At 39.1% G+C, this 72089-nt stretch overlaps 3 protein-coding genes across 6 annotated transcripts; 1 reads left to right on the forward strand and 2 right to left on the reverse strand.

The window, feature by feature from the left end:
- Nucleotides 1-28152: 28152 nt before the first annotated feature.
- LOC108677203 (40S ribosomal protein S3a) lies at nt 28153-36860 on the reverse strand. Of its 2 annotated transcripts, none has more exons than XM_018165392.2 (5): nt 36709-36860; nt 32455-32558; nt 30914-31110; nt 29043-29330; nt 28153-28323 (listed from the first exon to the last, which is right to left on the reverse strand). In XM_018165392.2, exons 1-5 carry the CDS (start codon nt 36765-36767, stop codon nt 28171-28173), a joined length of 801 nt encoding a protein of 266 aa, XP_018020881.1. In that variant the 5' UTR covers nt 36768-36860; the 3' UTR covers nt 28153-28170. The 2 variants fall into 2 exon arrangements, with proteins under 2 accessions (XP_018020881.1, XP_018020880.1); XM_018165391.2 differs by lacking the exon at nt 36709-36860 and adding an exon at nt 33667-33760.
- A 4238-nt stretch (nt 36861-41098) lies between these two features.
- Nucleotides 41099-58342, forward strand: LOC108677193 (sex determination protein fruitless). 3 transcript variants are annotated; one of them, XM_018165370.2, is made up of 11 exons: nt 41099-41251; nt 49536-49627; nt 50443-50634; nt 50920-51212; nt 51478-51655; nt 52000-52137; nt 52329-52602; nt 53088-53182; nt 53577-53725; nt 55423-55572; nt 56739-58342. In XM_018165370.2, the coding sequence occupies exons 2-11, from the start codon at nt 49547-49549 to the stop codon at nt 56926-56928; spliced, it is 1740 nt and encodes a 579-aa protein (XP_018020859.1). In that variant the 5' UTR covers nt 41099-41251; nt 49536-49546; the 3' UTR covers nt 56929-58342. The 3 variants fall into 3 exon arrangements, with proteins under 3 accessions (XP_018020859.1, XP_018020861.1, XP_018020860.1); XM_018165372.2 differs by having other exon boundaries at nt 52332-52602; XM_018165371.2 differs by lacking the exon at nt 41099-41251 and adding an exon at nt 41289-41345.
- Nucleotides 58343-62221: 3879 nt separating this feature from the next.
- Nucleotides 62222-65279, reverse strand: LOC108677185 (arginine kinase Scy s 2). The gene is made up of 2 exons (XM_018165356.2): nt 65066-65279; nt 62222-63667 (listed from the first exon to the last, which is right to left on the reverse strand). The coding sequence occupies exons 1-2, from the start codon at nt 65232-65234 to the stop codon at nt 62766-62768; spliced, it is 1071 nt and encodes a 356-aa protein (XP_018020845.1). The 5' UTR covers nt 65235-65279; the 3' UTR covers nt 62222-62765.
- Between the last annotated feature and the right edge of the window lie 6810 nt (nt 65280-72089).

Here is a 72089-nt window from a genome sequence, read left to right on the forward strand (position 1 = left end):
GATTACTCGCCGAAATTACTCATGTGTCTCGTTCCTTTTACGAATTTGTTATGGTTACATATAAACTGTTAGGTATACTCAAGGTAAAATTTTAATAAGTAGAGTAATTATGTTACAAACTGGTTTTTAAATGCATAATTGCTGCCTATTCATAGCGAGACGTATAAATTTAGGCAAAATTAAAATTAAATTTCGGATGCAGGTAATATCTAGCTCAGGTACCGTGGAAACGCTACCGAATACGTATCCCTTTTATATATGAAATGACAGGCTCCAAACAAAGAACACACACGTACACTCATAAATGATATACATTGTATATATAGACCAATACTAAAACTAGAGACGTACATTCAATTGAAAACCAACATTACACTTTACCTATAAAAAAATAAATAGTCAAGCTTCAAAAATCACTGCCAACTGGAGCAAGAAGAAGCAACAATTGAGGTGCTTCAGCTGCTCCCCATCCCACAGACAAAACGTATTCCTGTGCAGGAAGGAGTCAATACTTGGACGCCTGGTGGAGCTGAGAGGTGCAGAACAGCTAGAGAAGCTGCGTAGCCACAACACAAGACTGCCGCCGCCGCCGCTGCACTAGCTGGTGATCGAGCAAGTCTAGGGGCCGCTCAAGGGGCAGTTGCCTCTTATGCTCACACACACAGACTGCCTAGCACACAACAACCACACCAAAAATATACACCATGATTGTTCCATTACATTACAACGCAAAGTTCAAATTAACTATTGATAAATAGAATAGTCAGACAAAAGTTTCTTGCCTTTCCAATATTAATTAACGTTCTGTCATGCCATAAAATTTAATTGGTTCATGCAAACTCCTAATTGATGTACAATCATCACATTGACTATAAATAAAATAATAAATACAAATCACAACACGAAATTCATTTTTTACTGATTTGAACATTTGTACCCAGACTGCCACCATGAATTTCTGATACCATAAATAATTGTAGCAAACATCACTGGCAGCTGCAAAAGATTGAACTACAATTCCAGTAAGCTCGACTGTACGTTACAAACATGATGACGAAACACTCGTCCATCTTTCGGACGTAACTCTCATAATGATACCAAGCAAAATAATTCCTCTCGTTTTTTTTTTTTTTTGGGAAAAAAAAGTTGGATCGTGAAGTAACTGAAGATTTGTACTTCCAAAAAATTCTCGAGATACTTCTTTTGAATGTTTCCACCCACCGATAAAATGAGATTAATCGTATGGCTTGGTAGCATCACATGCGCTTAAGCAAGAATTTTAGGAATATTGGTTCTAATCCGTATGGTTTCCTTGCTTGAAACAAAAATATTTGCAAGTTCCAAAGAGAAGGATCAGTTCCTTGTATTCAAATTCAATACATATGTTTACCTGTTTGCATAAGAGTATCACTCTTTCTGAATACAACCTTGCCTGAGTAACGTAAACTATGCACAAGGAGGAACCGAAACCACTTCGACGCCGAGTGAATCATTCATTGGACGAGTTGAGGCAGCGCCGCTACCAAACCTAACCAACCAAATAAGCGCAGCAAGGAGCAGCTATTCGTCTTGTGGAGTTAATACTATGGCAGCCCTAAAAACTTCTGAAATTATATAATAAGATGAGAATCTAGAGGCAACCAACTAGAGGCAATATAGTTATGGTAGATGTTGAAGTTGGGTTAACAAACAATGCATGCCATTTAGTCACGCAATCCTCATGTTTTGCTATTCTGCTTCTATAATTATTAATGCACGATCAAACTGTCCGCTCGATGCCAATTTCGATAAATCACGGCAACAATAATTCCATGTAATATGCGCAATTTAGATGAAATAAATAGGATCGATCAACTAACGAAAATATTCGTTATCGGGTGCATATATTTCTTTGCTTAATAGATGTGGTGTAATCCTAGAAGTTTCGTTGGTCCCGCCAGAGCGAGCAGGGAACGAACGAGTCACCCAGACGGAAAGCTGCGAGCAGCGGCCGACGACAACCGTGGGCGCGAAGTGCGGTCGAGCCAAATGGCAGGTGGTTGGTTGGTTGATCGCTGCTGGCACACAGACTTAGCCAGCTGGGAGACACAGGTGGTCGCCGGGATCTCGAAAATAATTGCACCCTCTCACGTCATGAAATGTATTAAGTTGTAGTTGTTGTTAAGCCTACCATCATAGATGCAGACTCTAACTAAGGAATAAGAATCTAAAATATCTTCAACTAACTTCTGATGACGATTGTCATTCCCAAGATGAAGCCCAAATGATGGACGATAGACGTTGGTCCAAATAACTGAGGATAACCTAAGTATCGATCACGAATTGCAACGCTGTACCTCATCCACCAGCTGATAATGATCAAGATAAGCAGCAAGTGCAGCCTTGATAGGTTAGTTGATAGCTGACAGCAGCACCGGCGCCACTTACAGACCTATAATTATAAAGTAGCATATGACTGTAAGTATATACATAGTTTCATATATCAAATCGAAAACAACGTTTAATTATGCGAGCTAAACATTTTCTTTATCTTCGCAAATTCGTAGGTAACTTTACTTTATAGATGAAAGAAAAAAATTTCAGTGCGTATCCCAGACCCAGTTGCCTGAAGGAAACTTGTTATGTATACTGTCTTTCATAAGTTCAGCAATTGCAGTCCCAGCTTTAAAAAATGAATGAATTTGCTAATGATGGTGAGGCGTGCAAAATATCATACACAGCTGATCTGAATTTAGGCCGAACGAGTGATCTTTACCAATTGATTTCTACTTCTGAACTAGTTACTGGCATAATTTTTCCAATGAGATACAGGGCTACATACCAATCATAGTCATTGACAATTCGAGATTAGTTGACTTCAATGACTTTACTCTCCGTATCTTATCGCTCTTCCAAATTATTTTGCTTGCAGCCACCGGTCTGACCGAGACACATCGAAACGATTAGCTAACAGCCGGCTCATTCATGGACTCGTCAACGAAATAGCAAAAAGTACTCACTTTTTGGCATGCGTAGCTCTCGTCAAAAGTTCGCGCTCATCACATAGATTTCACCTAATTCCACGTTATGTCTTCATATGAATGCAATGGCACTCGAGGACTTTGTTGCTGCCGCACCACCGCTCCCGATCACTGCGATGAACTGTCTGACAGAGATGGTGTGGTGCCGCCTCCCGCAATACTCGACTGACCAAACATATGTGCCTCAGGTTTGGTATGACTAAAATTTATGTCACATCTCTTCGGAAGTAAATGTAGCTTCGTTCATTATGAATAATAGACGAAATACATGGAACCCAATAAGGCGCTTCTGCAAGACTTCTTACTTGTTTGGCACCTGCCAACGCCAGACTTGAGTTCCTAACGTACGATTCATAATTTTTTATTCTTGGTTTAGTTCCGGAAATAACGAAATAAATATTCGTTAAGATAAATTCACACCTTGATGTATAAACAGGTAATCAAGCAAACGATGGAAGGGTGCATGCATACACCCCTGTTGGAAATAGTAGAAACAACGGCATTCCGTTCCGATCACAGCAGACAACCGGAGTCCTGCCCAACGTGTCGTACGCTGCCATCTCCTCGCACATCGTTCCCAACAAAAAATTACGTTCCTCTCGAATCGCATTCCAGGGGTAGATCGCTTCCCTCCCCAGATATTTTTGTGCACTGAAACGTATTCTTTATTAATCGGGAAAATATCTTCTTACAATGTTAAAAGTCATACATTTATTCTGTGAATAATTTAAAACTCATACATTTATTCTGTGAATAATTTAAAACTCATACATTTATTCTGTGAATAATGTGGAAACATGTAGAAAAGGTCTCATTTTCTAAATGAAAAGCACACTTTATTGATATACTTTCAGAGCGGTAGAAATTGATTGCTCTTTAATACCAATTTGATAGTTGTTATTATTAATATAGATAGAAAAATATGTTCTATAATTCAAATACTTTCATGGTGCTGTCTTGGATAAACATGTTGTTCCGAATTCAATATTCCCGTTAAACATTCTAACTATCTCTCGCGATCGGCATATGTTCAATAGACAATTTAATCACTGTTAGTCTAAACCATGCTCTCAGCTATGTACTTGCAAGTACTCTGAAATTAGTTAGCACTTACCAAAACTACTGAATTTTTTTGGACGATAACTATAAAAAAATCTTCTTTGCCTGCCTAAAACTCTCTCGTCTGGTTCAGCGCACGGCGAGCTAATGTATGAGCTTTTGCCCCAACATTCCTGAGAATGTGAGACGAGCTGCACCGTTACAGCACCGATTGTCAGAATCCAGCGCTTCACTTCTGCGGCTATGACACACTTTGAAACTGCAGCTGTTGTTGCAGCAGTTACTGCAGCGGTTACGGCAGTAGTTTGTGCAGTTGTTGCTGCAATCGTCACTGAAGCTGTTGCAGTTGTCACTGCAGCTGTAAATGCAGTTTGTGAACAACTCCTTACTATCTTGCGTAAGAAGATTTAAATAACAAAGCAAGTAATGAAAATTTTATTAAATTTCGAAAAAGCAATGTCCATCTTTGCATAGGTCGCTTGAAATTTGAAAGTTCATAACTGATATAGAATCGCTGATGCCATCGGATAGCTCCGGCAATTGAAGGAGTTAGTAATGGGTTACAATGAAAGTGGGAACCTCAATGAAACAATTTAACCAAATGTGTTAAATAAATACGCGCAAAGGTTCACAGCACAATAATGCAATGAGCTGGATTTAATACAAGCAGTGTGAGACATGATGTCCAACGAGAGAGAGAGAGGCATGACAAAAAGTATGCAGGAAGCTGCAGCCCCATTTTAGCGCATAGAACAAGTCCTCAAGTATTGTATTACCCAACACGAAGATGAGTCACAAATGAGTCAGGATATCATTCAGCTCCTCGAGTTACTGCCTTCACTTAAAACTACAGTGCAATGACTTCAGGAAGGCCGTCACTCCTTAGCTCATCGTTTTGAACAGAGTTGCCTTCCTCACATTATTATGAGTTACTATACTCATGACGTGTGAGTTACTTGTGATACGTTAGTCACGTTCAAGTCGTTCACTCCTTGTGCCTCATTCGTCCATTCCGCCGCGTTCCATCATTGGTGACGTTCATCGTGCAAAGCTCCGCCACAGTCTATCACTTACACGCCCTCCACTGTATAACGTTCTTCAGTACGTCACTCTCCGAAGTTCTAGGATAAGCCACATTCCTCAGCCACATCCTCAGTCACAGCCCTCAGCAACATTCCTTAGCCACAATCATCGGACACATTCAGGGTGCAGTCGACTGTCGGCCGCGCATTCCACATCGCAGTGCTGAGCTGCGCGCTGTGCCAGCGATGTGGCGACGGCTGTGGCGGAACGAGCGGTGAAGCACATGTATGCTCGCTATCATTTTCAAGTTTCAATTCCGGTATTAGGTATTTCGTTGTTACGTTATTGCTTACATTCGTGAAAAATACCAGATAGACGAGTACTAATAAACGATTGTTAAAGCACATCAGCGACATCTTCCATCATTGTCATCAGCCAGATTTTTTTCCTTCATCTCATCCATCTCACCAAGCACACCGTCATCACTTCGCCACCCTCAGTGCCACCACCTTCACCTCTTCCCATCCCACCATCACGTCGCTACTCCCACTGACACCACCAAGCCATCATACCGCCACCCACATCGCCAAAAGCCAGTCATCACACAGCCACCTCGCCATCACACCGTCACCATCCCGCCACCCACACCACCATCCCGCCATGCCTCTGCCGCTAAGACGGCATTCCGCTGCTCGGCAGCGCTCATCTGAACTGAAGTGAGCGCGCAGGAATGCGGTGACCGCGGCCGCCGGAGTTCATTCATACGCCGCTGCAGCTAGTCCCGCTGCCGATGCTGCAGCTTGTCCCGACGTTAGTGTTTCAGATAGTTGCGCTGTTAGTTCAGTAGGTAGTCACTTCATTCCCTGATGCAGTAGGTAACACTGATAATATTGCAGATAGCCTCTATGTAAGTGATTCAGCTAGTCCCGCTGCTAGTTCTGTAGTTAGTTCCACATCTAGTTAGGAATCTGGTACCCCATGCCGCAGCTATTCTAGCTGCTGATGGTGTCGATGTTGTTCTTTTGAATAGTTTCGCCCCCAATAAAATATTTCTGCTTATTACAGGCTTCATTATTTTCTATACGGTTTTGAACAAGATGTGACACAGACATTCTCCCAGGGCATTCGCAGTAATCGCTATCAAACTCGCCTCATATTCAGAGTGTATGATAGCGTCGAGGGCATTACCCTTTATCTGTCCTCTGTTGTGTTCCTCAATGAGATAAGACTTTTTTTACCTGGGTCATTTATTGCAAGAGATGCTCTGCTAACAGATGCACAGCTTCCTACATCTCCAGCATTGAATATGATCCGATTTTCTTTGTGTTAACCTAATTTTGTACCTCTACGCTCCTTGGTATCATCATTGATGAACACTGAGCTCGTACATGAATTGTAAATATGGCGAAGCTTCAAACACCAACGTAAACAAACAATAAAAACAATAATCACCAAACGTAAAAAATCTGTCCATCACTGATATACTTTAATTGAACGACGTAGTAAACAGATGATTATAGGGTAGAGTAAGTAGTACTAAGCCCACTTCTAACCTACATCCACAGCAGTGATTAACTTCCTTTTTACGCCATCATACAGTATATTCAATTAGACAGCCGCGCAGTTCCTTTTGGGCTATGATGGTTCCAACGCAATCATTGTTCATGCTCTCTGGGGCTACATTTCATATCATCTTCATGATATCATCATAGTATCAGTTCTAGCCAATTCTTCTTCACCAATTTAAAAATTCAACGATGAAATAGACATAAACTAAAATCTATTGTTGGTTTGCGCATTTTAACTTCTCTGCATGACAACGCTTTGGTTGGCAATGAAACTCATCTCTTTCAAATGAGATAAAAATTTCAAAAAATTTGGTACATAGGTACCCTACAATGTGAAGGAAGGCGGATTTCGTCTCACAGTCTGGGACACATCGAATGTGTAAAGCAATATACCTCAGCGTGAGCAGATTACGTTAGTGTGAGAAGTTTACCAAAATTTAAGCGATTTAGTATTTTTCTTGGCTATTTACCACAGTTTACCTTTTGCGGCCAGTTTACTACATTGGTAGCAGTTTACCACCCTGTTACCAGATCACCGCACCACAGTTTACCACAGTGTGAGCAGTTTAGCACTGAACTGTGACATTCCTAAGCCTAACATTCCAAGTACCGCGCGGCGCAGACTGTAGCTCTGAAACTGAACAGCTATTGTCTCGCCTCACTGCGGTTAGAAGGGAGCAGCGCTGCGGGCTCCGACTAAACTTCACGATCCGCGTTCATTCCAAGAGACTCTACGAAAAATAAGTGATAATAAACTGGTTTTATTATTGTGTTCTAAAAGACTGTAATATCTTCATTAGTTTAGCATCGGGTTGAAGTCTGAATTACTTGGATTTTCTATGTTAAATCATTGCCAGGCCGTGATTATAAAAATAACTCCTTCACTTTGTCTCTGGGTTATTTTATTGGAATTTCGTTAATAAGGACGCCACAGTTAAATTATATGTTGCAGTAAAGCGAAGAATTCTGTGATACCTCGATTTATGTGAAGACACGTTTACTTTAATGGAGGTGTAGACACGTGCAGATCAATATAATTTACATGAGATGACTTCTCCCCTTTAACATAGAAAGTCATGGCACCGATACAGTGCCACTGCGCTGGCCGGGGCACTACGCATGCTGCGCGTATATCAGAGGCTCTCATTAGTCGTGGGATTCCCAGCCTCACCGGACGCTGCAGGTTAAGGGAATAACGCTGTCATGCAGTATGGTGATGTGTGCTGTCAGTATGGTGATGTGTGCTGTCAGTATGGTGATGTGTGCTGTCAGTATGGTGATGTGTGCTGTCAGTATGGTGATGTGTGCTGTCACTATGGTGATGTGTGCTGTCAGTATGGTGATGTGTGCTGTCAGCATGGTGATGTGTGCTGTCAGCACCCTCATGTGCTGTCAGCACAATCATCACATGTAATGTGGTAGGTGCTCCTGCAAATAGATGCACCGTACCTTTAGTGATGAACTCCGAACGCTTCACACTACATAACACAGTTGTGTTGTAGTTTTTCAGTTGATATATTTCAGAAATAATCCCCTTATAACAAATGATCTTACTTTTCATGCAGTAAAATCTTTTGATGAAGTTAGTTGAAAATTTTGCATGTCGGATTTTATGTTCTACTTAATATTTGTATTCCAGCAAAATCCTTTTCTAAAAAAATAAATTCCCGCTGTGCACCAGCTTGCAGGCCATCAGACGACTGCCCTGTTATAAAGACATGGCTGGCCATCAGGCGGTAGCCCTGTAAGAGGTTCTCTCTAGCACGAGACAGCCTGAAGTTTCATGCGGACTTCGTAGGCCTCACAGCAATCCAGTTTCCACGTCCTTGGTCTAGCGAAACTCGACGCAACGACGGAAATCTCGGAAAATTCCTTACCATCAGCAATCCAGTAGCAGGAGCTGCCTTACCATCAGCAGTCCAGACCGGCATGAGAGTCGGCCAGTTGAAGCCGGCGCTAGAGTGAACGCTTCATTGGAGACCGGCATGAGAGTCTGCCAATTGATGCCAACGTTAGAGTGAAAGCTTCATTAGATATCGGCATGAGAGTAGTCCAGTTGTCGACATTAGAGTGAAGGCTTCATTAGAGACCAGCATGAGAGTAGTCCAGTTGTCTACATTAGAGTGAAGGCTTCATTGAAGCGTCGCGTTGGCAGGTGCGAGGGAGAGTCTCAGCTTCAGCACGGCAGCAGGTGTCGCAGCAGCTGTGCAACACACGGGCGCTGCTCCGTGTCTCGCACCACACAGACCGGCTGCAGACCGGCTGCTCGAGCTCTTTATTCATCCACTATACACAAATTCAATGAAATCATCTATATCATATAAGTTATTATCGCTATTTTCATATTATAATCGTTCTACCCTATTCTTATTTCGAATTTCTATTTTTACCACCAATGCAAGACAAAGTAAGAATGTTAAATTATGTCATGATTAGCGTACGTGTTATTTCCATATTGATTTCTGTGAAGAGCAATTTAATTCATATTTTACAATGCTCCGTCGAATGACAAGCTCGTCAAATTAGAATAATTTTATCAATTATGATGAAAAATTAAGCAGGCTTTCAGCCACATACAACTTGTAAACAATGTTAATTGGACTATATCCAATAGAAACGGACAATAGGTATTCTTAATGTGCGTCAAAATTTAAAGAAACTAATTTTTTCATTTTTAAGGCGTGAGCAAAGGTATGAATCCTGAATATCTGTGTAATCTCGAACATGTATTCTCGAATACGGTCCCGGTATGTAACAAAAATACATCGTTAATTTTTCGTAATTTTTCAGTGGCATTAAAATGAATTTCTCTTCTAAGCGTTCGGGATCTTCCGCAATCCGGGAAGTCGATTCTTCACTGTCACGATGTAGAAAAAGATTTTGTTTGTTGTGCCTACGATGACTGGTGTTAGTGCAGCAGTGGCTGCAAGAGATAACAGGATAAATCAGTCCAAATTCTTGACAAAACGAGAAATGATATGGCTCAAAATTCATATAATTTATTAATCTCATCAACAAATATCATGAACATTTTCCTGTTTTCGATCGTCCACAAATCGTAGAGAGAGTTCCTTTCAACCCGCGATGTAATTGGAATTTCTCATATTATCTCGTTTACGTTTCAATACATAGGACCAGATGCTGTTGAGCATAATATACCTATTGTACGCATCTTCTTCTCCAAGGTTTTTGCTTGCAATTAATTAAATCCACTGCCCAACAATTTAACTTATTAAATGCCATTCACATATCATGTATGGTAACCAAATATTAACAATAGATTTATCTGTTACTAAGCTCTCACATGCGGACTCGAGATCTAACGCTGTCATTGATCCGCATGTCCGGAAATGTAGGAACGTGCGTGCGGCTTATTCCGCACCGCGGCAAACGGCTGGGACGCGGCAACCGGCAGGGACTCTTCATCGGAAATTCTTGCAGCGAGTTTGAGTTGAAAAAAGATATTCAGAAATTTAGTTACGTTGTAGATTTATAACAAAATTTTAGTCTCTCTGATTGACAGCTTCAGTCTAGCGTGGTCTGCTCATGCGTGGTTTGTGAATGAAAAAGGGCTTCTTATTAAGTGGAGATGTTCTTAAGCATGTTGCAATGTCAGGAATTGCATTGCAACAAGCCAAAACCCTAAGGATGCTGGAGAATCTATCAAGATAAATTCTCAAGCCTAAATTTAACTGAGAGTTTTACGATCAATCGAATTAGCGACAACCCAAAATTTCGAACTCGCGGGACCTGGGTTACATCTCCGGGGAAGCGCGTTTCAAATTCGCTTGTTTTATTGGTTGATAATTGCGATTATGATTGAACAGTGATGATCGTGACTTATAGCGATCATGAAGCAATTAATTTAGAGTGTGCTTGTCCTATGCAAAACTCATTTGAAATGTTGAGCCCGAATAATGAAATGAGTTTGAATGCAAAGCGATGCCGCTCTCTCATTACACCGATCATACACTGTTAGAAAAATTACCGTTAACGGTATTACCGGTGTTTCAGTGGGCGGTCGGTACGTGAAAAGAAACACCGTGTCGCCGTTTTTATTCTAATTTAACACTAGAAATCCGTAAGACATCTCGTAAAAACGGCGAAACAGTTTATTTTCACGAGGCGACCGGCCACTAGAACGCCATGGCAGTGGGACCGTTTTTTCACTGTTTTTTCTAACTGTGTAGGAATGTTTATATCTACTGCGTGGATATAAACTCCTATTAAAATTATTACTCCGACATCCCCATCTCTGTTATAGACTACATGCACTTGCTCTACTGCTGCCATTACTTACTTCTTTGTTGAAATCACGCGCTCTACCGGCGTCACTCTTTTTTTCGTTGTTGTCACTCCAGATTCAACGTGTTACTATCATAAGCTCAACTGTTGCCACTCTTGTGTTTTCTCTCACCCAACAGTCCGTAAGTCATGAAATGTAGCTCCTACAGTCTCTGTTGATGCTGTCACAGACTAAAACAGCGCAATAATCTGTCTTATCAGAGTAGATCCTTTGCTGTTACAAGTATATCCTTTCATGTTGCAATTAGATTCTTTGCTGTTACAAGTAGATCCTTTGTTGTTACAAGTAGATCCTTTAATGTTACAATTAGATCCTTTGCTGTTACAAGTAGATCTTTTTATGTTACAAGTAGATCCCTTGCTGTCAGTCTGTCACATTGCATACTCCTGCCACGCGCAACAGCCTCAGCTGTTGCTAACTCCATTTCTCTGCTGCCCATGCACGACGGGCGGAGCAGAAACAAGAGGGCGCGTCTGCAGCGAAACAACGCGGCTCTCAAGGCGACGCTCCCGGACACCCACGAGACATGGCGTTTGTGTATGAACGAAAGATCCCCTTTTTCCGGGATCAACTTGCGTGGATATCGAAAGCCATGCCACATTCAGGCGTAAAGGGTTTAGAATCGCATTGACTTATCGAACGCCCTCGCAGTGGAACACATTAAAGCGCTGGCTCACATCCGCAAAACCTGCGAGAACTCCTATTAATAAATGAATCGCCATCTTGGAACTGGCTGAATTAAAATATTTGAACCACTGTATGAAAACATTAGAACTTTTGTTTTATCTCATTGTTTAAAATTTTAATTGTCTGTTTTATTGTCATTGACTTCATACATACACTATGTTTTATGAATGCATACATTCTCATACCAGTGCTGCATACATTCTCATAGTCGCCAGTGCTGCATACATTCTCATAGTATACAGCCCTGAATACATTTACCATGTTCGCTGTCTCACATGAATCCTCGTTTTTAAAGCCGCTGCACACGTTATCGGATTATAAAACATTGCATGCATTCTTCATGATAGCAAAGCTGTATAAAATCTTGTTTGCAGGTTTGAACATATTTTCACAGTGTTGAACATATTTTCAATAGCTGTGCAGCATGCATCCTCATTGTTTACAGCCTAATTCTTGATAACTCTCTAAGTGAAGTAATTATTAATAATGTTGGATGGGTCAAAATAGCTTGCAGAGGTTCAGCGTTGTTTTCAATGCAGTCAGTCATTGTTCACAGCACTCCACCACCATTGGTGACAGCACTGCATCCTTATAGTTCACAGCACTGCATCCTTATAGTTCACAGCACTGCATCCTTATAGTTCACAGCACTGCATCCTTATAGTTCACAGCACTGCATCGTCATCACATCAGTTGCACATCCGGCCACTCGTGCATCTAATTACTCATTTCTGTCAATAACTCACGGGTTGTTACTGAACAAAATAGCAATCAAATTAATTCCAGAGTTCGATTCGTCAAGTCTCATGATTCAAAATGAACCGCGATCGATCTTTGTTGAAGATGAACGCATTTTTTATTCGTGGCTTGTTTGGCTGTGATACATCGCGGTGCAGAGTAACACAGCTGGCAAGAGTTGTGTGAAGTACAGCTGACAGAACAGGCAAGAGTTGTGTGAAGTACAGCTGACAGAGCAGACAAGAGTTGTGTGAAGTACAGCTGACAGAACAGGCAGGAGTTGTGTGAAGTACAGCTGACAGAACAGGCAGGAGTCTGTCTCTTATACACATCTAGATGTGTATAAGAGACAGGTACAGCTGACAGAGCAGGCAAGAGTTGTGTGAAGTACAGCTGACAGAGCAGGCAAGAGTTGTGTGAAGTACAGCTGACAGAACAGGCAAAATTTTCAAAGGTTTTAACCATCGTGTACAGCAGCAGTGTGCTGTGCAGTGCTGTGCAGTGCTGTACTGTGCATTGAGCTGTGCAGTGCTGTGCAGTGCAGCCCGGCATCACTACACAGTACACAGACGTCCGTCCATTCAAGCGTCGTTCATTCATAGCCCCGTGTGGGGGAGGAGAGAGGGGTGGAGGATAGATGAGAGAAGCAGAGAAGAGAAAAGAGCGAATAAGAGAGAGAAATGTCACATGGCAATGAAAGAGCAAGGAATACAGAAATTAATGCAATCGGAAAAGAGCGAATAATGGGGTCTTGAGAGTAAGAGCAGCAAAAAGAGAGAAGAAAGAGTGAGAGCAAAAGAGGGAGGCTGCTTCCGGTGGCCTCCATTGCGTGGGATCATCTCGTGTTGCTGGTGGTGGTAGTGATGACGACGTGAGGGTGATGGTGGTGTGCGTGGTGGCACCCACGAGATAATGCTATTGCTTTACACGAACGACAGATGCAATAATGTTATTATATAGAGTAAAACAAACTGTGGAGTTTAAGCGGCATTTACATGTGTCTAGAAACATTTCTGTGCTGAAAAAAAGATTAATTTTCTGTCGCTGACGCGAGTCGACGTATGTAGATTTATGTTTTCATGATATCAAAACTAAATTCGTTTGAAAAAAACTCGTTAAAAAACAATAATTCTTGTCACAACTTTACAATTCACAATTTTAACCACGATGTCAGTTACTCAGATATATAGAAGTAGTTCATTGGGTGCGAGTATAACTAAACGGTGCCTCCGCGCATATGCCATAAATCAATTTGATGTTTAAATAAAAGTTTTAATGCGTACTCTTTTCGAACTTTCATGCGACTCAATTTTTTGGCTAAAAAGAATTTAGAATATGTGTTTATAGTGTTATATACTTTTAATGTGTGCATAAAAATTTTTGTTGAAAATTTTGATGGATTTACTTAATTTAGATTCTTACATTCGCAAACTCTAAAATGCTCATCAGATTTTGCACATGACGATGAATATATTTGAAGATACAGTTGATGATTTTGAAGATTCCGTAATCGCAGTTAAAATAAGCATGCCGGTCAAGTCAGCCAACTCACATGCTTTGAGACTCATGCTTAGCTCAGGCGACGCAATTTAGTCAATGATCACAGAAAATCAACTTCTTGTGTGACGTTCACAAATTGCTAGCCAAGCTGCTGACCGACGTATAGCTCTTATCCTAGAGATTTGCTTCCTTTACTAGGTTTACAAATTGCTATAGCCAAGCTGCTGACCGACGTATAGCGCTTATCCTAGAAAATTTGCTTCGTTTGCAAGGTTTACAAATTGCTAGCCAAGCTGCTGACCGACGTATAGCGCGTATCCTAGAAAATTTGCTTCGTTTGCAAGGTTTACAAATTGCTAGCCAAGCTGCTGACCGACGTATAGCGCCTGTCTCTTATACACATCTAGATGTGTATAAGAGACAGATACTGCACTCNCTGCTGACCGACGTATAGCGCTTATCCTAGAAATTTTGCTTCGTTTGCAAGGTTTACAAATTGCTAGTCAAGCTGCTGACCGACGTATAGCGCTTATCCTAGATATTTGCTTCGTTTGCGTGGTTACAAATTGCTAGCCAAGTTGCTGACCACCGTCCCATTGATGGCTGCGGGTCCGGAAGGCTTTTTAGAGCCGCAAAGCTTGCCTGTGAATGAGCGGAAGAGGCCAGTTGTAGCGGAGTGGTGGTGGCGGGGATCGTCACGACCACATACATAGTATCGTATATTGGCGTCCGCCTTGTAGGTTACATGGGCCAAGTCTGGCCTGTAGTGTATTGATGTCCAGTATTACACCTAAATTATTTTGTATGACGTCCATTTTGTTGTAAGAAGAATGGATCCAAATTTTATACATATTTTTTGTCTTGAATATATCTCCATTTAAAGTGAAATCAAATTTGGATATATATCAAAATTAAAACCATAGCGGAGATGTAAAAGCTATTTCCGTTCGTAAAGAGGACTGTTCCCTCTTCAATTTGAGGCAATTTTTCGGCAGAGCACTGATCCACGCCATTAGTTGGCTGATGAACACGTTACTGATTAGCGGTGCATTTATTCACGATTAAGGCTGGCAAGTTAACATACGATATCCTCGTAAATTTAAAATTCCGGCCTTTCTGCACAGTATCGTTAGTAACCTTATTAAGTGTTTCTGATATAACAGTCACAGGCCAAGTTGGAGAATACCCATCGTTCTCAAACATTCTCACCATCCTCACAATTGTTCCACACATTTCATTCACTGCACTCGGTAGCAGAAAGAGTATCAGCAGGAAAAGGTTCGCTGAAGTCAGGTGGGTTCTGCAGAGCAACGTCTGCAGGATGTGGTTAGTGCGAGGCGGTCGAAGTACGGAACACTTTTCTTCAGCTCTACTAAGGCATTATATATAGGAGCGGGCGTTTTGTTGTGAGAGCTATACTTTATTCTCTCGGAAACTTAACCACACAAGTGAAGATAGTCAGTGACTTACATTAAAATGTAAACACGATGTTCAATGATAAGATATTTGCTCGAATTTTATCCAAGCCCGAAAAATCGTTGATCGATTCTATCTACTCCGTATCATTTTACTGGCATAACTGATATTGGAAACAAGTGCAGTGAGTCGGCATGGGTGAATTGTTGCACTACAGCCGAGTGAGGATAACATATAGAAGACGATTCTTCGTTATAAGTTAATCCTATCGAAAGCGTTGCTATCCTGCAGGTCATATATAGAATAGTGTTTGATGTAGTAGTACTAGCAAATATATTACATACCGACGCTAGTAAAAAACGGTAGTTCTCACGCGCTAGGAAGTTTGTGACGACCAAAAGGAATTAAGTAGCTCCCTCAAGCCTGACTGAGTTGGTCATTAGAGAGTGGTTAGTCGTGTAGCAACTTCCATTAGAAGGAAACTGACATCTTAGGCCTCGTGGGGACCAACAATTGATTACAATTTAACTTCAGAGCGCGACAGCAGTCAACAGCATCGAAGTATTCCTTTTAACTGACATGGAATCAAATTACAAATTTAATTCGGCATAGATACCAAAGGCAAGAGGAATTGAACTTGGGGAAACTTGTTTTGCATTTAAAATTAAAAATAAGAAAATTCACATGCCATATGATATCGAATACGAGTCACAAGATCTTCAGGGGCTTTAATTATACTTCTGTTTTTTTTCGCTGAAAGTTACGTTAGTAAGGAAAAAATGATGATGTTGGTTTTGAAGGCCGTCTTTGAAATTTAAGCCGAAGATTTGTAATTGAAAAAAGTTACTTGAACTTTCTGAATAACGTATCATGGATTTTCTAATAGAGAAACATAATTTTCACTGAGATCTCACACAAATCGCAATTTATCCAGTTTTAATATTGTGATGTGCATGGGGTGCAGTTTTTCAATTCAAAAAAGGAAGTCGATATCGTCAAAACTCATGTCTCCGTTAAAATATCGTGCAATAGAAGTACAACATGAAGCGACGTTTGCTCGATTCTCTTCGAAAACGAAGTTAGTAAGATTTGAAACGAGAAATACGTTCATCTTTTCTCGACGCGCAAATGCAACATAATCGTCTGACCGTGCATTTCTGCACAGGAAGTTGTTAGGACAAGAGAGTTGAGGCATTATTCTGAATTACAAGCTTAGAAAAAAGACGAAACCCCAAACCTGGCACCTCTGGCCTCACAGGCTAGACGCTTTCCAGGATGGCCGTGTCGTTCCGGCGGCGGCAGTTCAACTGCCGCCTCAACAGGTCTTCTTGTTTCTATTTTCTTTAAGATTGTGAACTTTTGAAAAATAACTGCAACAAAGGAAAGACGAACCGTTCCCTACAAAAATGATTGAAAATAATTTGGTAGTAATTCTGAAAAATATGATTAACAAAATTACATAAATTGGGTAATCTTAGGGCGTATTTGAGATTATTTAGTTTAGAAAGAAAAATTGCAGAAGGGACAATAAGATTTAATTTTTAAGAATCTTGTTAGGATAATTTGTAGCTGTGGTCACTGAATATCAACCTACACTTAGTACTTGAATGTATAAGTTTAAAAATCAGTTTAGGAGAATATTTTGGTTCCAACGCAAGGTGTGGTAAGAGGCACATCATTAATTGGTGGTTAATGATAGCCTATCATTGGCATTATTATTTATTATTGTTCTGATATCATTGGATTGAGGCAGTCGATGAGCTGCTCTGTGGCGCCGAGAATTAACACGCGTGGACTACAGGAACAAATGAGGCTCTGTGTCTCTGAGACGAGCTCTTGGTCTCTTTAAATAACGAATGAATAACTTGTAAACAAACCCCTCACCTTCGGCACCGCCATGTCGTCATTTTATCAACACCCCAACGCGTCGCAGCAATCTTCCGATTTGAAGCTCGAGAATTTTTTTTTAATTAAGTGAGATACCTGATATACGTTGTGTCAAAAATATGCAATCATATGTTATTATTAATTCAAGTATTCGCCCCAGTACTCGTGTGGCTTGATTATCGAACAAAGTATTTTTGTTGTAATAGATTTTCGTAACAGCTATTGACTGTCACAGGGAAGACAACGGCATTTTGCGGAAAATTTTTCCATCTGAGACATTGAATTATCGTTCATCAGTGAATTACAATTACAGCGATCAACTCATTCCCTAAGCATAACATCGAGCAACATCACTGATGTCGAACTGTAACTATATTCTCAATTTGGTGCCATTTTCAAAAAAAAAATCCATTTTCTAATCTCACGTCATGCACCAGCCCAACCTCCGTTTAACGCGGAAGTATGTAGAACGTTTTCCGTTGAATCGTCCATTTCAAAATTAGCGTTTTCACCAAGTTTTTAAAAACAAAGAAAACGCAAGTAAACTTAGCACATCTTCATGATTATTTTTTTATGGTACCGTGACTCTGTCGCCAGTGATATTGCGACGCAGTGTTCAAGCAGCGCAGGGATGTACAGCGTGGCCTTGCCTTATCTTCTCGAATTGAATTAATGGCTCGCGGCACAAGTTTCTATCATCTATGATGCTTTATAAATCGGTAAAAGCTTCTATCATCTATGATGCTTGATGTATCGGCAAAAGCTTCTATCATCATATGATGCTTTATATATGGCTAAGAGCTTCCATCATCTATGATTCTTTATATATCGGTAAAAGCTTCTATCATCTATGATTATTTATATATCGGTAAAAGCTTCTTTCATCTATGATGCTCTATATATCGGTGAAAGCTTGTATCATCTAATCATCTATAATTCTTTGTATGACATTTTGTACAACGTTGAGATAGATGTACAGTTGAATGATTTGCTTCGTGAAAGCGAGATTTCTGACCAGTAAGAAAAAGCAACACGAGAAATCCGGAACTTACTCAACAAATAAGTCTATGTGGTATTAATTAACACTCAACAATTTATGCTTCATAGTTTCACTCACTTCCCGGGCTTCACGTACTATGATGGACTACTTGTGATAGTCAGCGAGGATCGTTGTTTGCGAGTTTCAACCCTAATCTAAACTTCTATTTTTTTCAAAACAATTAAAAGCTTCATTAAATGCCCACGACTCATGCAAATTAAAGAACAAATATCTTAAAATATGAGCGTAAATATATACTAGGCATTTAAATAATGAACGTCTCGTGAGTGATCAATGGCAACAACTTAATTTACCCCAATATACTGTAACGCATCCTTCACGATTTGTGGCCTTCAGTGGCCGGTGCCACAGCACGCTGGTGAGGTCGAGCAGCTAGCAAGTTGTGGGAGAGCATAACGGCGGCGCCATGCATTTGGCAGTGAACACCTCTGTGATTCTGTTGTTGCTAATGCTATTCCTACGACCCGCTTCACTACCGCCACTCCAGTGATCTGGTGTTCTGACACTCGATCGCGACAGCGATAGCCCGACTCGTTGGCACCCAAGGCTTCCCTGTCTCATGCGTTTGGCTGCAGGTAGACTGCATGCATATATGACAACGGTAAGGCTCACGTATATCATGTGACTCAGCAACAACCGATAGCCACTTAAATGACAGTATTATACCTGTGATAGACCAACAGTATTTTAAGTTACGTCGTTATGCCACAGTGCTTTCTCGGTCGATTCATTCAGCTTGTGTCTTATCGAATGTCATCGCAGAGTGTGAGGAGAGTTCGTCTGCACTGTCTGCATGTAACATTTGTAAGCCGCATACATTTTGTACGTGACATACATGTTCACGCATATTTTGTATGTGACATACATGTTCACGTACATTTTGTACGTTACATGCATGTTCACGTACAGTTTGTACGTGACATACTTGTTCACGTACATTTTGCACGTGACATACATGTTCACGTACATTTTGTACGCTTCACATGTGCACCTACATTCCTACAGTCATAGAAGCCAATAAGATATGCATAACGTAGAAGTGGAAATGCTGCGTAAATATTGCAGTGCATTAACGAAAATATGGATTCATTTGTTCATTAACACAAATCAGCTTGATTAGTCTAGAGATCAAGTTATACCAGGTTACTTCGGAGCTTGAGAAATCAAAGGATAGTAGAATCTATTAGAAAATTCTGACTTTCTCGAGAGATTGTGGTTAAAAATATGTGCTCTTGCCTGCAGATCGCAGAATTGGGGTGTCAAAATTACACTCTTACGGCAATCACTAATAAAAATGTCATTTTCGATATAATCCATTCATGAGTTAGGTTTTGAAAATGATCGTGAGAGGGAATAGGGTAAAATGTTTCAAACTACGCACGACAAAATCATGAAAATTTATAGATCTGCATCCGTTCGCAGTACCGCTTTCAATCTTCTAACAATTATAGATTTAAATATTATAGAATTGGTTAGGATTGTTATTTATCCATGGATATATCCTCTCTAACTTATTTTGTATTAATATAGCATTAACGTCTCGTTATGCGTGTGGATATATGCAAGCTTAACAAAATCATAATAGAGGTCTTCATTTCCCAAAAAAAGAAATAGTTAAATCGATGCATTCCGACCGAAAACTTTTCCTACTAACTCCAAAATAGTCTATTATTTGGCTCCCAAATATTATTTGGGAGCATATTACATATTATTCCCAAATATGTAACTCCACCAATATGTAATTGTAACTCCTAAATATGTAATTATTACATATTATTCCCAAATATGTAACTCCACCGGGTACAGAAATGATCTCAAACCTCGACTTTCTTTCGAGTTGGAAGAAGTTAGCGCTGAAGTTGTGACGTCACGCAGGGAAGAATGCAACGCGCGGGTCGCTGACCGACCTCACAGCGTCGCTGGAATGCGGCTCTCATCCCTCTCTTTCGCTGCCACTCGCTCCCGCTCCCCGGTTTAGTTGGCGCTACAACCCCCCCCCCAGCCGCGGTTATCAATATAAATTTGCAAAAATAGCTGTTTGTTAGAGAGCGTTTTCATTTTCACAGACTGAATTCTCAAGATAAGTTTGCGAAAATAATTATTTCATAGGTTGTGTTAGCCTCAATCAGTCTCTCCATATAAATTTGCGAAAATTTGTTTTTTTTTATAAGGTGTTTACATTCTACAGCTTCGGTTATCAATATGAATTTGCCCAAATTATTTCTGAGTAAATTCATTCGACGATCATTAAAATTTTATTCCAGTCAGTCGACGAAGCAGACACAGAGAGACACTCAGGCAATCGAGGATCAGATTTCAATTTGTAAACAAACAGTCTCGGCACTTTAATAATTTTACTAAAATGTATGTAGCCTACCCACCAGAAAGAAAATTAAAAGTAATTTGCTAGAACGAAATCTTACTCATGAACTCTAGCAACCTACCCATGAACACGAAACCTGCACGGAACTACTCATGAACTCTAGGCCGACTTTCATGCTGTTTTGTGAACTTTATCCATGTCAAAGTATTCAAAGAAAATATACGTCAAAACTATCGTCAAAACAAAGTTTTATTCTGTATGTAGCGGTCTTTTAGTGTGCAAATTTGATTTAGAGGTACAGCAATGAAGAAAGCTGCAAGTAAATAAGCAAGAATAAGGAAATAGTCTTACACGGGAAAAATCGCCAATTCCACAGCTTGGCTAGAATATTGAATTGACTATTATTGAGTCTAAAATATTGAACATTAATCACTTATTAACTGGTATTATTAATTGATTGTTTTCGTTGATAACGGTGATTATATCTATATTTATAATATACTATAACTATTAGTTACATTATATGTTAATATATTATAACTCTTATTTGATAGTTATTAAGGTAAAGAACCTTCATTGACTTGTAGGATGTCACTGAAATGTAAGTACATGCATAAACTGAGGTACAACGAATTAAAATGGAGGCATAGAGCGAATCTCTTAGAAAATAAGCTTGACCAGTCCTGCAAAGGGACAACTGATGTTGCAGTTCGATAATGGAAAAAGACGGATTACATTCTATTCAAGTATCAACACCACTATCTCCTGCCACACATCAAAATTTACATGTTTATACATCCTAAGCTCTTGTGCCTTGAACTTTTCTCAAGATTTACATAACGAACGACACATAGATGTGTAATTTTCGGAGGAACTTACTAATTGATTCCACAAATACATTTAAAATTCTGTAAACAGTCTAGGTAAATAGTGATATTTGCCTACACAACTACATTGTGAGAGAAAACCAATCATGGAATTTAGTTCACCCGGCGACCACTTGAGGCCTAGTCGGTGCGATGAACCAAAATTATAAAGTAAGCGCTAAAAACGACCTGGCAGGCCAGCATTCCGACCATCCCATGCCGTGCCCTGCACTCCTCCTAGTCTTGCCAATACCAGAGACAAAGCATAGCCTGTTGCTCTGAAAGATGCTAACATCAACTTTTCTAAGAAACGAGTTCCTTTTAATAGCATAAATAGATTGCTTGCTTGCGTGTCTACCTGTTAAGAATTTCTGCAGCCCTCTTGTACTTCGGATGCGAGCTGGAGTGGTGTGGGCCACGGCGAGCAGCAAGCGTCCTGTGAGAGAGAACCCAAAGGCCATGCAAAGAGTTCGTGTGTACAGGAATGAAGCGAATTACCATAGTTATGCATGGAGGTGATTAGCCCAGTGTCTGGGCCACTGAAGATTTACGCGGCAACAATCACAACCGAGCATTCGATTGTAGAAAGTCATGTATGGAATTGTACGTTCCACAATCAGAGCTCCTAACTTGGATGCATGAGGTATTTAGGCACCCTGCATCGAATTAAAACCTACGACGCGGAATATGGCAACGAATATAAGCATCTAGGATGACATTACTCACGTACTGAAATTTTTTTTGATACCAATGGCATTCACAGCTAGGTTCGAAAATTTTCATCGAGATAGATTAGGCATCAAAAAAATATATATATGAAAAAAGTCGCATAAACTTGACTTTTAAAAAGCAAATCCTGCCATAATTGTTGTGTAGAATGCAGAATAAAATTTTGAAGTAGTGATTAAGGGAGGCAAAATATGCCTGGTACAGCCTGGCACTACCAGCTGCAATGAGGGCATCAAGAGAAACCAAGGTAATGATGGATGCGGGCGCTGCGAACGATTTGGTGCGGCCGTGCCGGGACGTGTGAGGGTTAAAAAAGTCTGTTTAAAGATGCCCGTTACACGTACACGAATAATATCAGTGAAAATTTTATGGGACCGTAACTCTATAAAAAAATATTTTTTCGTTAGTTAATAGATTAACACGCATATAATGCAGCCAGCATAGAATCTGCCTTACTTTAGAACAGAACTCTTTAGACAGAGACGTTAACAGAGCAAGAGATGGTTAAATTCCAGGGTAAATGCCTTAAAGGGCTCCGCTCTCATCAATGGAATGAGAAGAAGCTTTGAGGCTGCAGGACGCACGGCTGAGGCGGCGCAGACGGCCGCCAGACCGCATTCCTCGTAAGGTCAAACCGGGAGCTGCGCGCACTGGCTGAAAGCTGGGGGCGTTGAGGGCTGGGGGTGCTATAAGGGCTGGGGGTGTTGAGGGCGGGTGGAGGTGCTGAGCAGGGCGCTGAGGGCTGGAGGTGCAAGGGGCGGGGGGAGGCGCTGAGGGCTGGGGAGAGGCAATGAGCAGAGCGCTGAGGGCGGGGGGAGGCGCTGAGAGTTGAGGGAAGGCAATGAGCAGGGCGCTGAGGACTGGGGGGCGCTGAGTGCTGGGGGCGCTGAGGACGGAGGGCGATGAGGACTGAGGAGGTTTGAGACGGCAGCAAGGAAGGGGATATCGCGATCAGCACTGAAAGCCTTGCGAAAGCTTGTTGTCGAGCCCTCGTTTTGAGTAACTCACAAGCATCAGATGATTTGGTATCTTCGTGAGTTCAATTGATTCATTTTCTACTTTCATATCCTGGTAAGGACTTGCGTATTCCATGTTTTAACCTAAAGAAAGCGGCCTTGATTGCACAACTGCGCTCTGAGATGTAAAATCGAGCATAGTAACTGAAGTATAGTGTAAACTGAGACTTTACACTTTTCGATTTTTCACTGTAAAAATGAAGTTGCTGTTTGTTATATTAATATTTCGCGTTGAAATTTGATATTTATATTCATTCGCACGCGTGCACTTCAAAAGAATGGTTTCTATTGCAAGCGAGTGATAATGCGGTAGAGCAATTAAGGGGAGCTAGCCCTCCCGTCGGAGCGAATGAGCCGTCTTCGAAAATAGCATTTCCCGTTACTCATTCAATAACGCGCGTACAGTCGTTGATTTAGTGTGACGTCACGCAAAATATTACATATAATTAATCATCAGAATGAATATTTATAGGAATTGCTTTCAACTACATTCCCTTTGCTTCCTTAAAATATAGTTAAATACAATTTCAAATCCTAATAACATGAATAGAAGACGCGCTGAAAACATATAACCTTTCGCCGGCGAATTCTTACACTTTTCCTGACAGAAATTAATTAAATTTTGCCTCGTAGTATAAAAGATGTAATAGAAAATCATTAGAAACAACCCAGACCGCCGGAACTTCCAAGTCTATCTCCATTGCAAAACTGGAGACTGGTGCAATTTTTTACTGTAGATCCTGTTCGGGTTTTTCGGTAAGACTTTTAGCAAAGACATCGTTCGCAGAGTCGGCCAGCCAACTCTCCCCAGATCGCGGATATCGCAGCGCAGACGATCGTCGCTTGATCGATCCGGCTCTATTCGACGCACGATCGAAGCTCAGCGTCGCTTAATAGCGACTTTCTCAAATCTCAACCTGAACCGTGACGAAGATCAAACTTTGGCCATTGGGTGCAAGACATCACTCGATTATCATACGTATTAATGATAGGATTGTTAAAGATCAATTCTTGGCATTGCATGTAAGCCGTCACTCGATTAGCATTCACATGAATGATATGATTGTCAAATATTACACTCGTATTATTATACAATTGCGTGCAAGTCATCACTCGATTATCAAACGCTTCAGTGATGGGATTGTTGAAGATCGAATGTTGACACGCCTATGGTTATTTCACAGTGATCACCAGAGAACGGATTTGTCACTCCATTCAAACAAAACTATTTTACTGGGGGATGTCATGTCCCGTGTTTCTTAGTTCTCGCCGGGACGTAGAAAAAAAAAACAGCAGGCGATCCGGGCTCTGCTAGAGATGGTAGGGACGCGAGATTTTAGAATCTACACTACTCGTTCATACAGCCATTATAATATTGCTGACATGAAGACATTTCGACCGAAGCAAGTCAAGAACTCATATTTTTCAAATAACTTCTATTTAACCTCTGTTTTTAAAATTGGAAAAAGAAAATGTTTTTCCTTTCTATTTACACTAAATTCATTCACGAAATACTGGTGATTCAAATTGAATCATATTCAAATTTCTAAACCCGGCTTCTTATCATTACACCACTGAAATTATATTGAAGATTTTGGTAATGCCTGCTTGGCGTTGCGGATACGCGCAATACTAGCCGCTGTATATTTAAAGGGCTTGGGTTAATGCGCTTACACCAAAACTGTTAAGTCTAGAATAAACTGTTGTAACTAGCTTGAGCCACTGACAATGATGAGACATTAGTAAAAAATTAAGGCTTTTTTTCACTGAACTTACACGATAGTTTAAAAAATTTGAGTAAGATATAATGCTCTTCTGGTCCTCATCAAAGTGCCACAATGTACAGGGTTTCCGCTAGCGGGCTTCCAATGAGGTCTTCCGCCAGCGCCTCAGCCCGGATGTTCTCGCCAACAAATAGGCACATCCGTTCCCGGTCACTGCCGCTTCCGCACCTCTGAATCGTGCCCAATGATATAAAAATTATCCGTAGTTTTGAAACGCATGACGAATTTATGCTCAAATTAATAATTAACAACATTAGTATGTCAATTTTTTCACCCGATGCACTCCATGTTTCTTCGTGAATTTCTCAGAAGGCATCTGTATTAGCAAGTTATGAACGGTGATTGTCATTCCTAGGCTGTTCCATTGAATGCCACGATCCTTTGATCGTTGCTTCCCATGATTCTACCAGTTTAGATAATAATGAAGATTACATCAGTTCCTTTGTTATCAATTTTATGATTAGTTTTAGTCCAACATATGTTTGCAATTGAACATTTATTCATATTTTTCAGCCACGATTCAAACTTAACGATAAAATACTTTCAAGCCAGACGCTTGATATTCTAGAATTGAAAAACTCATGTTTGAGAAGATTGCCAGACAACATTCTGGAAATGCCCTCTTCGAAGATGAAATCTTGCAGAGCTTGCATGATTGAGGGAATTTGACAGCTAGTTTGAACCATAATAACATCTAGAGTCTAGACGTTAGATTAATCGAGATTCGCTGATTTCTTCAATCAGTGCCAGACAAGAAACTTATTCGCCCATATTTGCGAGTAGAGTCAGTGGAAAAATTACTACATTGACGTCAACTCTCCAAATAATAATCAGCAAAAAGCCGCGAGCTAACCGATTGGTTTTATTCCTCTAAATTTACTGAATAAGGTTTCATTCAAAAAGTTAATACATGGATTTGTTAAAGAGCGAGCTCAAGTCTAACATCCTCCGAAACAGAAACGATCATTCTGTGCAGTTGAAGAGATTTGTCGCTAGGGCTTTCGATTAGTTAATCAAGTCTGCGAAACAAAGATCCTCACGGTCCAAGCTGCCAAGACCCGGAACTTTCAAAACAAGCCGACTGTTTATCATGACATTGACTACTCGATACAACTCGTAGCATATGACACGGGCCTTTCCATTATTATTTTAGGGGGTTTATTGATGAACGAAACTAACCAAATTCACCATAAAAATGTCTTATTCTCGCAAATAGAAAGTACGTTCAAGTTGTCCGCGTGTGACTTGTATATTTAGGAGATAGAGACGCGGATTAAGTAGAACAGGAGGTCCGCTTACTCCTTCGACTTGGCACTGAAGCAATTTTTTACTGACAGCTCTATTATTCTGATCTAGAATTGCTTCAGCAAGTGTGACAACACACGTCATACCATACCATACCCCTACTTGGCTTTGAAAATTCTCGAAAATAATGCATCGAGAAATTAGTTTTTAACCAGTAATCTATACGGTTGCAGTGAACTAATCGTTCAATAAACATTCATGTGTGATGTAGAGAAGGACACAACACCCCTCAAGCAAGGTCAATTGGGCCATTGATTAAAAGTAATTTTTCCCTAACTTAATTTAAAAGGACGCACACCACAAGCAATCGTCACATTCCATGAGAAGTCCGGAGCTAGCCGTGTAGCGGAGCAGCAGGCAGTGCGTGCGTTCGTACGAGCGGCAGGAAATGGCTGACATCTCTAGCGTGCCTTCGCTGTGCGGTCACTGCCTCCGTCATGCTTGCGATGCTTCGCGTCATCAGCACGACGTATATGCCATTTCAAATTTGTCACCATTACATCATAATTATTGTACGAAAAAATGGCAGCATGATTCGATGATCGCTAATTCCCAATAAAAAAGAACAAAAATGGGACACGGTAGCACATCAGCAGATCAGTTCGTCACGTTATATACATATTTTATTACCAGCGTGTTTATTTATAATGCGCCCGACCTATTGGAGCGTTAAAAATTGACGAATTATATTGCTTTTCGACTAAGAAAAATTCCAATTCCACACAGAATATTTTAGCGTAGCCTATAGTAAATATGAACGAGCCAAAGCTAGCGAAACCGTTCGAACTTGGTACCTCGTAAAGCAATATCCCTCAACACTGGACACTTCATCAAAGAACTACAAGTAAGCATTGAACGCAACACAAGGATGTTCGTGCATACTAGAGGCCCTATACAGGTTAGCCAACCACATCTCTGCAGAGAATAGCGGCCTCTGGGTTGAACCAAGCGCGACATTCCGATGAGCAGCTGGCATGGCAAGTGGAATATCGGCAGCCAGTTCAGCAACAAACGAACGATTTGATAAAAGAAATTTTCAACATTAAGGGCGTTATATCTAACAACACTTGCTTAATTTTTCCTAAATAATTACCGCGTGTTGGCGATTTGTGCACGATTAATTCGGAGTCATTAAAAAAAAATTTCTATCCAAAGCAATACCTAAATGAATCTTGCAAGCAGCGCCCTGAACTTTAAACTTCATCAATTATGCCTACTCTTTTGATCTACGACTTTGCCGGCAGAGGTTCCCCCACGAAATCCTTTACATAGGCTAACTCTTAAAGGTCCTACTAATACGTGTTTATCTCTTTCACTGCCCTAAAATTATAGTGAAGGATGTATCTTTCGTACCTTATAATTGACTAATAGGAATAGGAGACAACAAGAATCGTATATTCCATTCCTACCATCAGTAATTAATAATATTTGCTTGTAACACGCAACAAACGGGTGCCCAAATGAAATGTGTCTGAAATGCCCCCCAAAAGGTATCTATCATCTGCACGAAATAATTCGAATTCCAAACAAGATACGCGAACGATAACGGTCACCCAATCATGGCATAGCCGAAAAATTGGTCATTACCGCTGTCGACAGAAGCGGAACTGCAGTGTTTTAATAATCAATACTCAATCAGTTCCGCAATTATTCCAGCGACGACGGTGAGTAGCCATATCGTCAGCTCATGAGTAATAATTTATACTAGTGGAGCCTGCGTCTTCTCTCAGAGGATAAATCCAAGGAAGCCAGAAGTGGCAATAAAATCGGAGAATGAGTTGACTTTAAACATGAAAACATGTTATAAAGTATAGCGACTTGACCCGCTTATCATCATTGCGAGCAGGTAAATGAGAATACTTTGCTCAACGTGTAGCCGTTTATTAGACGGACGCCTGCACGGGAGGCTCGTAGTTGTCGGGCCGGTCTACAGGAAGGCCCATCTCCTCCATCGCGGCGGTCACCACGGGCGTCTGGTCACCGTGAATCTCAAGCAGACGACTCACTTCAAAGCGCGGCTTCTTGAGCACCTTTACCTGTTAAATAATGGTCGTTATCAGTGATGAAACCGAGCCGGACATTCGGGATCATGATTCTAGCCGGGCAGTACGAAGAATCTTATACTAAATGATTAGTAGTAGTAGTAAAAGATTTACTAGCGCTTCAGATAGCAATCTATTTGACTATTTCGCGCCGGAGGTGAGGTCTAAATGATTATTTAAATGTATCGGCATCTGATTTACTTGCAGGCATGCATTTTCGCCGCATAACAAATGAAGCGGTCATTTAATTAAAGTGGTTGTCAGTAAATATCAGTTTCCTGTTACTCGATTGCTCAAAAGAACATTATTCTTCATCGTGTCATCTCTCAAAAGTCTTAATTACATTTTTGGATAGAACAGCCATGAAATAATGATCAACTCGCCTAGTCATTCTATGAACCCATTTGAATTTAGTCTCCACAAATTACACTCATTATACACAGTTTTCTTTAAAATTGCTAAGTTTCCGACCATTCCGTGCGGCATCAAGGTCTAAACCCTTTAAAACAGCAAATCGACAACCTAACCAGAATCTCATTTCTTCCACCGAATGAAGACCAATTTTTTAGCAAGGCCAACCAGTTTCTAGTCAAGGCATTGCAAATTAATAGGATAATTTGGACAAAGTTAATCAAGTAATTCATTCTAAAAAGACACGCCCTCCATGACCAAGATATCATCAATTAGTGCTCCTATGTTCAAGTATATCTCACCTTACGAATGTAGACATCCTTAAGAGGGTAAACAGAGTTGCAGCTCTTCCTGATGTCGTCAGCAATGGTGTCGGGAATAAGCTTGCCCACCAGTTCCTTGAGCTCGCACTGAGAGATCTCGCGGTTCATGATCTCCACCATCTTGCGGCGGATGGTTTTAACCTGCTTGCGTTGAGCATAACAAGTTTTCTTCACTTGGTTATTCATCTTCTCAGTGAATCCAATGCAGAAAACGCGGAGAAAATAACCATCGGTGGTCTTGCAGTCAGTGAAGGCTCTGATGTAAGTCTGGAATAGAGCCAGGACGGTAAATATTAACCAACTCGATGCATACAACCGCGTATATGGTGCCTAAGAATAGAATAAACATAAACGACAGTACGATTGTACTGGCAATTCCAAAGTGATGAAAAACAAAATTACGATTTAAGTCAGTAAGACTAAGTGGCATAAAACGCATACCTTCATATGGAGCTTCGGTCATTGACACCGCAATGACTCAGTATTGAATCTTGGACTAATGGTTAATCGTAGCTAGTTTAATGAAGATTTTTATAAATTTGTTGTGTCAATTATCCTATTAATTAGCTTATTGAACCAGAAATTTATTTTTCTTCTGAACGTATTTCTCAAAGTTTGCACCATCATCACTTGTGTTATTTGAAAGCGCCTAGATTCTGCTTTCAAAAATACAGCACAGCATTGAACCATTATTTCATGCCATGCATACTAATTAATACAGATTTGACCGACTGCGGCGTTCATGTAAAAGGGCTCTACTTAACGTTTAATGCATTTAGCGTCATTTCTTAGACTCGGTCGACTTGTCCATCCTTTATACGAGGCTCGTTCTCTGATATTGTCCGGCAGAATTGCCACCTTATCTTGGAATCAAACCTGTTCAATATAAAATTCTATGATTCTGCTCCTTCAGTTGATCCTTGCTCTTCTATAAGCCACTGTGTAATTTATCCAATGTGCGGGATCGAAGGGTACTTGGGCCGACCCTTTCTTAATTAACCTTCCAACCACTGAAGAGCATTCAAGCCATTCTAATTTTGCGCCATAAGCGGCAGTATTTTAGACGGTTGGTAATACACGAATCATCTAGTATTATGGGTGAAAATTCTGGCACTTGCCTCGGGATTTTGAGTGTTATCGGGCCATCAACTACCAATTGTAAGATACTAATCCATAGTGGAGCAGTTATTACCTTTATTTCACAACTTAAATCCACAATTGGCTGCAAAACTCCTGTTGCGTAGTAGCTACGTACGTTATGGTGACATCGCGCCAGTGTGATTTTCTACGTTATTTAGATATTGAAGATTAGGCTGATGTTTTGCATCTGGCTCAAATCTTGAGCAGTTTGATTTGAAATACTGGATCATTGATGCTACAACAGATTATCATTCATTAACTTATGTTACCTCTTACTCTTCCCAGATGACGTCAAGTGAATTCTAGGTTGTTGACACTATCAAGTTGTCAAGAGATCTACTTGCAGATTCTAAAATAAATGATTCGGTAATAGAACAGGAGAAAGAAGCGCATTATATAGGGAAGAAGAATACAAAACTCATCATGAAAGGTACTATCGAGAAGGCAAAGTTATGCAAGAGATATGTAATCGGTTGAGACAGAAAAAGGATAACGTTTAACACAAGCACTGCTGCACCCGCGACCTCGGCTTTAATTAGTTCTTATCTAGCAATGATTCTAAAGAAGATTCTTCTTGCAATTTCATGCACATCGAAGCCAGCATTTCAAACAATTTATGCGATAAAGTCCTTTCAATTTCCATGGTGTCCTTTCAATTTATACGATAACACTATTGATAATTAATTTAAATTGTAATACAATTTTCTCACCTGCCATTTCTTGACCATGCTACGAAGTTTGTCCGTAGTCAGGTCCATGCCATGGAAGTTGCAAAGCAAATTCTTGCCCTGGACATCTTCACAGATGAGGCGGAACTTACGGAAGCTGCGCTCAGCATCAGACTCGTTCTGCAGGTCAGCAAGGGAGACCTCGAAGACGCGGTGCTTCAGGGCTTCACTGGCGATCTCTGCAACAAGTCAATGATTTGTTATTGCTGTCGATAACATGCTTTAAAACGATGTTTGTTTGCTCAAGATTAATTTAGCTTCATTTTACAAAGAAAATAACTACAGAATATAAAGAGAAACTGGCACTAACCTAGTTAAACTGAGAGTATAGTGTAATGCAATATTGGAGCGAGAGAGATAATGGTAATTTTGTGAATCAGTTCTTATCACATATATAATATAATATGAAGTATCTAACAACATGTTTTGTCTCCTGGGTCATGTTTTTCATGTAAATGAGGCATTAATAAACCATTGGTGGAACAAATTTTATTATAATACATCCATTAATTCGATCCCTTTACTCAACACATATCCCTCTAAATTCAACTTGCTCACCTCAATTTTCCACAAAACTAGTATTTATATTCTCAGATTCTAAAAAAACATTTACTAGTATTTATATTCTCAGATTAAAAAAAAAACATTCATCAGTTTATTCCCATCTTCAAACAATTGCACCTAGTGGTGTGAAATTTGAACCAAATCTCGCGAGTACTTCCAGTGTATATATTCAAGAATTGTTAGGCTTGTAACGCAAATAGTTTTTAGTTAGGAAGCTAAATTCTGAAAAATTAAAAAATAAACGCACATGTTGAATTGGCATGTTATTTGGATACCAAAATTTAAATTAATGTTAAACATAATGATAAGGCTGGGCTACATAGAATAATTACAAAGAAATTGGTGAACTTTATTTCTCTAGCAATGACCATAAAAATTACTCAAACAGCACCCAAGAACTTTGACAAAATTGGAAAACTCCGAATTGATTTTGATACGAAGGAGATATCTGGTTGCCAATATTTTGATTTCATTGCATTATAAAAGATTCTAAATGACCATAGAAAGTTGGAGGGCCTAGTAATGTATAGACAATTTATAAATGGGTGAAATTTTTTCCACCAAAAATTAGCATGGGTTGCTCCTAGCCTGTGACTATACATGTATATTGCTAGCATTGTGAAATTCTAGAGGGGATTTTAAATAACCAAAAATACATGGCAAATTGGAAAGGCCACCACATAATCAATCAGTCCGGATAGGATGAAATCAGAATCCTATCAAGAAGATGACATCTCAACCATTCACAGTGGGGGCAGGGACATGTATCTGCCTAAAAATGAAAGCAAATTTATGCTGCTATATCCTAGAATTCCAGCCTGATGACTAGTCAAAGGACCACAAAAAATGTTTATGTGCTGCACTGTAGGGGTAAAGAACCCAGTAACAAAACAGCTGAAATCAATAATTGAGAACAGCATGCATAAATATTGGTCAAGCTTATGGTAAACAAAACTCACTTGTTCCTTGTGTCCTGTTGACAAGCGTCTTGCCAACCTGACGGTTGGTGAACATGCCAGGGGCCTTCACATCATACCAGTCCTTGCGGGTGAAGGGATCAATGCTGCAATAACACAAAATTCATTATAATAGGAAGTGATTAAATGAGAACTACATTAAATCAAAATGAAATTCAGATCAATGTAAGAGACTCAATTTACTTTTCCACAGGATTGCAGGAATTTCAAAAACTGTTGACAAAAGTAACGTATATATCTTAGCAGTAGACATGATTAGTAACAAAGAGAAACACAACAATTGGCAAAAACAATTTGTGTAATTGAGTGTGTTTACACCACAACAATTTGTGGTGTAAAATAAAAACTTTAAAAACCCACGTTCTCTCAACGGGCAAAAAAAAAAGAAAAACATTTACTCATATATAACATTACATAACATTTCACATAACTTCAATGTTATGTAAGAGTTAATATTTTTCTTTTTCATCCATAAAGAAAACTTGGTTTTTAAATTTTTTTTAATCGTTTTATTTCATTGTTTTTAGTTTTATAGCCACCAGAAAAATGTAGCTTTTAAAAATGTTTTTTATGTTTATTTTTTTTTACTAAAAAATTTTTTCTTTAAATTATTACTTCTGATTATCAAATCTTGAATTGTTAGGCAGCATAAGCATGCATGCTAAATTTCATGTTTCTAAGATCTTCAGAAGTGCTCTAAATTAAGGTTTGAATTTTTGATGACAGACACAAAACAAAAATAAGAAAAACGTGGCAATAAGTCATTGAATTGAATTAGTAAATGTCAACTCAATAATAATAACACATCTGCATCACAGGAACCACCATTGTTCTAAGTCGGCACATGTTACACAAACCATTGACAACACCACTCATGAGTCAGCCATATTGGCAATATGAGTTTAGAAAGTCTTAAGGTAATTTCTTGCACCTCCACCTCAACAGGATCTCAAATCTAACTTTTAACTATACTATAACACACATGTTAAGTACACCACAAAAAACTAGGAAATATTAGAACAATGTGCTGTTAAGAATTAGCCTAGAATACGGCAGCCAGTAAACACTATGAACCAATTAGGTGTGAATTATAAGGAATAAGTTAAATGGTTAATAAGGGAGAGCAGCCCAAATGGTTCAATAAGGAACCATAAGACAACCACACACTCTATTCAAGCCCAAACTGAGACTCACATCTTCTTCTTGCTGACCCCTTTCTTGGGAGTCTTTAATTGCTTTGTCTTACCAACAGCCATGGAATCTTTCACTTATTAAATGCTCACAAGATTGAGAAAAGTTTATTAGGACAAGTTGGTGGAACATATTAAATGGAGAACCCAGCTTACATGCAACCATTTAATAACCATAAGAATAGATTTGCTAAATAGTCTAAGCCTTAAATATATATACATATGGGCCAAGAATGAAAATCTTGGACAACAGTGCTACTCACAACCAAAATGAGGTGAACATTTCAACATTGCTTAGCTCATAGCATCCAATATCAAGAATTTGGAATGACCTCATAAAAAAAAGACATTACTCAGTTAGAAACTCCATAACTTGTGTGATATTCTGCTCTAAGCATAAAAACTGCTAGTACCTTATTAAAAATTTCACCAGCAACTTGGCAGAAATAATTAAAACTCAATACCTCTGGAATGCTAATCTTGCACTGACTTTAAAATGAACAGCAGCAAAAAATGAGGCCATTCCCATATTGTGGTTTGAATGTGTTAATACCAACTATGGCTACTGCCTTTGGTGAGGTATCATCTCATGACAATGTATCATGTTCATCTCTTAACAATCTCAGCCCTCACTTGACAGCAAAATATTGCAAATGCATTTGCTGTGGTAAAAACGCACTTTTTCCATTTTTTTAATCGCTTGTTTTTATCATGACATTCTTGTGGCTGAATTTGAATTCAATATTCCTACTCATTTGGAAAAAAGTTAAATTATTTTTGAACTACTATTTTGGAACTCATCCACACCTAATACTGTAATACTGCTATATAATTCACCATTGTAGATTTCACCTTTCACCAGTGAGGTTTGGAAATGCTTATGATAAACAAGGGATTACTGTACATTTCTAAGTTACTCAGAACAGCATTTTAATGTCATCCAAACTTACAGTATACTGGTAAGATATTTCAATTTTGGTTAAAATAGTATAATGAATTGATAGCAGTGACTTAAGAGCTTGATTATTCATTTCAAAAATTCTCAGTTTCTGTTGAATAATTCAAACTCGTAGAGTGGTGGAGCTGAAATTTTGGCAATATCCTAAATCTGTCAATTCCAAATTACTTTAGATTTGTTAAAATCAACCACATTGATGCTGAATAAGTAGAAAACATACTTTTAAATAGAAAGTTAAGGTGATTTTCATTTGAGCCTAACACTACTCAACTTACAATATCAAATGCCTGTTCTGTTTTTCTCATCCACAGCTGCTTAGTTTTGGATTGCCATGTTGTATACTTTAATGTCCAAATCTATTCCTACTAAGGCTATGCTTTTATTTGTCTTGGTTTTGCATATTTCATGTGGTAAGAGAAGCTACAAAGCAATTTCATTTTTATGGCATAGGGTTCCAAAGTCAATGTTTTCAGAGAAAAAGTCCCCCTCCAAGCAATAGAAAAAAATAACATTTGTCATAATGGACAAGATGACAGCTGGACCTTGCCTTAATAACACTGCTGATATTTATTGCTCTGGCAAGTGATCCAGTTGTATGAATATTGATAATATTTATGATATTGGCCTCTTCACAATCTCTCCATCAGTTCATCTTGATCTTAAGGCTGGTAGTCAGACTGCAGCAAAGTCTGAGAGCAAGATATTTGTGACATTCAGAGCTGGGCAGTAGCATGCTACATGTAGCAGCCACTACATTTTCAGTAGCAGTAGTGGTAGCGGCGCTACATATTTAAGTAGCGATACGAGGTTTTGCCGCTACAGCGCTACCGCTACATTTATTGATAAAGCCTTTAGATTTTACTTAATAGTATTAAATATTATTCAACAAATTGACTCCAAAATGGTACATATGCGTACCACAAAATGTATTTCTCCAGGAGTACTTTATAGAAACTGAGCAAGTTAGCCTATGTATTTTATGCCTTTAAGAAGTTCATTTTTTGCCTCAAATAACAATGTTGGATAGAAAAAGTGGTCTTGGTGGATCGAAATAATATATGAACCTTCAAAATTAGAATTCCATCCTGCACTGAATTCTTAGAATTGGTATATTTTTAATTTCCTCATCTATGAGATTTGAACCAATTTCTTATTAATGATGATGCTTTGCTGGTACCCATGAGGCCATGATACTTTGCTGGTCTACTTATAGAACTCGGAAATAGCCAACTTCACGGTCTTCAGGTGTAAGGAAAAGGAAGAGTCAGAAAAATTCTCTGCTTTGAGACTAGGCTATGCCCACCAAGAGCAGTTTAGGGAAAGAAATCAGCTTCTCTAATCATTGAAATTGAATTATTAACAATACAATCCAAGTTTCAAAATGCATCTAAAAATTATTGCTGTCTCACATTTCTCCTAGCCTAAAATTTTCCCATTTATTATCTCATTCAGGGCTGAAAATTTCAGCATATGAAAAATTTTTTTAACATTCCAAAAAGTAATATTACAAGCAAGATGCAAGAAAGTACCTAAATTACAACTTACATGTAGCTACCTAGGTAGTACTATGCAGTAAAAAATGTAGGTAGCCTACCTACCTGCCTAGCTACCTACCTATAAATGAATGCCGATAGTAACATACCTAACGATAAACATTACAGCAATGGCAATGCTAGTAAATATGAATGCATGGTTGCACTTAGTTTGAACTGTTGTGTGTTCTTCAGCAATAACATGTAAAAAAAAAATTTACTCTGAGCAGCATGAAAAGCACGAAAAATGTCTTCCATTTATTATCTATCTGAACATGGTGGGTTGGATTCCCAAATCCTAAATAGGCTACCGGTAGAGTTACAGTTACACAAGCCAGAAATTTACATTTTCTACAAGACTCGTTCACTTAGCTATTTGGCGATGGCCTAGTTTGAAAATAACTAAATGAGCAACATTAAATTTCATTTAGGCTACACCAATTTCAAAACTGACAATGCAAGATAGAAAATTGAACAAGTTGATAGACGAGGGCCAAAACAGCCATTATTATACATAGTTGGGCCTCAGACTTTCCACAAGTAAATGATAACTTACGCTTTCTTTTTAGATCCCTTTTTCCCGGGTTTGAGATTTTTATTTTTGCCGACAGCCATTTTAGATTAAAACACGAAAAGCCGTCCCCTAACAATTGGCTCGCTAACACTCCATCAACAACATATCGCGAAGAAGACGTTGCTGATGGTTCTTGAAATACTAAGCGGTGAATCTAAAGGGAACACTTGAAAAATTTATGTTTCACATAAATATAAAATATTGTGTTTTACTATAATATAATGAATTTCATCTTACTTTCGAGTGCTACATTAATAAATCAATCATATTTGATTATACCAAATTACAAGTTAACTTACGCGCAGATTTCTTCATTCGTTCGGACCGATTCGACACTTCAGCGAACTCGCGTGCGAACTCGCGTGCGAACTCGCGTGCGAACTCGCCTGCGAGCTCGAACTTCATTTTCAACTCTGGCACTCATAACTCCTTCAATTATGAACGGATTTTATTCAAATTTGAAATATAAGTAGATAATATCAGTACGCTGCGGTGAGTATTTTTTTCAAATAGGTAGAGGGCATATTAGCCTGTGTGATTAAGTGCCTAAAGCCATAGGTGTCATTTCCTTTCCTGGATATGAATCAATCAGCCAGATAACATCAAGCCACCGAAGCAACAGCCGTGGGCAAATAGCCAAACTGTTGCGTGCTTGTATTAAACACAGCCTGGCGTATTCGTGGCTTTTGAAAATAAGCGCCCGACATAACAGCGCCGTTACGTCACAGCCACTGCTTCATCGCGCTTTACTCCACAGGCTAAAGCGCAAACCGCCGTCCCTATAACTCCATGCCCCGGCTCTCCCCCTTCGCAGCCAGCAGAAGGCTTTTCTCGTTGCCCGATCAGTGATGCGCATGGCGCGATGGAGGGACCTAACCTAACCAAACCTGGCGCACAACTGATCAGCAATTGAAGAAAGTCTTATGGCTGCGAAGGGGGAGAGCCGGGGCATGGCGTTATAGGGACGGCGGTTAGCGCTTCTGCCCGTGGAGTGCGGCGGGATTACGCCAGTCCTGCAAATAGCAGAGCAGGTTTACGGTGATCCGGCGTGGTCTGCGGCCAGTAAGGCTTACGGCGTGTGTAAGACGTGATAGTATGGGGTAAAATTCTGTGGAGTAGAACCTGTTGACAATTGACTATTTGATTCAGCAGGCTGTGGAGTGAGGTATGTGTTGCGTTAGGTTAGGTTAAGTTAGGTTAAAGTTGGTGTGAGGAGATGACTCAGTTACCTACAGCTTCTTGGGTGTGAGCTGAGTTTAGTTATTGCATTATAGGGTAGGCGTTGGCGCCAGGGCTTATTTACGAGCTAAATTTGTGGTGTAGGGCTGCGCTCCCTCTCGAACAAAGTAGAGGATTGAAGTGAGATTAATTATGCTCATGCCAGCATCGACTGAATTTTTTGGCTTTGATTTTAATAAGCGAGCTAAACGCTGAATTAAAGCAGATTTTCCGCACCCAATTTTGACAAATATTACCTTAATAAACATTGAAGCTACTTATTCACAAAATTATGCTGCTATCATAGTAAGAATTATTTATGTCCGCTTCATTTTCATGTAGCGTCTTAAACGTCAAGTTGTGGTCCCCAATGCACGCCTATCTAACTTAGCGTGTAGCGGACTGCGTGAAAAAATTCTAACAACGCTAGCAGGATTGTATTGCGAATAAATAGCTTTGTTGTTAATTAGGTCATGATCGGTTTTGATTTGACAAATTTATGCACGGTAACCTGCTAAAACGTAGCGCAGCGTGCGGAATAAAATTAAAGCGGACAAAGAAGGAATTATAACCGGCAATGCTAGAATGAGCATAATGTCAATAAATATCTCAATTTTAATTTGGTTCAGATTGGTATCAATTTGACAAACATATGTGTGGAAATTCGGTCCGAACGTGTCGATGTGATCCATACACCTCCTTTAGCCGTACCTCAAGGACGGACGAGGGAGGTGAAATGAGAAAGAAATATGGGATATAAAGGGCAATAGATTAGATTAGATGAAGGGCAGAAGTATCTAAGCCAATACTGAGAAGAGTGACTGGGAGAGATATATTCTTTAGGATACAAGGAAAAGAGAACCTATTTTACCTGACAGCCTTCGAGGAAGGATTAAATACTTATGGCTGAAAGGATAGTCTGGCCATCTTTTAACAGACGGGCCAAACGATATACACTAGCAGTAAGATCTTGAAAATTTCATTTCGGGATTAAATGAAGACTTTGGGGGTCATCAGTACAGAAAGCGATGTTGGATGACAGTATTAGGAAGTAAGATGTGGAATGGTTGGATAATCCATAGGAAGTGACAGACCCATCAGGGGCTCTCATGGATAGCCCTGAATTCTGAGGCAGACAGAAAGCTAGCAAGCGTCAAGCCAAAGTAAAAATATAAGTAACTAACGGACAAGATTTTTTGATGCGCGCCAGAGAACGATTTCATTTAGAAGAAGTGCATGTTCGATACTGGCTGACATTTCTCAGCAAATCAACGGCAGCTGCTACCGAGTGGGTAAGAGGCCATCGGGAGTTGAAGCTGGTCCAAAAGTTTGATAGAGCATTATATGCCGCCTGTGGTGAAGGCTTTGTCGTGGACACCGAAATACTTTTGGTCAGGCAAGGACAGAGTCGGGTGGCAAGTTGTAGAAGCCTGCATTGACGCCCATAAGGATAACAGAAAAATAAATTATATGTGCTGTTCGGTCGTCTACGAAGGAGTACACGGAAACGTTGTGAGCCTCCTTCAATGAGCGAATTGTCCTAAATATCGAGTAGGTGCCCCAAGGTTCACGGGAAGAATTGACCGTATAGTTATAGGTGGCTAGCAGGTGCGGCCAGACTAAAGGATGACGATGCTGAGATGGTAGTTAAAAAGATTAGGTTCACCAGATTAGGTTCAAGAAGTCCTTCGTGTTGGATTCGTTCAAGAAGCCGCGAGTGTCCAGTGTGATTCGTTCAAGAAGCCAGCAGTGGAGATTGTGGTTCGCGAGGGTAAAAAGGGCTCGGCCATTATCCTCTTCGATCTCGCATGAACCACTGCGGTTTGGGCGGCGGGAGCGCCTCCCATTTTTGGCTAATTACGAGTAAGAGTTTTTGGCATATGAACAATCGTATTTTTTATACACTTTGCGATTAGAAATTTCTCTCAAATGAGTTGTGTGGTAGCCAGTTTGCGTACATGATTTGGTCATAGTTGCTTGCAAGATTTCTTGAGATTTTCTACCTACTTTGCACTCATGATTTGCAGGTTAGTTCTTTCGTGACTTTTGCCTATTCAACAAAATGTTATCTCTATATACTCACACAATATTTTGCTTCATTCGAGAACGTGATTTCGTACCAAATTGCATGTTAGATCTTTCCAACAGGTTACATAGAGATAATTTTGGTATAATGGAAGGGACGCGAATGAACAAATTACGGTATTTTTTTGTATATAACCTACCGTTATCTACGATAGATCCACGCGGTTTTCTTGCATTTAGGAGTCCCAACCCATTTCGTCCCATAAGTAGGTATCGGAAAAATTTACGGCCGGACCCATGGCAATAAATTATTTATAAATAACTAAACAATTCGAACGAAACTTTGAATATACAAACCTAACTACCCAACGGTGATGTTTAGCTCGCGACAATTTTTTTATTTGATTTTTCCTTCGTTTACGAGTATACGGCTATACGTACACGGCTCTTTGTCAAGGCAAATTTAAAAATCGGCCTCAGAAACGCCGGTCGTTTCTCCGTACAGCCGTATAACTCGCGAACGAAGGCAAAATCGAAAAAAATTGTCATGAGCTAAACATCACCAATGGGGGGTTAGGTTTACATATTAATAGTTTCATTTAAATCTGTTCAGTAGTTTAGAAGAAATTTCCTGGTCACTGCAAATTTCGGCCCGAATTGCCGTATAACTTTCGAATGAGGGTGAAATAAATAAAAAATATGAATATCAAAGTAAAATCGAAAAATCGTTACGAGCCAAATATCGGCGTTGTGAGGTTAGGTTTGCATATTCAAAGTTTTGTTCAAATCTGTTCAGCGGTTTAGAAGGAATTTAATGGTCACTGCAAATTTCGGCACGAATTGCACTATAATTCACGAATGAAGGTGAAATGGAGAAAAAAATCACCAGAATGAGAGTTATGAGACCTCTCATAGCTGTCCAAGTGGTTTAGAAAAGGGAGATCATTTCTATCACGTGTAAAACAAGTGCAGTTGAATTTAACATGAATAATTCATATTATTCATGTTCCACATTAGACAAATTCTTTGTTTTTAATGACATCTATAAATTATATCGATTCGTTGTTATGGAAACAACAAGTTTTTGGAACTGTATTTCCGTCTATAGTTTACGAGGAGTATTGGCATTTTGTAGGATTCCCCTAGTCAATTGTGAGAATTTTATGGTATCTATAGGTACTAAACAAAGATGTCGAACCATATTTATTGTTTTTCTTAGAAGATGTGAAATGTACAGAATAGTTGAAGTAATAATTACTCGTTCGCTAATAAGTTTCATAAGGTAAAGCATAAATAACTGGATTTAAATTAGGTTATTAATAGCTATTTTAGCTAACTTGCTAAGTAGTAGGAGGCTAGGAGCAATTCCTTGGAAGGTAAATACCTAGGTACCTAATTTACAATGTAGGTATATAGCTATATAGGTAGACTACCTATGTTATGTTATGTGCCCAAACAAAATATTTTCCTCTGATCTTAATGTAGCTACATTAGCTATACGTTTGAAAAGAAAATAAAATATAGAAAAATTCTGTATAAATATAAGTAAAATACAAATAAAAGCAAAAAAGCTATGAATTTTTCCATTTAGGCTAGGCTAATCAAGGGTTTCAAAAATGGACCAATTTTTGGCACTTTTTTTTAAATGCTCAATTCTACATTTCCTATGACAGGCCAATGGCTATGAGCCAATTTCAAAGATTTTAGCACCATTAGAAAGCTCTTGATGACTTGATGTACCTAGGTTGTAGGACAATAGGACATCTACGGTATTGTAGGGTAAACGCAGTACGCACCATATTTTACAACATCGTGGCTGCATAGTGACAAACCACAGAATTTTTAGAATCGGTTCATTTTTAATTTCCTTATTTACTCATGATTTAAACCAGTTTCATATGTAGGATAATGCAGGTATCCAGGATACTTTACTGGTCTACATATAGGACTCAGAAATGAACTTGAGGGAGAGTCTAAAAAACTCTAGGCTTTGCCACTATGATCGTGGGTAATTCCAACACTTCTCTACTTTTTTCTTTATATTAAGCATTGTCTTAGTTCCACACTTCCACTCATGGCTCATGCACCATGGTCAGGAAGATGTGCCAGATGCGCGGGAATTTATTTTGTCATTTTAACGACCTGTACGGTGCGCCGTACTATGCTGGTAAATAAATGCGCCATGCGCCTTACTTTAGAAAGCTAAAATAGTTCTACTATTTTAGTCGATAATATACGCAATTATATTGACTACGCAAGTCAAACTGACAATAATAAAATGTAAGACATGTCCGGGTTACTTCTGACTCTTCCGCTTGTCCGCCTTGTCGGATACGGAACGTACGGTAATCGTAAACTGTGGCTATTATACATACGAAATGTAAACAGACAGTGTTCAGTGTTGCCATATGATTTTGGAGAAAATTTCTTCTAAAATAAAGTTCTAGATTTCTCATTCACCAAATTTCCATATCAAGAAAAATCATATATTATTGAAAGATAATTAAAGGCATACTGTACTGACTACTGAGTAATGTGAGTATTACGTCTGTTCCTCCACAAACTGCTTGTGCGTGGCAGCGCGATGTAGAATTGATGGCTGGGATTGCGCGAACACGTGCGCGAAGAGAATCCATTTTCATTACATTGCGCCAACTGTGCACAGCAATAGCTTAAAAAAAGTGAAAATGCGCGGGAAAATTCACCAAAAACATACATCATCCTGAGTGTGGCTCATGCATAGATTGTTGAAATAGTGACATCATACAGTCATACTATTGCGTACCAGATTCCCGCAAAACACTAAGTCTGGCAGGAAAATGTTAAGACCCTCAGAGGATAGTGGCAAAGCAGAGAGTTTTTTAGACTCCCCACAAGTTCAATTTTGAGTACTATAAGTGGACCAGTAAAGTATTATGAATACCTACCAGCATTATCATACATAAGAAATTGGTTTAAATATTGAGTAATTGAGGAAATTAAAAATGAACTGATTCTAAAAAATCTCTGGTTTGCCAGTTGCCACTATGGCTCAGAGCAAAAGTCTGTCAAGTCCGTGGTCAGAAAGATGTGCCAGGTGCATGGGAATTTAAATTGTCTTTTAACAAACCTGAGCGCTGCGCTGTACTATGCTGGTAAAAAAATTCGCCATGCGCTATCACACACCGTATGCACAAACGTATATCCACATTGTGCTGTGGTTGGATATGAAGATTCTTTCATAGATCATAATTCAAGCAAACATTAATCACAGAACTAAAGAAGGCAACATCACTTGAGTTGAGCATCACTAGTGATTGACTGGTTTCCGCAAGTAGGGTACAAACCAGTATGTCAACGTCAGGACTACTTTCATGTTCCCAACATCCTCCCGGCTGGTGAAGTAGACATGATAAATACCTGATAACAATGCACATAAATGGACTATGCAAACTAGGTCAATACGGCATAATTACGAAGTGTAATTAAACTATGCGATACAAAATATGAATATCTATATTTTCAAGATAAGTCAATGGTCTGTCATTTATTTTTGCTTCATTTGAGCAATTATGGTTTCCAAATCTGGGTGTGCTATGTTATGTCAGGTATACTTTGCATGTGCAAAATTATAACTATCATATGACAATTGTTATGTAGGTTATCATAGCACAAATCGCCATAGAGTATCAAGATTGCAGTTCTGCCACCGGCACCACCCTTCATTGAATTATCCCTTTTCTTCTAAAATTCAATAATCTCTCTTCCAGCAAAGTTTGCAAAATTCATTAGCTTCATAAATTGCTCTCTGCTGCGGTGTTCTGAGTTCCGGTTGACATGACATCCGTTTGCTTGTTTGACGCTAATTTTGTAAAGGTTGCTTCAGATAAATTAATCTTTGCCATTCCCAATTTCCCATGTTCCACCCTCAATTTAATGTACCTAACAATATTGAATGGCATTATTCATACAAATCTGTATCTATTCAACTTTTACATTTTAAGATCTGATGGAAGCAGCAAGCGTCCCTAACAATACAAGGATGTATATAAAAACATTAATGATCTAAAAGCGGGCTTCACAACAAAAAAATTTTTCAACATGGCTATTATTAAATAAAGATCATTACTTGTAGTTTAATAAACATGAAGTCTCCCTATTAAAAAGTTATATTTCGTTGGTCAAATGGTCATCAAAGTTTTTATCAACTACTCAAGTCGAACTAACAATAATAAAATGCAAGACATGTCCGGGTTACTTCTGACTCTTCCGCTTGTTGGTTACAGAACGTATGGTAATCGGGGTGGATAGCTAGAGGTCAGCATAGCCCAAGTCTACAGTGCGATTCATATACCTTCCCGAGCGTAATGCAGCCGGGCATCTTCACGGCTTTTGACACAAAGCGCCCACCACAAAAGCGCAGTTCAGTCACAGGCCGGAGCACAACTGGCTGGAGCGCAGCAGGCTCTACCGCAACAGCTACTCCTAACATAACCTAACCTTACCTAACCTAGCCTGCGCCACCTGTTGCGGTAGGGCCTGTTGCGCTCCGGCCAGTTGTGCTCCGGTGCAGTGAAGCAGTGGCTGTGTCGTGCAAAGCAGATTTACTGTTAGCCGGAGTTGGAGTTACCCACAGCTCATTGATCTGAGGCTATGTGTAGATATTGCATGCTGATGGTTGGTGTTGGGCCCAGGGCCTGTTTACGAGTCAATTTTGTTACCCACAGCTGCGCTCCCCGGTAATTGTAAACTGCGGCTATTATACATACGAAATGTAAAGAGACGGTGTTCACTGTTGCCATATGACTTTGGAGAAAATTTCTTCTAAAATAAAGTTCTAGATTTCTCATTCACCAAATTTCTGTATCAAGAAAAATCATATATTGTTGAAGGATAATTAAAGGCATACTGTGCTGAGTATTACGTCTGTTCCTCCACAAAGTGCTCTTGCGCGGCGTAGAATTGATGGCCAGGATTGCGCAAACACATGCGCGAAGAGAAACAATTTTGATTACATTGCGCCAACTGTGCAAACCTGTGGCATTATAAAACTCAATATGCAGGGGAAAATTCCCCGAAAACATGCATCATCCTGAGTGTGGAAGTCAACTAGTGAGAACATTGAAACGCATGTCAAAGTTGATAGTTGACCTTGCTCTACCAAATAGTGATAAAATGTTTGTGTAGAAGGAATATTATGGTTTGAGACTTTTAAATAAGTCTGTGAATAGGGTAAATGCGGTATATTCCAACACATTCAGGATGTAGCAATAAATGAATGGCTATAAAAATATCACCGTATGCGCAACTCAAGTTCTGATAGGTTTACGTCACTCTCAAAACACCACACTACGCGCCAGCAACAATGAAATGTCACAAACTGTTGCCATATTTATTTAAAAGCCTTTAGAATTCAAACCTACAAAATCCCTGAATTTTGACGCTACGTGTGACTAATTTTGGCATGTTGCGAGACTAATTCTGGCAGCGCTTCAAACTCTATTAATTTGTAATTCGTAATTCCAGCACCCTGTGTTGGAATTCCGACGCCCTGTGTGAGCTGTATCAGAATACGACACAGCTCCGAATGAGCTTAATTAAAACATTTTTATTTTTTAATTAAGCTTTTAATTAAGAGCTATTAAGCTTTCAATTAAGAAAATTTTAATATTTGGATACAACTCAGAATGAGCTGTGTGTGTCTAATTCCAAGTTGTATCGGAATTAGTTTTTATGTGTCTAAAACCGTCGGTCAATTTAATCATCTATTAATTTATTTACCACTTGAAATCAGCAAATACAAGTATACTGTTGCCGCGTGTCTCCTGCGGGTGAGGCAAGCACATTGCCTACTCCTACTTGATAGGTTGGCAACAACCTACTTGGGGTGTGGATAATGATGAGACTAAACTTGATCTTTTATTACTGACAAATGAAACAGAATTTAGATTATAGTTCAATTAAATGGCTCTTGGTTATGCAGTGAACGCAAGTGTGGTGCATAAGTGAATGACGAATGTCGGTATACAGCAATCCCTTGATTAGCACGGTTTTGAATACCGCGGTTTTGATTAATGCGGAAAAAAAATTTGCAACCTACCCTTGATCTACGCGGTGCCAGTTTTGATTAGCGCGACTTTTTTTTCACAATGCATCATTTTCCCGCCTCTAGCCAGAGGTGTTACATTAGTGCTTATTAGATCTTATGTTGTGCTTCTGTTACGACTTTGGAAAAATTTGCCAAATGTTGTTACTTTATGAATTTCAGCCAATAATTCTTTAAATAAGGTCCCGTTCAAACAGGAGCATGGAACTAACATGGGTAGGAGCATGGAACTATCTAGAACAGGAGCATGGAACTAACATGGGTAGGAGCATGGAACCATCTAGAACAGGAGCATGGAACCATCTAGAACAGGAGCATGGAACTAACATGGGTAGGAGCATGGAACTAATTTTGCGGTGCAATTTGCTTTTACTTTTGGCCATAATATTGACCCCTGAGTTATGGATGGGGCAGGGAATTCTATTTTATAGGTTAAAATAGTTGTCATCTGCATACAAGGAAATTCATGAATTCTGTTCAAGTTGCTGACTAGTGCGCAACACTACTTGGCTACAGAGTAATTTTTCTATGGTTTTTATAAATGCACTTCTCTGAAGGGCATTTTTGAGGTGAAAAGAGGTTCAAATAAGTAGCCCTCCCAATATCAATACAGTGGAAAGAACAGTTTATACTAACCACATATTTTAATCTTGGTTTGAATCAACTTCATTATAGTAGCCAGGAGAAAGACTTATCCCTTGGATTTCCTTATTTTTGTATAAAAGCAATATTTTTCAAGCATTCCTATTAATTTGCTGAAAAATGATGCAAGTTGAGAGTTGGTTCCATGTGAATACAATGCCTTCATTACTGTAACTCATGCGGACGCTATTCACGCAAAGACTGCAATAACCTTGCCAGGCTATGGTGACTTTATTGTGCCCATTGCCGATATTGCTGGCAACTTAAAAGTAGGTATCAACTATATACCTCTCAACTTCTGATGAGTCAACCCTGCACAAGTGTAAGATTTAATTTTTAGCTTCTTGTTTTGATATTTTATATATTCTAGCAGGTTTTCTGAAAGTAGCTTGTGTCATTGATGGTAGCTTTCAAGCCAGAATCATTTTTTGAGCCACAAGATTTCTGCCATATGAATTAAGTCCCTTTTTTTATATTTTCTTATTGTTAACTAAATTCTAATGTTAAGTGTTAACTCCAGAGAGTAGATCTTCTCCACACTAGATTAAAATTGCCTCATTATTTTTGCTCTGTACATTAAGAGAAGGCATTTCATAAAACTGACCATAAAAGGCTGCTAGTAGTGCTAGATTGGAATTTTCATACTTGTGAATGAAATCTCATGGCTTTAACATGACCAATTTTTAATAAATTTGACAATTATGTGGCCCAATCATACAGTTGATAATTCTTCTAGCCTGACGGGAATCTCATGACTCCAAAAATGGCAGGAAAGCTCTAGTCACGGCACAAATGGTAGATGTATTCTGCCTCAGTAGGGCTGGAAGCCAAATATACATATAGTCAGATGGGGTAAGACAGGACCGAAATCACTAACAAGCCCGTAGCATCTATACCATGAATAATTAAAAAATCCTAAACCTATCACAAGGTGTATCTATGCAATAGGCTTCTAAGCTACAACTCTGACATTTTGCATCTAACATAGTTTTCTGTACAGATTAAAAAAAGTGAGCTGGTCCCATCTTACCCCATTGGGGTAAGATGGGACCAGGCATGGGGTAAGACCTGTCTCTTATACACATCTAGATGTGTATAAGAGACAGGAGCTTATTTCCCAAGCAGGGTTAACTATTTTGTGACCCTTCTTTACATAGGTTTTCTTTAAAAATTAGCCAGAAATTCATTATTTGCAGAAGAGGGTTGAAACAAACACTGAAATGACAGGCAATGATTGCTCTAACATATTCTTTTGTCAAATTAAATTCAGTGCAATTAGAATGCACGCCATGGGCTGGTCCTTTCTTACCCCATGAAGGCTGCGATCCTGTCTTACCCCATTTGACTATATACTGGTACACGCTCTGTGCCATACATTCAAAATTTTTGTTATGCATGCATTGTACAATTGTATAGACCATGGATGCTTATTAGTGCTTTAGTTATTTTCTTGCTCATAACTGATTATGAAGCCCAAACTGTAAGACTTTCCTCTTATCTGGACTGATTATTTTGTAACAAATGACATCTGTAAAATTGTAGAAAAGGCAAAAAGAACTTGACCTGGCTGGACTTAATCCCTGTGCCCTGTGGATAGGTATCTAGCAACATAGAGAAGTATTTTTTACTTACCTGACCCTAACTCTAACCCTAACCCTAACCTATTAAGGTTGGCAGTTTTTAGAATGTCCGGTAATGTAGCTCATTGATTTGTGTTAACTGGATCAAATTTTGTTCGTATTTCTAGCCCCTGTCTGGTAATGTTACTAATCCTGTTTAGGCAAAAATATAGGCAAAAATATATGTACATATTTGGCCCAGAGAAAAATTATTCATATGGATTTATGCTTTGAGATCAGGGCACAAGATATTAATCAAAGTAAATGGTTGATACTCATCTATACAGTGTTGGACTTGGTTCTAATTATCTGCATCACAAATATATTTATTCAAGACAATGCAATCCTAAAAGCTCAGTAGTACTAAAACAAATATGATAAGAATGAAGACAATTTTCTACTTATATTGTAAATCTGGGAATATACAGGATACATTTTCCCAAATTTACACCAGGTTGAACTGACCTGAAATAATTGATTTTACCACCTGGTCTAAGTTACCCCAAGAGCTGGGGTAACAAAGACCATCACTTTTTTTTAAATTACATAAAGACTATGAGAGGCAGGAGCCAGCAATTTATGGTGAGTGAAGCTAGAGTATAGACCTGTATTTTGCATGTTTCAATTCAAGTTTAATTTAGCTAGTAAAAAAATGGCATCATTTATAAAAAAAGTGGTCTAAGTTACCCCATTTTACGGTATATAATATTGGATATGTATAATACATACCGGTATATAATATTGGAGGTAAAAAATAGATTTTTCTAATAATTTTTAACTGCTCATATCCATCTTATTTACAAGATATATAGGGATAAAATTGCTACTATTCATACATGGGACTGATAATGTATCTTTGGCTGAATGTACCTACTTTAGCAATGTTTGATATAGGTACCTAGTTAACTTGCTAAAAAAAATCCTTAACAAATAGTAAAATCTTAAGATGTCTTCAAAATGAAAGTTATGTTTTATAAAAATTTGACAATTCAACTAATGAAAATTATTGCCAATTTGTGTTGATAGCTAAATTTAATTAAGTCGCCCAAACTACCTCTTAATAGAGGGTTTAAGAAGAGAATAAGGTACTTCAGAGTTAAAATCATAGACTTGAGAGAGGAGTTACATTGATGCAATGGAATTATATACTGCCATACATGACACTTATTATTATGGCTTTATTTTACAAGCTTTGACCTAATTGAAATCTTTATTTTCAGAGACCACAGTCATGGGGGCAGATCAGTTCCTCCTCACATGGAATAACCACAGAGCTAACTTTGCTTCTGTCTTCTCTGATTTCAGACTTCAGGTAACCTTGCACTAGAGTTCAATTGTATATTAAGTATTTTTGGTTGCTTTTTTTTTGGTTTTGTTTAATTTATGGTGTCAAGATTAAAATAATGGATTTAATCCTAGATCCAATAAGCAATTTAATCTTGCATATTTTAAAGGTGAAGTAGTGAACTGTATTATTTATGCGATCCATTCTTCGTATTTGATGAGAACTTCGTATTTGATGAGAATCATGAATAATTACTTGATACTGTTAAACTGAATGAAGATGGCACAAGAATATAATTTGATATGTAGAAATTTTTGACCTGCTTGAAAATGGCACCAAAATTTTATTTTTAGGGGCCATACATATATGACCATGATTTGGCATAAGGTCCCATTACTCTCAGTAATGTGGATAACAATCTTAGCAGATGTCATGGCTAAAGTTTTGTACCTGGTTGAAAATGTATCTGAGATGCAATTTGGTGCTCATTTTTTTCACAGTTTTATTGTGAAACTTATTAGTTTTGTATATTATGTGTACTAGTTATGACACTTCTGAGTTTTTTACTGGGCAGACACCAGTAATATTAATTACTTGAAATAATGGCCCTGAATTGTGTTGACTAGGAACTGCTCATTCATGGCTTTTGTTATTTGTTTATTATTAATTTATTGCACAACTGATTTTCTTATCCTATTTAAACCATTTACTGCAAGTATTTTGAATTTTATTTAAGTACAGGCAAGTTGCTTAAAGCCGTATGTTGCAAGCTCAACTGTCTCTCAACTGTTGATCATGTTTATATAAAGAAGATATGGTTTTACATCATTTCTTTGTTGCAGGGTCAGCTCGTAGATGTTACACTGCTATGTGATGGAGGAAGCTACCCTGCCCACCGCCTCGTGCTCGCTGCTTGTTCTCCTTACTTTGCCTCTCTCTTTTGTACCCTGGACTCGTCTCATCCTGTTATTTTTCTCCGCGATGTCCGGCAAGCTGAACTTGAGGCTTTGCTGGAGTTTATCTACAGAGGACAGGTTCCTGCAATATTAATACCATTTACTTTGAATTTCTGAGTTATATACCGTATTCATACATTTAATCCACATATTAAAACATAAAATAATTTGATCAGTTATACTTTTGACTACATATTTTTTGAAATTTTTATCTGTGGCTACTAAATTTACCAGCATATAAATATTATACAGTGATGCTTTTCTCACCTTACGTTCATTGTTTCATGTGTATTCTGCTTCCTTGTTTAGTAAAGAATTTAGCTGAAAAATATTGTGTAACCCTAAACAGTTGAATTTTTTTAGGTGAGTGTTGCCAACAGTGAGCTTGGAGGACTAATAAAAATCGCGGAATCTTTACGCATCAAAGGCCTGGGAGATGTTTCTCAGCGGGAGCCCACCACATCACCAACTCCTAATGGTAATCAGCAGCTTCTCCTTAACTCTGGCATGAAACGTTCAGCTTCTCCCAACTTCTCTGAGACTCACTCGACCACCTTCTCTCTGCACAACACGGCCAGTGGTGTTGGTGCTGCTGTCTCATCCAACCGAAGCAAGAAAGTAGCCCGACGTACTAATATAAATCAGCCTCAACAGGGGTGAGAAATTGCAGTGTTACTGAATGATGACATTATTGATAGACTGAATAAAATGTCTTTATATAGGAGGGATTTATTTTTAAGCCCTTTACTTCTTATTTCTCATGTTCCTGATGTAAATTTCACTAGGTTTGTATGATATTGGTATTTTTGGCAGCACACATTGTGGTGCAAAATTTCATGTTCCATGTACCTGCGTTTTGAGGATGTATGAGAGGTAAAAATATTTAAAATTGAATTATTTCATGGGATTCGTTTCTGATAGAAATGAAGAGAACTTGAAGAACATGGTGGGCACTTCAGGAGTTGCCTCGACTGCCAGCACCTTCCTGCCTGATCTGAAGGCCATTTTGACTGCGGCCAACTCGTACACACAAGGCCTCGCTGCTACCTTCCCAGCCCTTGCTGCTGTCTCTGCTGCTGCTGCTCACTATTCTAAGCAGGTGATTTTTTATATTCACGTCTGAACCCAAAACCAAAGTAAAAAAACCTAAAGCTTCTAACAAATTTGTTCAGAATTCAGTTGCCAGGGTTCATAAACAATCTAAGCTCAACATTTGGGCATTTGGAGATATTGAAAAGAAAATCTAGTAAGTATGGTGTTCTAAAACTTGAATTAGTTGAATCAATTCGCTTTACGTTTCATTTCATTTATAGTCCAATGAACTTTTTGTAATCTGTTATTTTATTTTCTGTAAAATGTTAGCAGGCTAATTACTTCAACATTAAATTTACAAAAAATACTTCATATATCAGAGTATTGACTACGAATTTTTGTGATTTTCAGAATGGAAGCTATGAGGATAACAATTCTGGCGGTGAAGAAGGATACAAACTTCGGTGGTGCCTTGAGAAAGGGAAGGAGCAGCTGCAGCATCAGGCTTCACCCAGCAAACTTAAGACCGAACATGAAGAGTCTGCTGAGGTCTGTTTATTATTGATGCAGATTTTGTTATGCAGCTATTTTGTTTAATGTAACTGTTGCTAGTAATTACAAAAAGAATTGATAATTTGTTATAATTTGGAGTTTGGTATACTCTCCATGCCGTTCCCCATTTGGGTTTAGTAAATTCCAACTACATAGTGAACAAGTGAATAATTAAAATAATATTTCAGCAGGAAGTGCAAGAATTGGATGACCCAAGTAGCAACGACAGCAGCTTTGAAGGCAGTCAGAATGCCTGTGATGCAACTCAGTACGTGCAGGATGACAATAATTCAACTTCAATGACTACCAAGACCGACAACTCGGCGGCTACTTGCCATCTGTTGCAGCAGCTCTACACCGGCACGACCAACGCTGCTGTCTCAACCAGCGACGTGTCGTCTCTGCTCTCGACCTACCAGCAGCTGCTCACGTCCTCGACTGGCGCCGAGCAGCCTAACGCGAGTGTGTGCCTCTTCAAACTCAATAAAACTCGTTATACTACATAGTCTTGCAACTCTCAAGTTGTACCGAGTTTTAGTACAACTCTTTAACACTCATCTGGCATCACGATATTGCAATGTTTGAATTATACCAACTGTAGGTACAGTTTAATCTATGCTGTCTGACAATGGGGACGTTTCTTGTTGCATGAGCGGTAATCTTTTGATTGAGATGGGCTAGCTTTTAAACGAATTTTAATAAAGAAAAAACTTTTCCAAGTTTCTTCTCCACTGAATTGATAAATTTTGGATGTCAGACACGGCTTCTACTTGAGCAGATAATATCAATTATAATATTTTTATTGAACAATCCTCTGTTTTGAAAATAAATAAATAGTTCCATATTGTCTCTTATATGATCTCCTGAATTTATACTTATTCCTCTTTAATTAACGATCGCGCTCATATTTCTTTTTAAATCTTGAAAGTGTACTTCATTTTGTTAAGGTGTCATGGTTGATGAAGACGCCTCTACTCCTCACTCAAGCTCCGCCATCCCAACAACCATTGCCGACGTCTCAGCGCAAGCCAAGGATGCTAAAGTTTGCATTGTTCCCTTGTTCTTTGCAATATTTCCCTTGACATGAATGTTTCAATAGGAATTTTTGTTATAACTCTGTTACAGACGAGCAGAAATTATAGTATTCTATGTTTTTATTTCTCCCGGAAGTCGTTGTTTAGATTTTCAAGGACCTACTGATAATTGGTAGTTAAATGTGTTTTACAATTGATCTTGGGTCTAACATCAAAATTTTCTCATCCATTACTGAAACCATTGATTAAGCCAACCTGTACTGTGCCTTTATGAAATTGAAATTACAATGAATTACGTTGAAAATAAGATAGCCAGAAGTATGATCTCTTCAGATGTCCAGAAGTGAGTAACTGAGTATTCATCTCTTCTGACTCACGTTTAAATGATATGTTGTGTTGCAGTGCTTGACGTGCCAGTTGTGCGGAGCGAATATAAAACACACGGCAAACTTCCGGCGTCACATGAAGCAACATCTGAACCCCCGTCGCTTTCCTTGCCCCTGGTGCAGCGCTGCGTTTGGACGCAAGGACAATCTCAAGACCCACACCCGGTCAGTGCTCAACATACATGCAAAATGCGATAGCAACAGCAACACCCATGTTGCAACTGCAACATCCATGTTGCAGTTGCACCCATCCATCTAATCTAAAAAATCCTTGGATTTCCTTCCGATCTCCCTCAATCCTTGCTGTTTGGGAGGGCTTGGGAAATTTGTTGATTGTAGAGTCGATGTTGTTGGTGATTCCCTGGTAAATCCAATCTTGGTAAATTAGATCTAAACAAATTTTAAACCGATAAGAATGACATGGACGTGGTGAGGGGTGACAACCATGGCTACATGGGGAAGCTATCTCAAGGAATCACTGGGGAAGACTCATCTCGTTGGTACCGGTTGAAAGACCCTGGGTATTATTGTGATCAGAAACTTTGTCTAAGCTCACCGGTACTCCGAACGACATTAGACAATAAATTCATTGTACATTTCAAATGCTTGTATGTAGAGCTAATAAAATAAGATCAATTCAGGTCTATAATGATAATAATTCCTGGACTGATGATATTTTTGTTGTGTTGAAATAAAGGTCACGTTTTGCTTAGCTTAATAACTGCATGAACAAGGCCGGGCGGATTTAACCAGTTGCTTCTTTGGTAGCATGACGAGCACACGGTGCCAGGCTCATGAAATTAATTCATCTCTGCCATTCATGCCTAATTGTCCACGCAACCGGTGGCCCTTGTAGAACCGTTGTTGTGTCTTGAAGTAGTTTTGTGAACGATGGTGATCGTTCACTGTTATCAGTCATTAAATACCCACATTCTATTGATAATTTCTTGGGCATTTGTTGACGTGGATACCGAGAGTGTTATTGTACAGCCACGTCTGACGTAGTCGTCTTAGTAACATTTGCGTCTGACCTTACTGCAGTAACAGTGACGTCGTGACAGGTCAGATCTGAGTTGCTGCGAGTCGGTTAGTTAGTCGTGTATTGCAAGCCTTACTGTGAGGTAGCACCTAGGCTCGCTCCGCTGTGCTGACGCACAAGAGATCTTGTAGTTGCTAGATCTTGTGGCTGTGCCGTGAAAGATTTATCAGACTGTTTATTGACCATCGAAATTTTATCCGTGCCTTTTTTTAACAGTTCCTTGCTGAAATAAAATTACGTTTTAAAGGCTTAAACTGAAGTTTTAATGAACGGAATCCAAGTACAATAAAATTCCAGCGATCGAATATGTAAAAAATATTAGCGATAAAATTCAGATAATTATTTTCAAGAAGATAGTTACCGGCGCTTGGCCGTATAACTCGTGGCCGTCTGACAACATTGGAAAGAAAATTGCGGCGACGTCCGGTGACAGTTTTACTTGCAATAGTCAAATAATTAAATACTTTGCTTCCCCAGCATGTCCTACAACGTACCATTTAGTTTTCCTTTACAATTTTGTGAGATTCGTTTCTACTTGCGCCCCCACAAGTATTTAGTGATTTAGCTTGATTGTTGATGTTTCTTGTAACTTGTCTCGACAGCTATATTACTTTGTTAAATGACTTTGACAAAATTTCATGAGTTCAGTATTCGAACGTTTATTCAATGTTGTCACTGAAACAGTTATTGGATAACAAGATGCATAATTTATTGCAATTTTGTTTCTCAACCGTTTGCAATATCGCCCTCTCGACATTAATTATAATTAAAGTTCATGCTATCTTTGTAGTTTACTTATTACATCTACGAGCATTGATCACAGAAAGCACCATCCTGCTGAGGTGGAGGCTCAGGAAGGAGGAGGTGTGACCAGCAGCCAAGGAGCCACCACGACAGCCGAGGACGGTGCCACCCTGCCTGCGGACGCTGCAACCGCCGGCCCTGTTGAGTGCAACCAAACTATCGAGGATGCGTGAGTTGTACTACTTATTCTGGTTTTAAATATAACGCGGAGTATGCACCCTCTGTCTATCAGAGAAATGAAAGGTACCAACATATTGTCCAAATAGTGAAATACTCTTAACCTTGAGCACAATCTGGCAGCATACTCACTTACCCTCAGAGGTGGGCAGTAGCGGTAGCGGCGCTACATTTAAGGCAATGTAGCGGTAGCGGTAGCGCCCGCTACATATTTAAGTAGCGATACGAGGTTTTGCCGCTACAGCGCTACCGCTACATTTATAGATAAAGCCTTTAGATTTTACTTAATAGTATTAAATATTATAAACCAGCATGATACATACATAATATAAATTACAGAATAAAACTGTACGAAAGATTTCGGTGTAATGTTGTCAACCTCAGCCTGTTACTAGTGTCAACAGTTACCCTTTACGGGCGGAACTCGGTTAGAATGAGACAAACACAGGAGCAAAAATAACATCAATATTTGGGCAAAGTGTAACTCATTTCTCTGGGCGTATTGATACATCAACCCTCATCAATGCAATTCGTATCTAAAAAATGTGTAACTATTTTTACCTCCAGTGGTCGAAGATTTAGAGAGTGGATGTTGAATAATTTTTTGTTCGAATTAAATTTGTTTCGATTAAGGCATTTTTCTTAATGTGGAATGCTCGATAATGAATAATTTGCATTGAGCGCTGGCAAAAATGTTATTCTGTATACCCATACTTATTTTAGCATCAAGTTAGTTGCCTTCAACAATCTAATTGATTTTAATTAATAAATTTGTTTTCTTGGCTTCGTCCCTGAACTCTCACAGTCGATTATAAAGCTACTTATTAGTGATGAAATGGATATATTGATGTCATCTAGAGTTTTACGCTGTTGTGCCATCTCGTTGATTAAATTAAAATTTGCGAACTGAAATTCTTGTATTGAAGCACATAAGTGATTCACAACATTACTGGAATTTGCATATGTCCAGTTTTCTTTCTAAAGATCAGTATTTGTTTTTTCAACCTTTCGAATGAAGAGTAAAATCAGAGCTCAGTCAATTGGTAGAAACAACAAACTATTTTATGGCACCAAGCACCGTAGGGGAAAACTATTTATTTCTTGATCTTGCTTTATCATTTGTTTATATCTTTCTTCATTCTGCGTTCTTAACTGCAGCTGCAATGATAAGGAAGACGACGCAAGTCCTGCTGCTGAAGCGGACCGAAACCTGAAGGCTCCAGCTGAGCTCAAGTGGAGCAAGAAAATTAAAACTGAAGAAGAAGATGAAGAGCGTCGCGAAGAAGAGCCTCTTGTAATTGATGAAGATGATGAAGATGACGACGATGAAGAGGATGATGAGTATTAAGATGATGACAATAAATAGAATGATGAGTATTAAGAGTTGTCAACGCTGAAATCAAGAAGTTACTGTAGGTAACAGTTGAACATTTTGTTTCATACTGCGTTGTACGGACTCGCTTTAGATTGTCGCTGCAAAAATTAGTTATATATTCGCATTGCTCTTCGTTCCATCTTCAAGTATTAGTATACCAAGACTTTCAAGAGGCATATTTATGAATTGAAATGTCGCCGTTAATATCTTTTGATCGAGCTTTCATGGTAAAAAGGCTTTTCGGTGTTGCCATTTCTTCTGGCGCTCGCGAGTCCATGCAAAATCGTAACGCATATCTGTTGTTATTCGAACGTTCTTTCCTGAGGAGTACGTCTCTAGGAAACACAGTTGTGCCGATGCTATTTTTGAGATATTTCTTATGTGTGCAATCTTGTGCAGCCGTTACGGCATAATTTAGCAGCGATGGTAAAGACCTTTGATGTGATTTTTTTATTTCAAATCTGTTGATTTATTTTATTCTAATTGTTTGTTGATTTGCTTCTTATTTTGCTTGCTACTGGGCTGCAAATGTGATCTTGGTGCCTATCGATGTGCTCGCCTTTCTTCTTGCTCCTCTAAGAAACCGAATCTTACAAATCATTCGTTTGATGGCTATTGAATCAACTGACTTTCGCTACATTATTTCGCGAATGTTGTCAGCTTGGAGTTTTTACTTGAGTTTAATGTACGGTAACTTTAATGCTCTCTTACGTAGTTTAGACGCTTTTTATGACCATTGTTTTTCTAGTGTTTTGCTAGTACGAAAGCTAGGTTGCGATGCTCGCTTGCCTATATCATGGCTTCATCCCTTCCTGTGCTTTATAAAAAACCGAGTGCCTTAACACAATAATGATTGTAGAGTAAATGAGTTCTTAAATGCTAGACTCAAATTTTTGGATTCTCAATAATTGTTTTGCAATGGCAGCATAAAATGAATATTCAAAACGTAATTTGAACTGAATTACTAGATCTATTAATCTTCTTGCTTTGCTCATCAGTCACCGGGCTAAACAGGCTTCAAGTTATAGGGAGAACCGGGTGCTTTTACGTTGAAAAATCTAACCTCGTTACCTTTAAATGCTAGTCCCTTCCAATGAAATTAGGTAATGTCCCTGATAGAGCGTGTCGGCTTGCTGCCGGTTTGGATTAAAGCTTACGTCTCTTTAATACCGACGTTATTCTGGTATTCGTCTAGGCCTTCATTTTGTGTCATGTTCAGCTTGATGTTAAATTTAATACCTTGTTTCTAACATTCTTGTATCACCACTTGACGTTTTAGCGATTGTCTCGTCGCTTTTATCTCGCCTATGCACGTGTGCCATTAATGGAAAACATTTCGCGTGTGTATCACTTTAATTATGTAACGGTAATTTCATTAGATGTGTGCCTTTGTCTGGCGACTGTATCTCGATGCTGCTCAATCATGTCCTGTAGATTAGCTTAGATATAGTACATTAAATTTAAGATGTGTGTTACGAGTGATTTTTCCCTTTGCATTGAAACTGTTGATTTTTGTAATACTTTCATTTATAGGGGACAGTTGTAACTTCTTTATTGCGGTGTAGTAGTGATTTTTCTGACAATAATAATCTGTACTAGGAATACTTTATTAGATTTATCGTTTATTGGGTAAAATGAACTCGGTTCTTCTTTGGTAATCTGATTGGCTTGCCATAACTCTTCAACCGTAGTAATGACGTTCGCATTTTCATTGAAAACCGTTAAATTATTTATAGAGAGAATTACTACACGAAACAAATTTCTGCTGTTGGAGTTAACATGTGACTGTGTTCATCTTCCTTACCTTGCCTTATAACTGGAGTGCCTTACACCCGTGATCTTTTGTACGGTAGTCAGTCCTGTAGCTAGAGTATATTTATAGCTTTATTAATAAGTCTTCTGATCACTCAGTAATGTTTCCTCACCTGATTGCTTGTACGTCTTGTATTGTAGTTTTAACTGAACTTCAACAAGTAATTTTTTCCTCCGGCAAAAGAAACAAACTCGGGTTAGAAAGTTAGTCACTGTTGTATTGTACTAAACATTGAGTTCAAATTCACTAAATACTACGCTGCAATATTCTGATTCGTATGATCCCCCGCTGTATGGGATGTTCACTTCTTAAGGCTTGAATCAAGATATTCGATTACTCAACGCGAAGGCTACATGACGTTTGTAATGTATTTGTGTGCGTGTGATCTAAACTTAAGTTTCTTCTAACGAGTGTTCACCCTTGTAAGCTAAAAGTGAAGTATCCCAACTGAATATTTAGAAATCCAACTCCTTCAAACCTAAAGTTTTACGATCGACTAGCTTGTAAGTATCGATGTAGTAACATCACTCTTACATGCTATCTATCGTGTGGAGATATGAACCATTTACCACCGATGCAATAGTATTCTTAAGCTACCTACGAGATCATGCTGTGCCTGTGGCATTCATCTCCGAATCGAGGTTACCGTATTAAGCTGCCATTTTGTCCATGTTCGTGTGTGCGTGTTATTTATTGTGAAATATGTCACCGTATTAGCTCTTTGTTATATTTCTTGTATCGTTATCAGTACAATAATGTTGTGAGCTTATTATTATCTGTTATGTGGCGTACACATGTTTCTTTTGCCACCCTAAGTACTTATTTCGTTGAATTTAATTGTCTGGTGCATAGCGCCATTTAGAAAAAGTAATGTTATCATTAGTTTTTTGTTTTATATTCTGCATTGTGAATTTTTCTAGCCATTTTTATTTTATGCGTTTGTCTATAACTGTCGATAACAGTAATCGTCTCACGCATCGTTTTCAAATAATTTTTTATTTTTTTTTTTAATTTGTATTAACATTTAACTTTTATTGAATGTCTTATGTATTATCGTGTACGTGTGTGCACTGTTCTCGATCTAGTCCATAACCTCTGGTTTGGTACTAACTATGTCACTGGCAGCTAGTCTCGTCCTATGTGTTAATTCATCTTCAAATGGATGAACTTTGTTCAAGTCGTATGTCTTAATTCTGTTGTGCAGTATGTGCTAGCTAGCTAGTGAGCTCACCTCGAGGCCTCCTTCAACAAATCATAGCTTGTTAATTTATTCGTTATTCGTTCGTTCCTTGATAATTTTTTCTGATCTTTTCGATCGCTGTGTATCTTGTTCTCTGTATTAGTGATTTTGTGCTTGTTTATTGCCGTGTAATGCGCGCAATTGACATGCGTTTGAAGGTAAAATTGTTGAATGTCACTTATGGAACTCGGAGCTAAAATTGAGAGATTATTTATCTCCAGTTTAGTATTATTCAGTTTGCGTACTAATATTTACAACAGTGCATTAGTAGATCTGTATCTTGTTGCTAGAATTTTTTATATTTGCTGTTAGCGTCTTGACCATCTTTAGTTTCGCTTCAGTTGTTTAACAGCTGACTTTTTTTTTTACTGTCCATATCCCAGTCATTCTCACAAAAATCTTGAAATTTATTATGTTGAAACTTCAGACTGAATGCTCTTTCTCAATGAACTCAATGGTGCTTAATTTTGTTCCATCAATCACTAATGCTTTTTGATTGCCAGTCGAAAACCTGGGCCCTCAGAACTCGTTCCGGGTCTTGAAGACCTGAAATGATTTGTTGTTTTTAGTGTTTTATGTAACGTTACCTCGCAGTTAAAATGCAGTCCAGTATTTGTTCTTACGTATTCACAAACTTTTTCAGGCCTTTAATTGCGAAATTTATTCTTTTAATTTCTGGAATTACGTATTTAGTTTATTAATAGGTATTTTCCAGCCCATGATTCATAAGATTTTATTATTGATTCCCTGTGGATTTAAATTCTCAAATCAAGGTATTATAATTTTTAAGTTGTATCAAGGGCATGATTATTGTAATTAATCTGAAACGATTTCGATGGAATACTTCGCCAAGTTAGATATGATCGGGGTTCACCTGATTATTAACATGGCTTGTTTCAAGTTGACTGATATCAACGAACTGTTACTCACGTTTGTTGACGACCCGGTAATTTAGTTACAAATTGCTTGCTTTTTTGAAATCGTCCTTCATTGTGCATCAACTTAAGCGTTTAATTTAAAATTTTTACCGCTGCTAATTTGTGTTGCTACTTTTTGGGAAATTTGTTTAATCGGCAAACCCTCCGTAAAAGCTTGATTCTTGGATAATTTAATTAAATTCAGCATTTATGTGAATTTAATTAAATTACTACTATTTTTATTATGGAGTTCAATGCGAGTCAATATTCAGCTTGTTCAGTCTATAGGCGTAATATTTTAGAGGTTGTAGATAAACCTGTGTTGTGATCGTGCATTTTGTTGCTAGTCAATCCTGTAACGTTTTTTTTTATCACGGTGTGACGTAAAATTTTGTTTCATTCCCACACATCGGAAACATGGTGCTTGATCCTTGTGAAAAGAGACTCGGCATTGTGCATTGTAACCATTTATCAGGCATAATCATTGCCTTAGGACTAGCTCCTACTATATCAGGGCGACACGATTCGTGCAGCGGTTTTGAGGATTTCAAACCAGTAAATAGTATTGAAGTTTTTACTTGAAATCGGCTAAGAGGCCGGATGGTCCAGAATTAGCAATAGGCCAATTAGGCTTTAAGAGACACCGCGGTTATGCATAGTCTCGCTCAACCTATTCACGTTGAGCAAAAGATCAACACGGTGCTAAGAACCCTGGCCTCACATTAAGAAGACACGATTTATTTGAAGCTCAAGTTTTCTTAGCTTATTCTCCCAATGAAGTTAGGACTAATCGACGAGCGAGTCGAATATTGCAACTTGTCGATTTTCTGAAGTGTGCGTTAGAATTTTACTCTCAGTGAAAATGAGAACAGTTGCTCTCTAACTATTGGAGAGACGTTCCCAGAAAGTGGGTTGAAAGTTATAACATGGCCGTCATATAGCTAATTTGCAAGTTGTCGCCTGTGAAGCATCTATGGTGGCTCAGTTGGGATTTACTTCATTGAAACGAGCATCAAATTGCTCAATCCTCAAATATTCGAAGAACCAATGCGTTAACAAGCTCATCAAAAAGTGCAGTTTCATTCGATATAACGCTTCACCTAAGTCCGGAATCAGATATGTAATTCTAGAGCAAGCCAAGACGGGATTAATCTGCACTAGATTCATTCAGCAAATTTCAATTAGGTTTTTGCGTCTTTTTGAGAGTATTTCTAATAACGACGTTACACATTTCAAGCGATGATAATTTTTCCATTCGAAGGATGTAAAAACTACAAGGATTAATGTGAAACTAAGTGGATTTTTCTGTTTATTTGCTCTCATTTCATACTGATGATGCAGGCGATTTGTTTGTAGACATGAGATTTGTCTCCCTACCCCAGTATTCACTCATTAGCACCCATTCCCCATAACGGAGAGGAGAATGATGCAAGATCCCCAGGAGAGCCGTGGAATGTGCCCGGGGGACAACAACCGCACCTCAAAAACGAGGAAAGAAGCTTCGTCCAACTGCCACCCACAACCCCTAACACTAAGCAACAATAAACCGTAAACAAAAATAACAGGGATCTTCTGAAGTGAAAAGAATTGTTGGCGTCGATTGGAGCAAACTTCTGACCAGTTGTGCGGATTAGAGGAAAGCAATGAAGATGGGATCTTACACGAATACCAAGTTTCTACTGCCACATCAACTAGTAGAGAAAAATGGTACTCTTAGTAGTAATCCTATTTTCTTGGGCTAGGGTTAGATGATTATAAACTTATCTGGGGTTATGTCGAGTCAAAGCTTAGGCAACAAACGAGAATATGCTACTTTTAACTAGGGTAAATGAGAAATAGTTTAAGCTTCCTTCTCCAACTTGATGAGCTCAAGGATGCCATCCTGCATCTCCTTGACAGCCTGGTACTCGGTGAGACCCATGCGGCGCTTGTTGGAGATGTCGTAGACGCCTCCCTCGGCCTCGGTGTGCTCACCGCGGGTGCCGCGGACCTGCAAGTTGTACTTTGTGGCAACCTCCTCAAGCTTGGCCTTGTTGGCGGCAAGCTTGGGCACCTTGATGTGCACCGAAGCACGGATGGTGGTACCAAGATTGGTGGGGCAGAAAGTTAGGAAACCGAGACGCTCAGAGTGGCTGAAAGGAACCCTCTTTTCGATTTCAGTGACAGCGGTGACCAATCGGCGGTACACTTCACCGAGATCACCACCCATCTGCATGGAGATGATACGGAGGTGATCCTCCTCATTGCACCAGACGAGGAAGGTTTTCTTATCGTTGTGGTAGATACCGCGACCAGTGGGCCAGTATCTGCAAGCGTTGGCGGCCTGCAAGAAACGGTCACCTTCCTTGAACAGGAAATGGTCATCGATGAGCTTCTGTTGGACGTCCTTGGCCATGCCAGTGAGAGGGTAGAAAGTACCCTTCAGCTCGCCCTCGAGACCGGAGAGGGTGGATGAAACCTTCTCTTCCATCTCTTTGTACTGAGCCTCAGTGAGGCAAGGGTTGAATGGGTATCCCTGCATGGAGCGGCCGCAGCGGACGCGGGTGGAGATTACGTACTGACCCTCGGGGTCGACGTTAACGAGCGAGTTGACATCACCGAAGTCCTTCGCTGGGTGCTTATCAGTCTGCGAGAATCCTACATGGTAATCCTCAATGATGGGGTCGAAAAGAGGAGCGAACACAGCGTAGGCCTCGGCATCGGGGGCATACACACCAACTCCAGAGTCCAAGTTCTCCACACCTGATGAATGATGAAAATTTCTATTATTTGAAAAACGTTAGACGAAAGAAAAATCTGCTATTGTTCCTGCTCAAGCACAATTCACACTACCATTTTTAAAATTCTCTAACTACTGAGCAACTAGGACGCTTCTGTGCAAGATTCGCTCTGCAGGCAAGGTAGCGGATCAATACAGGGGAGCGGGCATCAGACAAGCAACTCATGGCCAAGATTAAAGCTGAGGGCGAGTTCAAGGTTACGAAGTGGTCTCAACCGGCAACCTGGCTGGCTCCCGGCGCCAGCAAACTGGAGTTGATCTAGGTCTCTAGTCTTTATACGTTTACTCAATATCCTCTACGTATTTTGTTTTTCTTCTCATTCTAATTTTTAGGATTAACTTCAAATAATATAATCATAATGTTTGAACCTCGAAAAATTACATTAGTTCGCATTGGAGAAACAGGCGCAGACGTCTTTGATGAACATCATTAACTTAATATCAAACTAAACGCCAAAAATTTTGCTATAATTCGATATCTCTCGTTAGCATAGTGCGAGACGAGCCAGTCGAATAGAGTAATCCAAGTCTCGTGCTAGTGGCGCAGGTGCATTCACGACCGCAAGTGTCATCACAGCTGTGCAGGGAGGTTCTGTCTGGATCGAAGCAAGATGGCGGACTCCAACTTTCCAAGGTGACATTACAGTGCGAGAAAAGATTATACAAAAGCGAGCAAATTTACCTAAAAATCACGCACACTTATGATTTTTTTTTTCGATTGCAAAATGTTCAAACAGAGGAGTCAGAAATGTTCTAGTAACCGAGAACCGTTACGGTAAGAAAATTGCATACCGTACCGTTAATAAGAGTTATCAACTACATGCTTCCGAAATATTGAGTGTTAGCAGCGTACAGGCACACGTATAAAAAAAAAAACCAGTAGCAGCAGGATCGTAGCAGTCAGTATGTTCCAAGTATTTTCATACTAGGGAGATGCAAAAGCATGGCACAATTAGGAGACAGATGTTACAAGTAGAATTCCCATTTTACGTTTCGATTCGTCAATTAAATAATTATCAGATACCAAATTAAAATTGCATGTGTATTTTGAAACTCTTTACATCATTTTTCTTGGTTACATTACGTTTAGTGTTTCTCCCAACATTAATTCAGTTTAACCATCAGTAAAGAAATTCGAAAATACCAGATTCTAGAGATTTCAGAACTGCACCATCCAGTTCAATCATATCCAGCGCAACGCCGCATTAAGCTGCTAGTTCATCAATAAATTACTATACATTTCATGATTTTTCAAGATAACAGATAAAAACATTGTGACAAATTTTTGGTAAGGTCTACCTTGAGAAGCCGACACCACAATAATGTATATAAAAAAATTATTCATCAAATCGACTACATACCGGACTGGATGACATCGAGGAGGGTGGCCCCAAGACCAGTCTTCTTGTCCTTGAGTTGGTCGAAGACGCTCTTGGTGAGGTACTTCTTCAGCAGCGACTTGCAGTCAGTCGCATCCTGCAGCTTCTTGAAGCCAGCTTCAAGCTTTTCGAGAACAGCAGCGTCAACCATTTTGTCACTGTCTTGGCTGCACGCAAACAAAACTTTTCATTAGCAAGTGCCTTGGCAAATATTCCCGTCAAAAGCTCTTTACTTGAACAATAAAGCTAACTACGCGAGCCAGACGAAACAGCATTGAAGAGAATAAGATATAAATACGAGAGCCAAGTTGAATTGGAAGCCAAGCGTGACATCAGTACGGTTTACGAAAAAAAACGTGTTTCGGGAGCATCAGCTTGTCCGTGGAGTACGAAGTCCTAAATTCGTAACTCTTAAGGTCAAAATGGAGAGAGCAATTTTTGTCATAGTCGTGGAGAGCATCTGTTTTCACTTTCCACAAAATTTTCACAACTAGATTTACTCTTTAGATTGCATACCACTATTTTAGTTTATTCACTGCACATTTAAAATACTCTTGGATAAGATCGCAAAAAGTTCAACGGTGCCAAAATTTAGGTTATACTCAGCAAGCACAGAAGAGAAACTCTACATCGCCGAGACGCCGACTAGTTACATTGAGACAAAACGCCCAGATGGCGATAAACTACAAACTTCTTCGACAAAGCCTATCCTTGAATTAGCCTAACAACTGGCATCTGGGGCCATATAAATAGGTACACTGCCTCAAGTTCATTTTGACCTATGAATAGACCAGCTAATTAGCAATCATGGATACTGGCATAACCATAAACAAGATATTACAGGTTTAACTATTGAGTACCTAGATGAAAAGTTCATAATAAACGGATTCTGAAAAATCTCTGGTTTGCAACCCAGCCTCCACGCTATTGCACAGTAACTAACATTTAGTTCTGTTAGTGTTATAGACAGTCATAATAGAATTTCAACAGGATTAAACGTGGAACTTCTTAAATGCCTTTAAATTTTAATATCATCAAAATCCTAGAAATGCACATTACGTTCTCAGAGTGTTAAATATTTATGTTTTCTTAGGAACGTATAGTACTACCTAATAACTACCTAAGTTATTCCAGCGCGCAGCCCACAAACCGCACCGCCTAAATATTTTCAGCTTCAAGCTAACACTTTCGCTTCCAGAAATTCACATGTGGCAACGCAAGTAAGGCAGTAATCGCCTATACCCTATAGCTTTAATTATACAGAGTACAAATACTATCAACATTCAACAAATCATCAGTTTCCCTATGACGAACGCACAGAACAAGCTTTACGAAGTCAGACGTGTACCGTCAGCATTATTGCATCAGAAATTGTAATCACGCGGGAAAAGTTAAGTTCCACATTGCTCAACGAATAACACTCAATACCAAGAATGTGATATAATACACGCTTTGCAGCCGGCCGGCCAACGGCTCAGCCAATGAGAGTAGAACACAGTTGGTTAGGGGAATGGCGCTTGGGAACTATCTGCGCATCACGGCGTTTCAATAACATCAATTTAAAATTAAATTATACAAGCAATCAAATTTATCATACAGCTAGGATCATAATGTAGATATTTTTTAAACTGTTAACCGATTTACAATAGCATTTCCAATTGGTATGGACAATTGGACAGAATTGTTGGACATTTTGCTACAGACAATCGACAGGATTCGCCCCCTTTCATTTCTCGCCCATCTATTCATTTACTTTCATATTTGTTCATCTTAAAAGTACGTCAAACACGAATATGAATGCGCATTGTTCCCGTTGCACCATACACCAAAACCAAATGTCACAAAGGAAATGAGTTTGAGAACAGAGCCACGGCACCCATTGTTCACGTACCGTCCAACCTCCAACGAGTGACGGCTAGAGCTGCTCGACCTGCTTATATACTAGCCAAAGAGCCGGTGATGCCGCAGAGGAATGAACGATTTGGCAAGCGTAGCCGGGCAAGAAAATAACGAAAAGAATCCGAAGTGAAAAATAAAGAACTGATGCCGTAATACAAGGTTAAATTTCCATTACCAATTTCTTGACACTATCGTATACGTAAATGAACTTAGGAGAAAAAAAAGGTTACAAAAATTGGTTTTTATAAACATAATGTACAGAAAACCACGAATGAACATTGTCAATGTTTCTAACGTCAGAAATTTACCGAACTATATTTTCTTCTTAATTTCCTAGATCTCACAGAAATGCTGACTAAATTCGGTATTGATTATTGCAAGCCTCCACGTGATGCTCGTAGGAGGTCAAGGCCAACTTTTATCCCGTACATTTCTTTTGCTATCTTAGGCGTTAAATAAAAAAAACAAATATACCTCTAATATGAACTTTGTGTGTCAAATGAGTGAAAATTGAACGATAAAAACATTTATAACGGCGTTCAAAGCTTAGAATGTGTTGCAACTTTCACTGCAAACTGTGCTGTAAAACTTGATTCCTCTGTCGAGGGAAACAGAAATTTTAACACATTTTGAACTCATCGGAACATTATGCTACGATTTGGCAAAATTATTAGATCTATAAATGTGTGAAGCTATCTAAAATGGTACTATAATATCGAAATTGGGCTTGTAATGGCGGTAACATTTCCCAGTTGCATATGGACAACACCAAAATATTATTTTTCTATGACGTTTTCTCGAAAATCCTGTTATTCTCACATTTTACGTCATAGAAATGTATATATAGATACATATATATTCAACAGAAATATATATTCTGTTACAAATCGACGAAATACTTGATAGTTACAACCGGGCCCGTGTGTGTGTGTGTGTGTGTGTATGGTTTAAAGAAGTGTGTGTTAGACTCGAATATGAAAGATTTGTTAACTGGCTTTCAGTCTAATAAAGATACGACCAACCAAAAAATATTCATTAACACTATATTTGAATATTAGAATGATGTACAGAGGTTGAAGTTGAGCGAGTATGTGTGAAGTAATGGGAATGTTTGACATCAGGAGCGTCTCGAGACGTGTCTTGGAGCTCGTCCAACTCGGCAGATAAAGTTGAGCAAGATTAACAAGGTTCTTATATGAAGTTCAACACGTGAAGTAAAAAATAATCTGCAGACATAAAAACGGCGTCAACTTGGTAATTTATTCTCAATAAATTAGAACTCGTTGCTCCCCTCAGCATGAAAGGATTTTGATGACTAATTCAAAATAAATGATGAACTAAAACTGAATGAACCCGACTTCATTATTGTGATGTATATTCAAGTATATTAAATCGAATGTGAAAGTGCACATTAATTATTTAAGCATTTGAAAAATCAATAATAAAATGTTTACGACATATTTAGGGAAATACAATACAAGTCTTAGCTTTTCCTGGCAAGATCAAATGCCCTGCTCGTGCGGACGTGGGTTCGATGAAACCAACGATGCACGCCAAAAGTGGAACCCAACAAACAGAAATTGTCTGTGCAATTAGCCGCAGAGGACAGCCAAGACTTTAAGAAGCTGAGGTACTCTATTGGTCAAGAGCTAAGACAGTACAGGTCTTTGACGCAGCTGTTGTTAACAAATCACAGCTCAAACAAAGACTAGTCAATAATTGGAGTACAAAGCGTAGACTTTTTTGCTTCCGTCGACATGACATCCCTTCTCGCCCAATGCTGCCAAGACAACATTATACCCTAAGGTTTTTTAACGTAAGAAGGGAGCTCATCGAAGTGCGCTAGTGAAGGTTGGAACAGCGTGGGAAAATGTACGTGATTCGATAAGATAGGATAAGCGAATTCCGTTTTGGTAGCCTCATTAAAACTCACAACTTCGACAAAATAATACAAGGCAGTGAGCTCGATTTAGATCAACTTTGTTCAAGAAAAATCCAGAAGGCGAGAAAGAGAAATCCAACGCCAACATGGGAATCTTATGCCTCCGCTGCCCGACGCTAGGAGAGTACAGCACCACGCAAGCAGGGAGCTAAATAGGGACCCGCTGCCCAAACAAAGAAGGACTACATTGAGCAAGCCGAGGCTCAGCTACGTGACGAGTGTGACTGAGTCATGAAAGAAGAAGAACCGAGTTTCGCAACGCAGAACTTCTTTTAAATTCAAACTTTCTAATGTACCACATTTTTGACAGTCAGTAGGTTTTCAGATGAATAATCATTTATGGGATTAATTTGTAGACATTGAACCAACACTGCATTGTTTCGTAAAGTGAAAAAGTTAATGTCATGGCACATATAAGCTGAGCCTGAACACAATCGTGCTGTAAGAGATAAAATGGAGATCGGAAGAAAACTACGATCGTTGAGAGTGAATTACTTTTTCAATTAATAGGTAGTCAAAATTTCTTATGGAGTTATTGTCCAGAAATTTAAAAAGAACACGAAACCGATTTGCCACCACCTTGATTTGCTAGATTCAATTAAGCCATAATTTTTGGCACAGTGAGACAATTCTCATCAATTTCGTTTAAAGATTGATCCCAGGCATATATAGTGCAATAAATTTTCTGTAGACTACATCATAATTGCAAAAAATTGATGTTAATTAATTAAACAGTTAAAACCTCATGTCGTGCTCAGCCGGCATGATTGATGGCAGTGCAGTTCAACAGTAGAGCACTAGCAAAAAAAAAAAAAAAAACGAAGCTCGTCCTGCCTGAAGTTGGTGGCTGCTTCACGTCCCATGATACGAACGGTTGGGGGGAGGGTGATATGAGGGGCTGCATCCTGTAGGGAGTCTATGCACTCTGCCGCTTTGTACGTGCATGGCAGATCTGCCGCCGCGCTGTTGTACGAGAACTAACAGTCTTTATTGCTTTCAGCTTTTAGGCCGTACACAGCTAACACATACACGGTGAAAAGATGAGCAGGGGATGCTATAAGATCTTGGTAACAAGTAAAAGCTCTAACAATGTAGCGATTCTTCACAAGCAAGTGAGTGTGATGTTGCTGCCCTGATACCAGCATAAGTGGGGAGGGAGTTGAGGGTTGGAGGGACGATAGCTAATGCGATTGTTGCAAGAACATCACCTAACCTAGGGATGAGTTAGCCATCAACGGAATGTCCGATGTAAAACGACATGCAATCGACACGTTTTTCAGTTCTTCACGAAGAGATGGCTTATGCTACAGAATCGATGGAGCAGGTTCAACGCCATACACCTGAGATTGGTGACCGAGTGCCAATAGTTAGGCGTATTCTCCATGACAACCGAGTGGCGCGCGGGAGTCGCAAGGCAACGCTCCGAATAACTGCGTGACATATCGATATGTGTAGAGGAATTTAACAGGACTGCATTGAAATGTGAAGAACGCCATCCGTCCTCATGAAGGCGGTTGTTGCGCAACCACGCCTCTCAAGAGTCGCAATTAGTGGATTGCTGGAAAGGGCGGAGATTTTTATTACATTAGATAGTTTGCAAGGGAAATAATATCATTCAATCCAAATCAAAATATTTTTGTTAGAATTTAATATTCAGAGGATACAATTCAAAGGTATATACGACGCTAGAGCGAATAAAATAAGTGCGAATCTCTCTATCTAATATATAACATCTAAGCTTTGAGTTCCACCTTGCTGGTTATAGAAACAAAAACAGGTATCACCATGTTTGATGGGAGAGAAAAGTTCCACACTACAATTTCATGTTTGTGATACGTGTGATGAAGAGTAGTGAATAGAACGAAGCTCGGTTAGAAGCTTCTGTTACGAGTCATGTTTGGCCTCAAATCTGAACAATGTGTACTATCGGAAATAAGAGCACGTATATCATGTCAATTCAAATTCAGTTTCAATTAAGGTACACCATAACTACAAACCCAGGACGAAATTAAAAGCTCATGTCGCTCCTTGCCACACCCTCAGACGAGTACCACGGCTGTTTTAATTTAGCTAGTTGAGTGTCGGCGCCCTACCCTGCGGACTAAAGCAGTATTTTATTCCATTCAAACTATGAGCTCGCAGACAAAATGTGTACATTGTTCACATTGTGATCGAGGATTTATGCAAATTACAACACCTTACGGATTCAAGTAAGCTTAAACGAGTCATGTGATGGATCGAAAGTTAACCACGACTTGGAATTTGATTATAATAAATTTTTTGCGCCAACAGTGCATCGCTGGACTGTCGTCACATTCAATAACATTAAGAGATTTTAAATTTGTTGGACTAAACCACTACGATAAAAATTTAATCCAGCAGGAAAAAAGTTTATTTATTTAAGGACACTTTTTAGGCTTGTGCTTCCCATGTCATCAAAAAAGGCCGATTCCGCGATATCAGAACCCTACGTTAACAAAGCGCCTCCAATCGTTGTTTTAAGGACGTCGATATATCGACGCCAAGATGGCGCTTGGCCAGACGACGTAGCTCTAACGGACGACCAAGAACTATATCAACTTATCGAATCCACTCGCGTCAAGTAATTTAAATCGACGCACTCATCGTGAACGTGTTTTGCAGAAGTCAATGCATATCTACGTGTCGTATCATCTCACGTAAAGTAATGGGTCTCATCATAATATAAAATATTTTCACAATAACACAATGGATTAACTGATATGTTTGTAGCCTAGTACAACCCCATCAAAACACGAAAAATACACTTTGAACGTAGAGAAGTTACCTTTCGTCGTTGTGCCCATGCAGCTCCTCAGCATCAACTTCTTTTACCACTTCTCCCTTTTCTTTTGAGCAAAAACTTCCCATTGCTATCAGCTGGATTTTCCGCGACGAAGCAAGGATCAGGTCACTAGAACGCTAACGCTGTATTTTTCAATCGATAATCACTGTTGGATTCACAGCTGCTTTCATGCAGAATTATTACTTAGTTCCATGAATCTTAACACAGGACTAAAAACGATAGGGCAGCTGCATTCACTTAATTCTTATCGAATGTTACGTCTCAATCAAAGGCAGTTTATCACAGGCTCGTGAAAAACAAATATAAGCTGCGATAGCTTGTAATTCGTTGTAGTTTCTTTG

Source organism: Hyalella azteca, unplaced genomic scaffold, assembly GCF_000764305.2.
Source record: "Hyalella azteca isolate HAZT.00-mixed unplaced genomic scaffold, Hazt_2.0.2 contig6587, whole genome shotgun sequence".
Lineage (NCBI taxonomy): Eukaryota > Metazoa > Arthropoda > Malacostraca > Amphipoda > Hyalellidae > Hyalella > Hyalella azteca.

Bases quoted from the DNA above. Each gene is read 5' to 3' on its own strand.
- LOC108677203 (XM_018165391.2), bottom strand. From the start codon at position 33,728: ATGGCTGTTGGTAAGACAAAGCAATTAAAGACTCCCAAGAAAGGGGTC. The intron at 31,111-32,454 runs GTGAGTTTTGTT...GACTTGTTGCAG, and splicing joins CAACAGGACACAAGGAACAA to AGATCGCCAGTGAAGCCCTG. The intron at 28,324-29,042 runs GTGAGATATACT...ATTATTTAACAG, and splicing joins AGGATGTCTACATTCGTAAG to GTAAAGGTGCTCAAGAAGCC.
- LOC108677193 (XM_018165370.2), top strand. From the start codon at position 49,547: ATGGGGGCAGATCAGTTCCTCCTCACATGGAATAACCACAGAGCTAAC. The intron at 50,635-50,919 runs GTTCCTGCAATA...GAATTTTTTTAG, and splicing joins AGTTTATCTACAGAGGACAG to GTGAGTGTTGCCAACAGTGA. The intron at 52,603-53,087 runs GTGTGTGCCTCT...CATTTTGTTAAG, and splicing joins CGCCGAGCAGCCTAACGCGA to GTGTCATGGTTGATGAAGAC.
- LOC108677185 (XM_018165356.2), bottom strand. From the start codon at position 65,234: ATGGTTGACGCTGCTGTTCTCGAAAAGCTTGAAGCTGGCTTCAAGAAG. The intron at 63,668-65,065 runs GTATGTAGTCGA...ATCATTCATCAG, and splicing joins CCTCGATGTCATCCAGTCCG to GTGTGGAGAACTTGGACTCT.